Consider the following 68,690-nt stretch of genomic DNA (forward strand, 5'->3'; position numbering starts at 1 on the left):
ATACGTGGTATGAAATATAGTGGTGTTATGAAATTATACAATTTAATATAATGCCTTTTATAATATTATCGTTTCATCTCGAAACAAACACAATACACATTTAATATATGTTTGTTTTACCTGGAAGGGGTCTGTTTATCATTCATATTTACGGTCGTGTTTATTTTGAATTTGTACAATATTATACTATGAAGAACATCATTATCCTAGCTTTATTTGACAAAAAGTGTGATATTATTAAATAAATACACTTAATTATTACCTTATACGATGAATAATAACTTAATTTAAGGAAATAAAATCAGTTAAGTATAACCATTCTCAAATAGCACACATACACTTGTAAAACATTACAATTTTTCACACACATTATAAACTTTCATAATAACCGACAGAAAATGTAACAATACAAGCGAAGTAAAACAAAAAGCACATGATGAATTAGGAATGTTACGTCAAAAACTACATTTTCTTTGTTAGAAAATAGCAGAAGCGATACATCTTAGCTTGAAGTAATGCTATGCTTCCTAGACATGCAATAAAGGTTAGTCTTAGCGCTTACAAGTTATGAGATGCTCAAACCGACCTCAAGAACACTTGTTTCGTTCACCGGTATTGATTTATAGTATTTCTGGATAAAATATTCCTTTAATATAGTGAGAACAGTCTGAATAAGCAGTTCTAAATTAGAGTTTCTTTAGTCCGATCTAACATAAAAAAGCAATAGAGTATAAAGCTTTTACGTTAATGCCTTTAAAAAATCTCAAAGGTTTATTGATTCAATTAGACATCTAGAAGAACTTTTGCATCGTCATAACATAATTTTTACCATTTATCTACCACCGATTCAAAGCAGTTTCTACAGAGTAGTGGCGGCAGAAAACTCTACCTATACAGATAATTATGATGCCAAACAACGAACATAAGTAGGTTATAGTATTTATTTTGTTAAGGTGATGAATTAATTTTTCTAACATTTACGGCCCTTTTCAAACCTTCGTAATTTTTATATTATTAAAGTTGTCGTGATGAAAATTCTTGACAAGAAAGTTCAATAGTAACACAATACGTCTACCGTTTTAGAAACATGATTCCATGATATTTTCTCGATAGAAAAAAAATACAAAGTTCTCATTGTTATTTTTTTATAATCTCTGGCATCTTCAAAATAACAAACGTAAAGTTACGACTTTTTGGATATTAACTATAAAATATACAACCTATACGTCTACCGATTTAGAATTTTGAAATATGCGATGGTTTTGAAATAAACAAGAAATACTTGAAATTAGCGCGCGACCAGCCAATATAGCGAGAGCCGCCCTGTACCTTCCTACCCCGATCGCTGCACGAGTCATTCCCGCTACGGCCGTCACACGGGGAACTTGTGTCGCTCGCGCAATCGTAAAAAAGGGTGACAACACGATAAGACAAAATGAGACAAATGGGGACAATAAAGAAAATAAGAAGAAGAAACATAAAGGTTGGAGAAAAAAGAATGCTTACAATTGGAACAAATTAATGAAGAAGTTGGTTTTATTTTAAATTTGATGATAATTGTATTATAGACGATGTTTGATATGTACCCCTGTTTTAAGTACATAACGAATGTGTAAGATTTTTTTCATTTATAGCATAGATAATCTTTTCAGAAATCCGGAATCCAGAAGGAAAATAAACCCACTGATTGTTCACAATGTGAACCCACTCCTTCGTAAGTACCTTTATTCAGTCAAAAATGTATCTTATCAACGTTCTACTGGTTTTATCGCATGATTCCATTTTTAGCAAAAAGCAACAAAGTGCAAAGAAATAAAAAATCATGGTGAACTTAGTGGAAGTATGGCGGACGTGATATGGAACAGGAGCTCATTGGAGTAGTATTATATTTAAAAAAAATACGAAAAAATTTCAAGAATTACATTTCTTAGTAGGTGGTAGATAAGTATGTTGTATAAAGAATTTGATGTTGATATTTATTTCATTTATACTTACTACACCTGTGCGGGAAATTGCTTAGTACTAAAACAGGTTTATATTCATATTTACATAGTAATGTGAGTTTTAATTTCGAAAAATTTTGTGTAAGTATATTAAATTGAGTTCCTGGGTGATCTGGAAACACAATTGGGCCCGGAAGATGGCGCTGCAGTCACTCCTCCTAATCACATGAACCGATTTGGGTGAATATTTGTGTGCACATTTCATTGTTGTGGGATGATTGGTTGATTCGTTTTCACATTAGCTAATATTATGTATTTTTGTTGTAAACTTAATTTAATGTTTATAATACATTATTATTGGTATAAATAAGCCAGTGTTCGTCTCACATTGCTGTACCTGCCTACCTACCCTACCAGGGCCTAACTTTGTTCTGGCTATTTTATTTTGATTATTTGTAATGAATAATTACAATTATAATAGAGTGCAAAAAATAAATACATGCGTCAATATATTTTGTGTTTTTTTTTAAAACAATTTTTCTATTTAAAAAAATATCATTCCGACCGCGGCTTTGCCCGCTTGGAATTAGGTTATATCGTGAATCCTGTTTTATCCCACAGAAGTGTTCAGTTCGGATAAAAAGTATCCTATGTGTAAATCCAGGCAATTAGCTATATTTTATCAAAATTGGTAATGTAGTCTTGACGTGATTAAGTAACAACTAACAAAAAAATATACAAATTAACATCCAAAGTTTCGCATCAGTTTTACTGTATTAGTGATATCTTCCACTCTTGACTTTGACTGAGAAGAATTAGGGTTTATAACTTCTTTCAGAAATAGTACCTTTCATTTCTGGGCATGATGTAATATCTACGTCAGCATCAAATTCTATCTAAATCAATTCAGTAGTCCGCGTTATTGAGTACCATTTCATTTTTTCAGAGTAACAATATTTTTTGTTATTTTAAAGATTATTTATAACCTGTATTATTTTGTAATAAAGTAAACATTACGAAATGATAATAATTATTATTAATAATGTCTAAGTAGTTGTTAAAAAGAAGATTATTTGTTTATAAGCAAGAAAATAAAACCAATAAATCAACAATTAAATAAATGTATGACAATATTATAACTGTATGACGACTCCATACATGTTTGTCCCGAGTCGGCCAGCGGCAGCGCGGCGAGTTTGCAAGAATGACTTCGCGCACACCCGCGTTCGCGATAGTGAGCTATTAGACTCCGCCCGCCAAGCAGTGGATTTTTTTTTGTGTATCGTCTTAATGTAATCTTTGATAAAATCTTCAATATCTACGAAATTTAAATATTAATAGTATAATACAGGGTACGTTTACACGACCCGTCACATACCAAGCCACTTTTTATTCTCATTAGCGTTGAGCACAATAATTACTTCAACTTTGGCTCGCTTTGATATACCAACAGTATGAAAACTTTAAAGAGCAGCGTGTTTTTATGAGCGTCGTAGTACAGTCGCAAACGGGAACGCCGATAGCTGCAATGCGTATTACTCCATAGCTGAAATGACGAACTTAGTATTAATTTATTTATTTATTTATAGAACAGCTACAGAATATAATCCAAAACATTTACATCAACTTTTTTCAACTTAATATTAAAATTATATCCCAATTATAACTAAACACGAAATTTAAATTAATACAATAAAATAAAATGTGAATGCAATATTCAATCATTTATTAAGTCAGTTAAGTTACTTGAAATTTATTCGACACTAGTTGTGCTCCGCGGTGTCACCCGCATTGCTCCGCTCCTGTTGGTCTTAGCGTGATGATATATTATAGTCTATAGCCTTCCTCGATACATAGGTTATCTAACACCGAAAGAATTTTCAAATCGGACCAGTAGTTCCTGAGATTAGTACGTTCAAACAAACAAACAAACTCTTCAGTTTTATAATATTAGCTGGATAAATCAAAGTTTTGCTACAAATTATGTGACGCCTGGACAAGGGTTGACCTTTTGTCTCAGATAAGCGTTAGTGGTTACATATATAGTGTGATAATTGTTATTATGCCTGTGACTAAGAAATGAGGATGTCTTAGAACCATTTTCCCTCATTAGGATCATTAGGAAAATGTGTACCTACATCAAGGGTTTAAGGTACTGAATATCTTGCTATAATATCGGTGTTAATAATAAATACAATTTCATCATTTTATTTAGAAAATTTAATACAATATGTTTCTTTAAATATGTATTTTGTATAGGAATAGTAATATATTGTATGCGGATTGTTTGTGGACAGTGGACTGCAGGTTTGCGCTGTGAATACTACCTACTAAGTACCTATTTTAAGACTTCAACGTTTATGTTTTCGGAAATGTCAAATTTCACGAGCAACAAAAGATTGCTATGTAAAAATAAATAAACAACAGGAACAGAAGAAAAACAAAAAACATTGTAAAGTTTTAAACGCCGCTCTATATTATAACAATTACGAAAGCATCTCATATTCTGATACATACAACAATTAATGTTTTTTTTGTGAAATCTGGTTTATAACGTCACGTGTTAGCCGAGTTCAACTTCCAAAGCATTAGAGTTTTATTATAAGTTTGACCAAAGCCTCGATTCAAGGCAATAAATCTTCTTAAATTTACACCTTTTCAACGAGTAACAATTTCCTTCAGACCGTGCAAGGACCGTGCTAATTACACTCACATACCTACATAACACTAAATTTTCTTCCGTCTAAATTTTTCTTAAGTACATTATTTATCTGAAAAGAAAACTACCATTTTACATTAATTTTAATTACAATCATCTACAACTAAATATGGGAATCAATTAATATAACTCTTCAAGGCAAAATGTTTTAAAAAAGACATTTGTCACGCATTCCGCTTGTTAACCAATTAACCATGTTCACCATAAACCCCTAACAATAATAATTAGTGGCGCGAACAACCTGAATAGAATAATCTGGAAACAACCCATCTCGAAAGCAAATTACAAGTGAAAGAAACTAGCGGGCTGGGCGCTTGAACTATAAAATATTTGCATCCAAACGAGGGAGGGGCAACAATAAGATGGAAATGCAAAATCTCGCTCCCAGTAATGCATACTGTCGGCCCCCGCTAATAGCTAACGAACAACTCGTATATTTTAAAATGAAAATCGGAATTAGCTTTCACGAGGATTTTGGCGAAGTAATTTATTATTCTTCTGGAACATGTGGTTAGTCCGGATTTTTATAAAATTTTAGTTTTCTGTGTTAGTTAATTTTAATATGCTAGTTATGTTCCGGAATAAGAAATATTATTTATTTTTATGGTATTATATAGATGGTATTTTTCTAGTCTACATATTATTTTTAATATAACATAAAGATGTGATAAAGATACATGTGATTTAAAAAAAATAATCAGTCAAATCAGTCTATAAACTTATACGAAATAAGAATGTTTAACCATATTTTGTAGGACGAATACAATATAGAATAGATGCAATCACGTCACAATTGTGCAAAAACATCGTTCCCAAATATGAAATCTCAATAGTATTTGTTGCAGGGTCCTCAAATGTCAACGGCTGATATTTTGAAACTTTTCTTCCACGCAATCTACATAAAAAATGAGCTAAGGGTTCGTGGTGACCCGCTGGTAAATGAGAGCCTTTTGAGCTGTTAATATTATTTGCATATAAAATGAAATCAGACAAAAAGTTATATTTACCGCGATCTTGAAATCAGTTATTTTTTGTTCACGATTTTGTAGGTTCATTTAAAACAACTTCATTTTGAATGTTAATCCTTAGGGAGGAATCTTTTTTTATACATATCCAAGGCTAAATATACCATATTTTATTTTGTCCAAAGATAAGTAAATACTTGTGTCTGGTATATTATTTGGTTTTTGTATCAATTTCAAAAAAAAAAAAACAACATTCGTCCATTGATATTAAAACTGCTGAATAAAATTCACGCACAAGCACTTTTCATTTCCACACTCAATTATAAAGGCAAACATTTTGTTGAATGACATTTTTAATCCAAAACGATTCTCTGGGCACTGTTTGTTTATTATGCTCGTAATGAAATGCGAAAATTGAATTATGTTCCATGATTTTTTAATAATGGCCTCATTTAGTATTTAATTTCTTAATCAATTCTTCATTGGCTGTTATTTGCTTGACATTTATAACTGTGCATTTATGTTTATTTGATACTAGCTTTCCGCCCGCGGCTTCGCCCGCTTTGTTTAAAACCTAGTAAATTATATACTAAAACCTTCCTCTTGAATCACTCTATCTATTAAAGAAAACCGCATCATAATCCTTTGCGTAGTTTTAAAGATTTAAGCATACAAAGGGACATGGGGACAGAGAGAGCGACTTTGTTTTATACTATGTAATGATAGGAGAGATTACGTAATTTTGAGACAGGAAGTTAGTTAGCGGCTAATTATGTTACACTGATGTATACTTTCTAATTAGAAATATCCATTTACGTCAGAGTATTCGACCGTCGTACATAATTAACACGTTCGCTGCGGCACAGATATATCTGTTCTTTCCATTACTGCGTTACGGGTCGTTTTAAACCTTGTCCTATACCAGAGATTGTGGCGGCACGAGGCATATTAAACCCCACCGCCCGTAGGAGACCAAAATCCTTTTTTTGGCGCCAAATAAGACAAAGTGTGCGGCTTTTGTCGTGATTATTATTAACAATGAGTTCATTAACCTAAATCTACCGCCGCCCGTGGTTAGATTAGTTAGTTTAGATTCTATGGGTAAAATAAAATGTGGGGTCTGATGTACCCCATACCGCACTGAACAATAGCAGTTTTTCATATAATTTAGTGATGGGAAAAGAAATATCGATTTTATATAGTTGTATTTATTTATCAAACTTATGGATGTTTTTCTCTTAAAACAGGCCAAACCAGAATATTGTTTGCAACCAGTGCATTCTGTGAGAATTTCCTTTACTTTTTTGTCGGCCTCACGACTAGTTAAGAAGGTGCGGAGTTTTTCGTAACATCCTACACATCTCCTCTTCTTTGATCCCTTTAAGAGATGATGTGCCTTGTTTGTTGGCTTGTCGACTTAGGCAAGAGTTAAATTTTGATGAGCCATACACCGATTGCCGGGTGTTTTGGATTTGCCGCTAGTTGATTCAATGAACAAACACACTAATAGTAATCATGATTATCAACCTATTTGAAGAAAGTTACTCAACATGTCACATTCAGGTTTCTATTAACGATATTTATTATATTATATAACGAGTAGTTAGGATGTTTGAAAATTACCTGTACCCACATTCAAGTCCTTCTTTGTAAAAGCTTCAATAAGTTGTTCCACAAATAGTCTCGAATGCGTTGCACAACACTAACCGCGTGAAGCTAGCTTAAGGTGCGGTACGAGGTGCGCGGTGGCACGAGGTGTTCGCAACCTCGTTCCGCACTGTGTTAGAATTTTTATTTGTTCAGTGCGGCACGAGGTCTAAGAAACCCGGTATTAAGGTCGGTATACCATTGAACTAGGAATCAATAGCACATCTCAGATATATAGATATCACTTTCCTACACTGAACCAGATGGAAGTTATGCCTCCCGCACGACAGAGAAGTTTAAGTTTTTTCCTACCGCTATAACGACGAGACACGGACAGGGTGTTTCAAGCCCTGTTTCGCAGCGAACGTGTTAATGTTCCTGTACGATTCCTAACAACTATGTGTGGATGTATCCTGTAAGCCAAAGGACAGTTTTTACGAAGATGTTTAAAAAAGACATGATTTGTGCATGTAAAATGTTGTTAAAGGTACTATGAAACTTTAACATCGAAATATTATTTTACATCGATATAAAACCATATAGTATATTGTGTCGATTTTTAAATTTCTCATTAATAGACCATAGTATTATTTGTATACGTATACAAATAATGTAATAGGTAAGTATAAAGTTTATCAATAAATTGCTAGGTACAAGAAGTTTTAAGTTCGTGGAAAAGTTTTTTTTAGCAAGACAACCCCAATTAATAGCTTTTATAGAAGTTTCTTTATTATTTTTCTATTTGCGTGTTATATTATGTAAACCTATCTAATTGTTAAGAAATTCACAATAATAAATATGGTTAAATAAAGGGAAAAACTTGGTTTAATTAGATTAAATTGTTTTGTCACCGATCTGTTTAATGTACAAGGTAAACAACAAGCACCTTAAAAACAATCACTTCAATTTGACGAACTGCTGCAGCCAGAGAATTTTTTTTTCGTAACCCTTAAGTTTTCTTTGTTTCAGCTTTTTTAGGACTTCCACGGAACATACGTAATGGCGTAGTAAGTATTTATGTATTTGGCGGGCTCATCATAAGGCGGATTTACACACACATAGAGCCTCGCGAATGTATTGATGCACGAAGCAGCTCAGTCAGTGTTGACGTGGCCTAGTGGAGGCACATCAATACCGAGCCAGCTCACATGCTGTATCATTCACATTACACATTACATCGATAGAAATAAAAAAAAAACACTGTTATTTTGATAAACAATTTTAATCATCATCCTTCAACTTTTAAGACTCATTTGAAAAAAGCGATTTCTGATAACAAAACTCCAAAAAAGGTTGGGTGATTTCTTGAAAGATATTATCCACCTACAAGAAATATAGAGAAAATAGTGATGTACAAATAATATTTGTTCCTTCGGTATACGAGACAAAACGTAATATTATAAGTTATTTGCTGTAATTTATTTTATTAAAGGTATAATATCATTTTTCTCAAATATTGTTAAGGATAAACTCATAACATAATATACTTTTTTACCTATCTATGATGGATAATTACGATGAAAATTAGTACAGCAACTTGAGGTGGTTTCACTAATAAGTAGCTGATTTTATGTGAAATAAAATAGGCTTCTTTTGGATCAGAGTTTGCTAAACAATAATTATTATTATCGCGTACAAATAGTGGGCTCATTGGAAAGCGAGTAAGACAAAAATGTATTTACCTACTTTGTAAACAAATGTTATTCTGAATTTTATGATTTATATAGCTAAATGTAAAATTACCATTCCTAACACAATAATGAATAATTTCGTGAATCATACTTATTACTAAAACAAATGCAGTAACTACGCGAAAACAAGAACGGTACGTGTGCAAACAACAATGATATTAATTTTTGCATTCTAAATGCATATTCTCCGGTTGAAGTAGTTTTTGTAAGTAATTACTTTGCTTTCAGCTATAATATATGGAACACAGAATTTCTTGAATGAATAAAAATATTCGTTTAATATTCGCGAATAAAATACGTGAATACGACGCACTGTTACGGTGAAATGAACAAGTCAGAAGGCAATTAAAAATATATCGAATGGGCAGCGTTCCTCATTGTATCGCTAAACAATATTAATTAATTCCAGGAACTGATATCGCAGTTAATAAGACCTTTTGCAACTAATTAGGGGTCGTCAAATTACATACACGTATTTATAATAATTTTTTTACTTGTGTTTACGAGTATAATAAATGAAGAAAACTTGAACATGCTTACAATAGATGATAATAACTCATCAATTTGCCTTTTAGAAATGGTTTGAATAAGAAAGTTAATTTAGCCCTATATAATATTTACCTTAATACCTAAGGTGACAGCCTCTAAACATAGCATTATGGTACATCAATAGACATATCGATTAAACTAAGTACCGTTAAAAATCTTAAACCGAACCTACATTAGCCTAGATTGAGTTGGCTGTTAGATTCTAGATAGATCGGTTTTCAAGTCACAATAAATAGACGTTGAATAACGTATGAGGCATTCCCTTGTTCGAGACATTTCCAATTCCCCGGTTAGGGATGTCAAATCAAACGACCTTGTGTGAATTTAGGCGAACTTTTCCCGTCATTATTTGGTAAGCGGTTCATCCAGGTTATGTAAACACGCCTTCATTTCGGGATAAACCGAAGAAATATACGAGCCGTATGAAAGAATAATGGGATAAAAAAGCTTTAATGTGTGTTACGGAATACAGAGTTTTGACGGGAAGTTGCGTAAGTGGTATTATATCTTGTCAGAGTAGAAACTGGAATATTCGTTTATTAATATTTCATACTGAATTATTTCATACACTCGCTGTTGAATATTTGGGTAACCGAAGTCTGATTAAACTGAAAATACTGTTTGATATTTTGAATAGCATTATATTTACTTTTATTAATAATGTCAAGGTTAATTGTCTGACATACCGTACAATATTTATAACACAATTATACGTATAAGAATACATTTATGTATATTACTTTCATTTTACAGTTGTGATCAGAACATCACAATCTATATCAACCTAAAATACGAAATTGTCACGACAAATTAATAAAAAACACTCCAAATAGTTATTAAAATTTAAATCCGCATAGAATTCGCGAAGAAAAACTCGTCAGAGCTGAAATAACAGAAAAAGAACGTTAAATAACACAATTAATTACTCGCGGTAGCTGCAAGTTTAAAATCAGTTACGATTCACAGCCACCGCTATGAAAACTTTCTGAAGTCAATCTGCATAAAAAATGAGGTGACAACCTCCAAGTCTCCGTCCGTTTTGAGTGGTTAATCCGCTTTACATGATAAAATATGCTAGAAATAGCTGTTAGCATTGTAAAGCTAACCAGCACGAGCAACGTTTCATTTGCTTCCATTACGTGGAATAATATTTTCTTATGTTCCATGAAATTATTAGCCTTTAATTAACTTGGAGCGTATACATGCAAAACTAAAAAAGAAGACCAGCAGAATGCAAGTCAAAACATACGACATATTATAACATATTGAAGGAATATGAATAAATAGACAATAACATGCCATGGTGTTTATACAGAGTATTATTGTACTCATCAAAAATATTTAGAAAAAGCATAGTTTATTGCTCTGATAATAAATTTTTATCGAGCACGTGTATACCTAATAAAACGTAACGAAGAAGAAAAACACCATCATAAAGGAACGAAATAAGCAGTAGCAAGATAGTAAGCTTTTTGCGTAGCAATTGCGTAGTAGTTTCGTAGCATAATAATAAAAAAAGCCACTTCATTGAATATTATTTATCTAACTAAGTATATTAAATTATATTGATTTCATATTTTAATTTACAAAAATACCAATGAGACAATACAATTCTAGCAAGATTTGTCACAGCAAACTAAACATGTAAAAATGTATTCAATATTTTTACTTTATTCTACTATAGTTTACTTCAAGAATTTATAAATAGAGTTTGAGTTAAAATTATATATAATATGAATATTAATTTGAATGCTTTTAAAAACGATACCAAGAATAGCAGACCCTAAAAGAGGTCGCTTTAAATGATGTAAAATATCGGTCAAGTGAATGTGCGTTAAACCTGTGTTCGGAGAGCTTCTACAGGTAAGTGTATGACGATAATGAATATTTTGTTAGGAATTTCATACAGATAATGTAAGCGTTCAAGTTTATAAATATTCTAACGCTACGCAAATGTGAACTTTGAATCGTAGTGAGCCAGAGAAGGACATAAAATAAGGTAATAATACAAAAATTGAGGTGGAATTACAATGACGAAAAAAAACAGAAACAAATTGCATTAGTCAAAAATTTCAAATGTGATAATGTGAACACTTATATGTTATTGACATTAATTGTCTATGTTATTACGTCCAAATTGCGTATAGAGTTTAAAAGCATTTTGTACACAAATAAGCTATGAACTGCGTTATAAAAATGGATGATATTATTTTAATAATAGTGACGTCAGGGGTAACAGCAAGGTATATGATACGTAGAATAATTGTAAGATGATAGTTACAAGATACGTCAATTAATAAATGAGACCACGAACGAGATTAAATATCAGATTTTAATTAAATCTTGGCTCGACTATTCAGTGGTTTAACTTTCAATAAACTTTAATTGGACTATATTGCCTCGCCTTTCTAAACTGAATTCCTTCCGTTACGCTATTTAACTTCTCTTTGCATAATAATAATACGAAACTCGTGTTTTTCTTGATATTATATTTAGAACAAAATTAATTGTTTTGAATGTTTACGTTTAATCTGTTGTACCTTCGTCAAAATTGATTAGGGGTTTTGATAAATTTTATCTTATTTTCAAATTGTTTAAGCGGCCTAAATATTTTGTAAGCCTTTAGGCTAGTAGCCTGTTTAGTGAAGAAATACTTCTTCTGGGCTAGAACTTATGCAGTAGGTATCATATCGTCGTTATAATATTAACCAACCGATTTACTGATTACCAAAAATAATATCGGGAATGACTACTATGATTATTTTCTTTCGTTTCCTTTACACTCCACTCAACATTTTATTTCCTTTGCAACACTCAACATTTTATTTCCTTATAAATTAATATTTTAACTTTTTATATTTAGGTATTATTAGTTCTAAATTTTAAACCAGCCCTGAAGATATCAAGAGAATTGTATATACCTTAAGAAATAATACTTCAATCATAACTATGGTCTATGACTACAAGCTAAAACTTCGGCTAAAGCGTAGGAATTCAATGATACACATCTAAGCGTTCAATCCACCCTGGATCAAGCTCTATAGAATACATTTCTTCATTTATAAGAGGACGAGTTCGTTGGTTAACACTTAATAAAATTTTGGGTTTAGATCAAAAGGAGAATTTTAATGAATGCTATAAAGTTTTGTTAATTATCCCTGGTAATTTGAATACAATGCAAAATCCAAGATCCTTTGAGAAATATAAAATGAGATTCTTTTATCTTAGAATTTATTAAGCCATTGAAATAGTAGATACCTTTTTGTAATTTAATGTTGAAGCGCTAACTTTTTGTTTGTTTGATTGAAAAAGATAAGGTTTCATGAAATTCCTTTAGCGAAATGCGTAGATATTTGGCAAAATTCATTTAGGAACTGTGTACTTTAACAAAAACTATTATGGAATAAATTTGTTTGTCGCATTTTGCTCGTTCACGCGTTGAAAAGAAGTAATCTAATTCCCAGTCCTCATTTGTCGGGTTCAGAGTAGTTGATTCGCAGAGCGCTCAAAGTAAAAAAAAAATAAAAAGTCGTTGTAATAAATATTTCTGTATATCCGGATTTTAAATATTTATATTAATTTTTAATAATGTTTAATTTGAATTTGGTTTTAATGACGGCATAGCATAAAATTCGACTCGAATTATAGTCCTTTCCACCTAAGATGATTTCTGTGACACATCGATTTTTGACACGTGTAGAGATGTCGATTACTGAAATCGTATCAATTGTTTCCGATAATCGATAATATTTATATGGAAATGAAATCGATTTGAATAAAGTACCAAAATTAGTTCTTTCGGCATTTCGCCAACAATTAACTAAGGAAACTTAGCAAACAACAGCAACAAAAGGTCAACAATAACAATTAGTAACAATAACAGAATACCACGTAAAGTGTCAAATTATATTTATCGCGCCCGAGAGTCCCAAAAAAAACCAATTTTCAAAGATAACTTTATTAAAGAAATATTACAAATAAAAATTAAACATTAAAATTACTTTAAATACCAATGGACTTGCTCGAGGTTAGAGGCTAAGTAAGGTGGAATCCATATCGGCGATCCAATTTCGATGTCGATGCAAGTCAGCAAAATGTATCCATGAATGCTACCGATGAGTATGTATGTACGCAGAGGCGACTATTAAATATACCAAAGATTATGCAATGGTATAGAGGCGATATCAACTTGTAGATTTTACTATCGGATTTTACTATAGGCTTGGTAGTATATAACACCTCCCCCCTTAGTTCAAGGACTATTTTTGAACGACAGGAAAAAATGTCATTGGCAGCTTTCCACAGTCTTGGCTTGGTCCAGGTTCAGCATAAGTTTGTTCTTGGCGAGGCTTCTTGCTTGATTGGCTTCTTTCTTCATTCTTCTTTCTTCTGTTCAGGATTAATCTTCTGCCCAAAATTATGAGAGAAAGTGCAATAGCACTGAATAATATAGTATAGAAGGGAATAGTTGTGTTATAGAACATTGGAGTTTGTTCTAATTGAATAGGTTCTTGATGGTGAATCTTGTCTTGAATTTCATGAAGTTTCTTAAGGCTGATTGAATTACTTTTAATAGAGAAGGATAAGGTAGGCTCTTTTACATGAGCTGAAACTTTAGTAATTTTTATGGGCTGTCCTTTGATGTGATCGTTGGTGTTGACGATGGTGAAGTCTTCTGTGTGCAGCTTGCAGGTAGGTGGTATTGTAGCGAGGTAGCTTCCATTGAGATTAATGATTTCTTCTCTTTCGCAGGATAACCGGGCTTCAGTTGGAGACGGGAACACGACGACGTAGTGGCGGTCATCAAGTTTTTCCATTGCAGGTTTCATCAGGTTTACGGTAGTCATTTCGCAGGACCTGTCTTCATGGAGATTTCCTTCAACGATGTTGCTGATACAGTCCGGCTGGGGTTTCAGCATGTGGTGGAGCTCGTCTTCACATAAGTACCTCATGCCTGACTTCGGGCATTCTGCCTCTATGTACACGTGCATATTACCAGTGATTGCAAGGAAAGGAGAAGGAGGGATTATAGCTTGCCTATTTTTATTAGGAACAATAGCTAATTTATAAAAGTTATATTCGAGTGGTGAAACTATAGGAAATTTAAAAGCAAAAACTAACTGATCTCCATTAAAATAAGATGCTGGCTTAATTATATTGTAATAGTCTCTAATTTCTAAATCTAATATTTCTTCTTTATTATAAAATGTCTTAAGCTTACTTAACATATTTTTCATTACACCTATACCTATCATAGAATGATGAGTGCGCGAAGCACTGCAAAATGCTAGCGCATTCTCTAACCTAGTTATTTCGCTTACTAAACTGTCTACATTATTACTGCTTATTGCTAATGCTTGTGCGAATTTCGCAAATTTAACTATATCCGGTGAAGGAAATGAGTCAGGGTTTAATATCATAAATAATGTTGTATTAATTTTATTTTGACTTTCTATAATTTCAGCAATAATTTTATTTTGTTCATCCATCCAATCTTTGCTAAGACTGATGTGATGATTCTGTTCAATAACTATTTTATCTTGATTTTTCTTAAGTACTGAAAGAGCTTGATCATACTTTACTGCATCCGAATAATCTAAATTTCCAGTTATACTCTTAATTACTGACCCAAGACTATCTATTAAGCCTCTCTTAAACCTTAAGGGTTCTAGAGTTTTTAATTGTTGCAAAGCAAAATCAAGTTTATCACTTAAATAATCTATTTGCGATTCATAGACAGCATAAGTAAAGTTATCTAACTTACTTCTAATTTCACTTAGCTGAGACTGCACTAAACTAATGTTAGAATCTATTTCCCTTAATTCTATAAACTGTAAAAATGTATGATAATGATGGGTTAGTTGCATGGGACCTAACTTAAAGGGTAAAATTCCAGGGCTTTCTCCAAGATCTTCAAGTTTTATCTCGAGAGCTAGTGTTGATGTTAGAAGCATCATGATCAGCACCCTGCAACAATTTGGCGGTCTTAGGGATTCGTTTTAGCCTATTTTTAGCTATAGGAGCTTTCTTTTTGGATGTATAAATATGAATAGGTAAGTTTGCTAAAACAGTGTCCTGAGTATATCGAGGTGCGAGTTTAGATCTGGAAGCTGAGGGGTTACTGACAAAAATCTGCTGGTTAGGTTCATAATCTATTTTCTATTTTGAAGTCCTTTAAGAATATTATCCATAACTCTTTGGAACGTGGAGGGACTATTTTTTAAGCCCATTGGCATTCTGAGAAATTCATATTTGCCGTTTTCTACACTGAAAGCGGTTTTATGAATATCCTCCTCCGACATTTCCACCTGATAGAAACCTGATGCTAGATCTAAGGTTGTGAAATATTGACATTTCCCTAATTTGTCAAGAATATCATTGATGTTAGGTATGGGATATTTGTCATCGATTGTTTTTTCGTTAACCTTGCGAAAATCAATGACTAATCTCCATTTCTGCTTCCCCGAGGCGTCCATTTTTTTAGGGACAATCCAGATCGGAGAGCTCCAGGCAGATTCCGATGGTCTAATTATGCCCTGACTTAGCATTTTTGAAATTTGGTCTTTTACCTCATCACGCAAAATATATGGATAACGGTAACTTTTTGTATATACGGGGACCTCATCATATGTACGGATTTTATGTTTAATTTTGTTCGTAAAAGACAAAGATTCTCCTTCAATATAAAAAACGTCTGCATATTTACTACAAAGTGCTGTTAAATTGGCTTTTTCTTCCTCATTTAAATGGTCTATTCGCAAACGTGAAATAACGTCACTGGCACGGTTTGAAGATTCTTGTGAAAATTCGGAATTAAAAATAGTTGCTTCTGTCGGATGATCTAATGAAAAAATTATGTCATTTTTAGTATGATTGGTTACCTGAACTATGGCTCTATTATTTTTAACTGTAGTTAAACATTCACTTATAATGCAATTGCAAATTATTTGTTCTGGCACTAAAACTTCACCATCCGCGGCGTTTATTGGTAATCTAAGAAGTAAAGAGGTTTCACTTGGAATAATCTTTTCATACAAATTTAAATTTCGGGAATTATATAACTTAATTGGGTTTATGGCATTTTTAGTAATTAATGTTGAATTTTTAAGATCTAATTTAGCTTCAAATTTAGTTAACAAATCCATCCCTATCAGACCTTCAAAATAATTATGGAATTTATATACGTATAATTTAATATTACAGTTATCATTGAATTCCTCGAAACAAGGTAATGTAATTGAATAATTGTTTCTACTAGTTGCATGGACGTTAGTGACTTCAAACGGATCAAAATTTAGTGGTATGTCTGGAAAATATTGTTCTACCGCCTGTGGACTAATAAAGGATTGATTTGCTCCAGTATCTATCAAAAATTTTAAATAAAATCCATTTCCGAGGGAAATGCGAATAAATGGCAATTGGCGTTGAGTTTGGAGATTTAATTCTATTTTAACTTTTTTATACTCTGAACCTTCTGAAAATTTTCATTTGTTGATGGTTCTGGTTCTGACTGGGGTTGTTCTACTAACTCCTCGACTATAGGGCTTTCACCATATTCATATTGGTTCATTACGGGATAGTCATTATAATAACCTTCATAATTGTAATAATCATCATAGTAATTATAGTAATCATCATAATTATAATAATCAGGAGTATCGTATTCTAAGCTTGCACATTCATTCACATTAACATCTCGGGGTTTAAAATAATTAGAGGGTGGTGGATTGCCCTGCTTGGACCAATTCCATCCACTAGGACCTGGTTGCATCGGTCTTTCCCTAGTCACAAAATGAGAAACTCCACTCATAGGCTTAGGGCCTTGAGATGATGGTTGCGGTCTAGTTTGTACTTGAAAACCTTGATTATTATTTGGAAGTGGTGCACTGAAAATTTGTTGGGTGCGCGTGGGCATTCGAGGTTGATTAAAAGGCATTTTAAATTGATGTTGGGGTGAAAATGGTGGCTAGACGGACCTGGCATATTAAAATTATTAGGCCTGAAGGGCTGAAAACTATGAATAGGCATTTTAAAAGGCTGATTATTGTCACTAGGTTTTTTATCTGATACGTGTGAATTCCTATTCTGAATATACATGGTATTAATTTCTTCGTGTACTAACTCTAGAGCTTTTTCTATCGTTTCTGGACGCATACATCTAATACGAGAACCTAAAGGATCTTTTAATCCACGTAAAAATGCTTGAAGGGTTAATTTTTTATAAAGTTCTCGTTTAGCATCGATAGTGGAAACAAGAGATTCATGCAGTGAAACATACGTCATAACTGTACTGAATAAGTTCTGGCAACGTTCATAAAATTCTTGCGGCGTGTTAGACCCTTGTGTTAATAAAGCTAGATCATTGTATAGTGCAGTTTCGTCTCTTTGGTCTGCAAAATTATTTATTAAAGAATTACGAATGCTAGTCCAATCGTTGGGGATACCGTTGGCATTAATTTGTCGCGCGGCAGCACCAACTACTTTGTTCAAAATTCCATTTAAAAGACCCGAATTAATTAATTGATCACCGGCCTGACCATACTTTGCAACTAACTGATCACAAATATTAATAAATCTTACTAAAACATGAGAATTCCCATCAAATTCAGGAACTAAACGGAGGGCTTTACAGATATCATCTAGGGTAGCCATTTTAGATTCTTCAAATTGTCTTAAATTATCAACTAAAATATCCCTGTTAATTTCACTAATTTCTGAATCGTCAAGTTGTCTTAATCTGTCAATTAATTCTTCCCTACTACTCATTTAATTAAAATATTAACATAAATCTAAATTTTATAATTATTATAATGGAAAAATGATTTTAATTTCCTTCAATTAAATTTTTAAAATTTTACCTATTTCTAAAATCAAAAGAAAATTTTAATTCTTATTGATTTAAAGTTCTATACGCCTATAAACTATTAATTAAAATTTTCAGGATCGAAAATTTTATAATACGTGTTGAAAAAAAAAATCTAAAACTAACATAGGAAATAAAGGAGCAATCACTGAAATAAAGTGTACTCACATAAATCTCGGCATTTCTTTGGGAGGTATCGAGGTTTGGATGCTCGGCCACGTTGTTCTTCTAATTTCCGGTTCGGCTGGAAACGCCTATCTCCTCCAGAATTTTCCCTAATTTTATATCCTGGGGGACCCGGAAATCCTACCGACTGCGCCAATTATATTTATCGCGCCCGAGAGTCCCAAAAAAAACCAATTTTCAAAGATAACTTTATTAAAGAAATATTACAAATAAAAATTAAACATTAAAATTACTTTAAATACCAATGGACTTGCTCGAGGTTAGAGGCTAAGTAAGGTGGAATCCATATCGGCGATCCAATTTCGATGTCGATGCAAGTCAGCAAAATGTATCCATGAATGCTACCGATGAGTATGTATGTACGCAGAGGCGACTATTAAATATACCAAAGATTATGCAATGGTATAGAGGCGATATCAACTTGTAGATTTTACTATCGGATTTTACTATAGGCTTGGTAGTATATAACAGTCAATATAAAAATGCAACTTGTATACAAGGCTGACGCACTCGTACAGACGATTGACGCGATTGACAAACGATCACAAGATGGGCGCCGATTATATGATTTTCCTACACTATGATTTTTCAACGATCCATTTCATGTACACGAATTGCGTAGGTATTATATTTTTGTGTTATTTTATTTTATTTTTCATTATATTAAACTAAACAATACTGTTTTTGATTTATAAGCTTAAGATTTTTCATTTTTTTATTTTTGGTAATAATGCCGCCATAAAATAAAAATATTATGCACTAAAATTATTTTGGCTTTTTAAACATAAAATACGTAATTCGGAACACAATGAAGTGTCACAGGAATCATCATAGGTGAAAATTGCTCTGAGGGTGAAAAGGACTTATAGATTCAACTCCATAGTGATATGTCATAGCAAACTGAGATTTTTTGATTATTGAATATTTATCAGCTTTATTGATATAAATGAAATATTACGCTAAACTGTGTTGCAGTGATACAGCAATCAAAGAAATCGACAGCGATCAGCTCAAATGCTAAGTCTGATCCAAGATCCAAGTTCTTACGTTTGGTTAGCCGCATTACGTACCAAAGCGGATTTGCATTGGGAACAAACTATAAATACTTCGTTTGTCAAATTGAACATCGATTTCCGTTACAAACGTCCCGCCGATTAAACGGCGCGTCGAAGCAGAGCGCAATTTTAAATGCCTGCGGTCACCGCGCCGGCTCCTAGTATTACACTAGTGCGATTTCAACCCGAATTTCGCAAAGCGTTAGTGTCGACCGACGTTACCCATTCATTTGGCCTTTCCATTAAAAGGGTGCTTTTAACTACAGCTAATTTATGCAGCACACGGTTCTAGGGGACAGATTACAGAGTAGCGTGTCCGGTGTTCACGGTTCGGACACGAATCACGCCTATCGAATGCTACGTTGTGGGGAATTTCACTAACTCGCTTTGTCGCTCTTTAAATTAGGCTGCTTTATTATTCGAACGTAGGTACTAACTATTTTGAGCGGGACGTTCTGTTGTCTTTTGTGTATCGTGGAATGTGTCTATTGTTCTTTCGTTGTCGCGTGATTATGATATGTAGACGAAATAGGATTGTTTTAGATATCAAGTAAATGCTATTTATAGGTATTTTCTAAACAAATTTTGAAAGAAATTTAAAATAAACATTAGAACAAATATATTTAAATAGCTTATAGTACACCTTATAATACATAACATATCAAGTTTTTAGACAACAAAATCACACAAACAAATTAAAAAAATACTGCTACACACTACCATAGCACCTGTAGCATCTTTGTCCATCAAAATATAGAATATGAAAATTTAAACGTCGCGTCATAACAAATACGCAGTCTTGAGTCTACGGGATACGCCACTTTTTTATGCTATAAAGTTTGTACTAGACAACTTTCGAAAAGTTTACTTGCAATTTAGGATTGGTATTAAAGCTGGATATGAATAGAGCAATAGGGACAAAATATTAATTCGATTACATTCACATGAAAAAAAAATAAGTATTTATTTACTAATCGACATCTTGTCAAAGGCCAAGCAGATAAACAAAGCACAAAGCTCTCAATACCCATCATGATGCCTTGCAACCAGCCAGGCGGTATGTGCCAAGCTCTAGGCGCTTTACAAGCGGTCACAGTGCGGACACAGCCTTAGTAGTGTTATCCCCATGAGGAAATGATTATGGACGGAACTGAAACCTGAAAACAAGCTAAACGCCTTTTAAAAACTACTAATATTTAAGGTTTTTTAATAAAAATATTGCTTATTAGTACAAGAATATCTTCTTTAGGGAAATGAAGCATCAATTTATTTCTACCCTTAAAATTAATTAAAGAATACAATATAAAGCTAAGAGTAAAAATAAATACAAATTTCACTAAAATTTCGTCACTTACCTCTCAATATTGCTGTCACTTGTAATTTGTTCCGGAGACGACAGTATTCTAATAATATTTTGAAGATCTGAATATAATTATAACTTTCTCAATTTTACGTCACTAAGTAACGGTTTTGAAGGGCAATTAACAAGAAATTGGTCGAATTCGGAAAATGTTTCACTAAAGTAGCTGTAAACATAAATTGTATAATAAGTATCTCGTCAACACAAAAAATCACGATGTCTGAATATATAATTTAATTAATATAATCTTCTTGTGTATGAACACTGCGTGCGTTTCAAAATTCACCCAGGGAGTTACCACAATTTCTACGAGCAGTATTATTTCCAGTGTGAGAAAACGACAGAGCTAGTATAGTATAGATCGTCTAGCACCATCACATTCCCATACTGGAAATAATACTGCTTTAAACCATCACCCTGAGGTCTCAGACAGATAACCTAATTATAAGGCAATAAGCTAATAACAACATTTATTCTTTAGCTCCAGCCGTCAATACCAGCCAGTATTTTGATTAAATATAAAATTAAACAGATATAAGGAAACGGTGGAATTGAAATCGGGTTCGCAGCCGTCAAAAGCGATCCAGTTCTCTTATATTGGAACAGCTCTCCCGCGACTGCTGGAGAATTCCCTGGATTCAATCTATGTAAAGTATTTACGAATGACGGGAATTTATTTGACGTGCCAATTTAAAGTTTTATCTACGTCCCGCCTCTATTGTATTAATGCTAAGCAAGTTATCGTTCCTCGGAAATAATATAACTTCGAAACTTTGTTTTTGTTGAAGAAGCCAATATTTATTAACTTAACTGGGAGCAATAAATACTTGTACTTATTATGTCTATACTGCTGTAAACGTAAATAAAATTATGTATTTATCTGAACAGATATTTCTCAGATAGAGAGATTTCACAGTTCATAGAATAGATTTATCTGTTCTGTGAAGAACTAAGTTTCAGTTACAGTACAGTAAACATACGATACGCTATTAATAATAATAAAAAATATTATTTATGTTAAACTATGTATCCAATTCTAACTCTAACACTGCATAATAACATACATATTTATTATACACTTCATTCTTTGATAAAACATTTCTAACGTTTTGTTATAATTATTATTGAAGCAATGAAGCGTAAACGAAAGTGTTTACGTAGCAAGCTAAGAATAACTTTAAGCCGCATGAGAAAACAAATAATTTGGAAAATCCAAAAGTGCACGCCTCATAATTTTTTTTTAATAAATATTTAATAATTATTATTTTTGTTTATTTAATAACAATTAAACCACATCGAATCAGACCCTGAAAAATGAAAGGGTTCTATTCCTGAGCATACTCAAGCGTAAGAGAAAAAAAAAGACTCGATTAGTAAAGTATTTCGGTCGCTATCGTGTTAACAAGAAAAAGGATCCGCACATACAGACACACGGACGTCCAAGACAGAACTTTTTTAAACTGTTTTTTAACTAGTTTAAATAACAAAAATGACATCAAAAATATCTTGAACGTTAAAAATAGTGTTTTTTCTTAATATGTGTGTGTATGTATTATCTTACAAGTGCAATGTATGATACATAAAGACATTTTAAGTTTGAAAAATCAGATGTTTTGCGCGAAGTGACAGTAGTACCCACCTCAACGCTTCGCTTATGAGGCGTGCAAAAATTATAATATTTTCATAATATTTGCAACTAATAACTCAATAGAGACATTGACTCCCAAAATTTCCTTTCAAAGAACCTTTCAAACACGTAAATCATTCGTGCTTGAAGTAATATTTAGGGATAATATCCTAATTAGTGAAATAAATGGAATCGTACCTTTTACAATCAAAACATGTTATGATATAATTCATATAGCAAAACAAATCCACGTTTCATACTCAGAAGTTGGAACATAATTGCGTTAATGTCAACAGATAATAATATTAATAATCATTAGGGACACGTACGTGCACAATTATATTAGATAAAAATTATGACTTTATTAATAAGATAAACAATTGTGACGGAGGAACAAATAAGATTGAACTAATTACCTTTACAAAAGTTTGTAAGTTTACAAAGCAAATATTCATTGTTAGATAAATTTTTGGGAAACAAACAAATTTTCATCCGCTTTTCCAATAACCATTAAACATCAAGGTATGTGAATATTTACAATCCAATAAAAAAGTAATAAAACATTGACAGCATCGCCTATAATATATTCATCTCAATTTCCTCAAACGTTAAGTATCTTTCATATTTTGTAGGCAAATGAAATAACGCGAACGCGCGCGTAATTGTGCGTACATTATCCGCGCTTCGATCTGACATTTCGCGAATAATTACACGTCGCTTCCTCTCACTCGCACAATAGGTGGTCTCCGTCTTCCTGATTGATGGCACCGGAGATTGCATGTCAGGATTACATCTGCGAAGGATGTACGGATTATATAGTTTCTGCCAGAGGGTAATATTCTTGAAAAAACTTATAGCCACCCGTCGCCGTGCGCCGGGACAAGTAATCTGGTTTGTATATTAAATGGTGATTTCCTTCCTTTGGAGGGAAAGCGAGACCGGTGGATTTTTCTGGATTGGCGAATTGTGGTGCTTAAAATAAACTTATTTGAATTTTTAAAATTTTTATTATAGCCCAAAGCTGACAACAATATGCTCTGTGTCTTTACGACTGCAACAATAATCTACTATGATTTATCCGCTTTTTTATGTGGGAAAAATTATAATTTATGCACATTAGGTTCTACTGTATCTTATTATAGTTGATTAATAACAAAATACATACAAAATACAATTAGGTACTCGATATTAAATATGAATAATTGAAATTAATGATCTTACACTGTGTATCCAAAAGAAAAGTCTGATTAATTGATTACATCTTAATAATAAGAGCAGATAATATTTGGTAATAGCATAAAAATAGCTCATCATTTTGCAAAGAAAACCACTTAAAAGGAAATAGCAAAAGGAGCGCAGTTGTGCCACAATTAAATTACTTCACAGCTTACTTTCACGTCACAGAAGATAAATAAAACTTCGCTTTCCTACGAAGGCTCTCACACCAAAGAAAATGATAACTGAAAAATATGGCAGCCTTTATAAAAATGAATTTTATAAAGCAGGATTTGCATTTACCCTGTTGCATTCGTGTAATAAAAAGGAGCACAGAAAAACGCAAGAGCAATTATTTTTCTAGTGCAGAAGGATCACGAATCACCTTGCTACACAATTTATGGCGGTCACGCGATCTTAGCTTTTTGTTTCTTTATAAAGAAAATTAAAACAATTCTTCAGAATAAATACACTGTTTCAAAATCATTAGTTATCAGAAAAAAACATTACACATTTTTTTAACCGATCTGATTGATTTATTGTTAGTATTAGTTATCAAATTTTCGTGGCAGAGCATAGTAAAGTACGTGACTGGTTTACATCATTTTTTCCCGAACAGGGGTGGATGAAGGCCACCAATATTTTTACCTTCATCTTTGTTTAACAAGGAAACGTTACGCGCTCGCTGTTTCATAAATGCACGCTCCAAAAACTGTGGGACGGACGTGTCTCTACGCTTACACTTACGTCATAGTGAATTCTTTTAAGTTTCAACTGCAAGTATCTCGACTGCAGTAACGTGATGTTGGAACCAAACGGTGTATGTGACGAGAATCTGCAATGTATTAGTGTCAGTCGTAGTCAAAAGACGCTTTTAAATTGGAACCAATCTTATTTCCTTGCATCTTTATTAAACTTTATTTAACGCAGGCTACGAAGAGAAAGGCTTATAACTGATAGACAGAGGTATAGTTATTGCACAATAATGGGAATAATATTTAAAAAAATAAATAAGTGTACAATTGAAAATAAACATACTTTTTTTTTCCAGATGTCCCAATAACATTTAATTTGGTATCTGGAAAATACCTTTGTATCTTTACAATAACACAAGAACATTAAGTTTGTTAGGCCTGTCTAATTCTATCTATAAATTTATCCCAAAACTATAGTTGTTTGAAAGTGTAATAGTCCCAAACGTCCGGCCATGTAGCCATTTTCACAAATATCCTAATTTGTTTCAAAAAGAACTTAGAAATTCACTCAATGATTTTGTTGACTTGACAATGACTTGTACATACAAATCGCATTCAATCGGAATTGACGTGCAAAGGACATCGGCCACTGCCCATACATACCAAGACCTGACTATGAAATGTCGCGACCATGATTAATATAGGGCTTAAATGGTTCGCCTAACCACCCTTAGCAATCCCACATTGCAAATATATTATTTGAAAGTGGTGGAGCTTAGAATTTTTACATAATTTGCCATTTTTGAGGTTATGGCTACGTATATAATGAATATGGTTTAGAGTTATACCTACAGCCATAACTAAATTCTAAGGGTGGACGAAGTAGCCTATGTTATTTATTTGATTGATATATAAGCCAATACAACACAAATAATAAACAAAATCATGTTTTTCAGCTACGCGTCAGTCATGTCATGTGTCATCTAACCTTTGCGACTTGTGTCTATTATGCCGGTAAAAAATACGTTCCGTTTTACATATTTTAGGTATATTATTAAATGTATTTATGGCAAAAAATATTTTTTAAATCTATAAATTATATCTTTCTTACTGTTTTTGCTATTAAATATGATAGGTGAAATAAAACAAAGAAATATATATTATTATTCTAGTATTTTTTTAAACGTAATCGCTAATTAACTCCCGCTGCACTGTGAAAACGAAACGCATGACACAGGTAAAAATGAAAGACGTTTGGATGCGTTCAAACAATGTTATGAATTTGAGTTTATTTATTAATAATACATAACATTTTCCCGGCCCGAAAAAAATAAGTTAGACCCCGTTAGTAAAAGCACGCATAAATTACTATTTTTTGATACACCGATGATTAATGTTCGCATTCAGGTCATATGTGGCCATCCTCCTTTATATTAGTCGATTTATGTTCCGAATTTTCCAATTGCGCACTAAATTTGTCAAGAAATGATTACCAGTAATGGATCTGCCATCCTTTGTCTCATTTGTATGAGAATTTTATTCATACACCTAATATTGTTTCCGTCTGAATTGAAATATTTCCAATAACTCCAAGTCCATTTTTCGATTTCGTTTCGTGTCGTAGCGATATTCATTTGAATAACTCATGTGATTTTTCGTCCTACTAAATTTCCATCTACGAAACGGCTTCAGTGAAATTATCAACGAATTTGTCACCCGCGAAATAATAATGTAACGATGCTTTCTTTATTCAAATTGCTGAGATAGAAGTGCTAATTGTCCATTATAAATTAAAATTAATATTGAGGTTAATAATGAATTAATTAATTTTGCGTAGTATACATTTATTTACTTTTGGAAATAATTAATTTTATTACAATGTATTAATTAATCATAGGTAGAACATTAGCACCTAAATAAACAAAGAATAACACCGGTGATATTTGCCCAATCTATTGAAGTATTTTGGCAAAGCTCTTCCGCCTTATTCAAGAGCTTAAAGGACACTTAGTGGAATTACAAATTTAACACCACCGTGAAATGTTATCCTTAGAAGTTACAGTGTTGAACTTCTGCTTACGTCAGTTAAACCATGTTGTGAAAACCTGTCTTAAACGCTTTTGACGAAGGAAACTATAATGATTGAATACGCAGTCCAAATTAAGGTGAATGTGGTTTACTGCTAATGGAACTTGTAAAAACATATTATAAAAAACATCTTTATAAAAATACTCAAGGAGGGATGATAATCTGTGTAGCGTTAAGTTTACATTATGCATTATACTCGAGTGACTGCATATTAAATGTTCCCAGTGTTAATCCCATAGCGTTAATTGTTCTGCACTAACAACTTAGCTTAATAGTTTAATTATTAAAGACATATTATAATATGCAAGAAAACTTGAATAATAATTGAGAATTTTAACCATTTCAATAAAACAAGTGATTCCAATTTAGGAACTTTTTATTCTGTCACGATTCGAATAAACTGCGTATAAAAACGGATTGTGAACCTTTTCATCGACTCAAGTGGCACGTCTTGTTTTAAAATAAAACCATGTAATGCTCATTAACTTTTATACTAGAGCATAAAGTACCCTCGTATGGCAAATGGAGCATAATCATCCGTGCATTTGATCGTTTCTTCATATTATGAATGCTAGCAACTATGTTAAGAGGAAAGTTTTTATACCTACGCTATGTGTGGGAAAAAGGACTGTGCTAGAGTTAAGGGTCATTAGTTTTGAGCCTTTGCATTTGCGTAGGCTGTTGTTGTGAAAGATGAGTTGCAGCAAAATATGCAATGAATATAATAAAATACAAGCACCGAGATCCTATTTAATTTATCAATAGTCGCTCCTTTTCATGTATCAATTCATATAGAAATATCTTCGCTGTAATGAAAATCTATTTCGGGGCATTATAAGGTCGTCTGCGTTTATAAATGGTTTCATTACAATATTTCAGATATCTATATAAAAATAAAATTAACTTACTCTCTTATTACTCGGTACCTTTCGAGCCAGATTGTATTCAGAATAATCCAATCAGTGTTAAATAATCTTTATTATATTATCTAATCAAATACGAAGCAAATTAACGATAAAAGGTTAACAAAGGATCTGAGGTTCGAAGGCGCTTACTAAGGGCTCTTTTCCATTTAATAAATATACAGTTATCCGGGTTCGCCCTTGCTGAGTAAATAGAGAAATTGCCGATCATTCGCTGAGAGACGGACGCATCTGGCGTTTGCTGGATTATGTTGGTGAAATTCAATAATCTTTACAGTACCATCTGAGGAGATAGCTATACTTTTTTGATAGTAAAACTTGGAGTTCAGCAGTTACCGTATGATGACTATGTTATTGAGTTAACTTTCGCTATCGTGGTCCATATTTGTTTTGAAGTTAAGTATATATAATATATAGGAATACCTTATGAACGATTCGACCTCTATTTGATTGGTGAGTTAGGAGGTTGGGGCTTTTAACAGACATTAAACAATATAATAGACATTAAGAAATATGACAAAGACTTAAGTGGAGTTAATTTACATTTATTACCGTTACTCGGCTTGCTTTAAACACATAATATTTAAATCCTTTTAATTCAAATTATAAATACTTCCCGAAAAGTAACAAAGTTTCATATACCTAATTATTATTTTCACGAAAAAGACATTAAATTACTCGTCCATTTTTCATAATAAATCACCATCACGTTAATTGTAATTGTGTACAAGGTTCGTCCGTGTCAATTCTTTCCAGTGACTCGGCATATTCCTGCAATATGACGTACCTACAATGTTCCACAAAATCTCCTTTCATGTAGGCGAGGTGAACGTTTACATCGCAAATAGCAGTTTGATCGACACAAGAATTGAACCCGAGAACAGTATAGTAATTGTCAATCAAATATCAATCCCGTAAGGTTTGAAATCTACAACTCGGTTATGGGAAATCTGGAACCAATCGAATGAAACACTGTTCATTTGTAACGTGTGAAATTGGAAATAAATCGTGGTTAGTGAAGATGCATTTGAAATTTAATACACACGTATACGTAAAAGTGTTTTGTCTTATATAAGTAAACTTACTGTACTGGGTTGGCCCGGGATAAAAGCTATAAAATATGTACATGTACCTAACTAAGCTGTATCTTCAAAAACTGAGCAATTTTTAAGTTTAAATTAACGAAAGAAAATGTACTCGTAACCGCTTCTCTTTACTATATTTACGTCTATATGATGGATAATCTTGTTATAATCATAAAAAATACACCAAACTTTGCCTTCATTTAAATATATACCTATTAAATTAATATATACCTATTAAAAAAGTGTAAAAATAACTGAATTATGTTCTGCGAATAGATTGAATTCGGGAAAGTAAACTACAAGTTATAATATCTACACGAGTGGAAAACGTGTACAGCGGTAGATGTTATCTATGAATTTAGTCTGAGAAATTAAACAAAAACCTCATTTCACCGCTCCTACTCAGAACTAAACAGTAAATATAACTATCATTATAAATTATTTTGTTTTGACAAAAATAAATCTAAAGTAATAGTCTAAAATATATAGCTCTACATTATTCATAGAAAGATTGTTATAGGCATAAGGGTGCTTTTGCACCAATAATGTGTTAGGATGTGTAGTGAGAAATGTGTTTGTAGGAACTAATATTATCGTTTCATTTACTTTGAAGTTTGAGGCGTTTAGCTTTTGAAGTGATATTATTGGTTAATTACAAACACATTATTAGCGGATTATTATTAGCGGAAAAGCACTCTTATGATACAATAACGCATATTTTGTCTGATAACGTAAACTACAAACAAAAACCTAGCGTATTAAAATAATTATAATAATACAAAACTCAAAATACATAAATTGTGTTATTTTCTTTTAATAATAGTATTACGTTAAAACTACCAAAGAGCTTATTAATATTTTCGATAACAAAACTCTTACCATCAATGTACTTATAATGCTAAAGGAAAATTGTTTCATCTCGTAACAGATTATTGCAATTAATGTTATCCGGTAGTAAGTTTGTAAGCCGGGATTAGCTCCGCTATCCAGTTTAAAATATATTGCGACATGATAACAGGACCCATTCCGCTTTCATGTTAAAACATGGCTCTAAACTTCCAAAAACTGAAAGCCACTCTGTATCGGATATAATATGCATATTGCTTAAATTGAAAGGCATCGATGTTTAGTATAAGATATTGTTTCAACAATATATTAGTATGGAATGCAAATGGCTTATCTATAAGTTGTAATGAAATATATACTTGCTGATGTGTACATTTGGTAAACGTTTCGTAAGTATCGCAATAAGAAATACATTTTGCATTGCGAATCATAATTATAAATACGACCTAGACGACGAATACCTAGAGTACGAAATAACGTTTATCTGGTAATAAAATCAATACACTTAATACCTAGTAAAATCAAATACAGACCTTATTAGTTTTTACCGCAGCCGTCCGCGTCGGTTGGACGTCAAAACGTGGAAACGAACAGGCCGGCTCGAGATTGCTAAGTACCAATTTCCTCCAACCAAATTGGCAAATCGTAGAGTAGCATTTTCAATCCTCTGTTTCATCCGATTAGTGACTGTTCCGGTGACCCCATCAGCCTATCTTATAATCACATTTATACGAGAGTTCTCTAAAACAAGCCGCCCGACGGAATACGGCCCTCGTCTGGATTAAAGTCTTATTTACTGTACCTATCTTATTAATCTATTTGAACCAAATAATAAATATCACATTGCAAATTTTGTGTATAAGTAATAAGCAGAGTGAATAATTATGGATACTGTAAAGCATTAATGATATGACTGCTCCCAATATACGATGTCCTAGGACCGCGCTTAAAAATTATAATAGTCTTCTTTTAGTAAGTAGCTCAAGGCGTAATCTTTGTATAAAATTATGGAGAGCTATGAAAATCAATGTATTTCGAAGCTAAAATATTTTTGCGTCACCTTGCATTTGGATATCCAAACCTTTCGTAACCATTCTAAGAGGGAAATATTCCTATTCATTAAAAGTTTCTAGTGCCATCTACCTGTCCCCTAAAAAACAATACCCTTACCACGCCATTACAAAATCGATCTTATCTTATTGCACTTCGATCTAAACTACCTCAATAATATCTCGCAGACGATCTACATGCGGCCATTCCGTAAAATAACTAGTTCAGCAATTGACTAACAAAGTGTGGCGACTTCTAAAGTGCTATCGTTCGAGTGCCATTTCCCCCAACTGCTATTATAAACTACTTATCTATTGCATTTCCTATCTCGTTCGAATTGGAACCCTCGTGGAAAGTTCACGTGCGAATATTCGGAACTTTCTAGTTAAGATAGGAAAACATTGAACAAGTTATTTGAAATCTTATACAGAATAAGAATAAATCTTATTGCAACAAAAAGTTTCATGTTCCCGCAGGACCGGAATAACTTTGCGGTTCGTGGTGTCAGAAATATATTGGGTAATGATAGTTTATTTAATTTATCTCTATTATTGTACTGTTTATACTATTAGCTAATTATTATAATATAGGTAAAGGAATAAATACATGGGTTGATCCAAAAGTAATGATAATCAATATTAAACAAGGTCATTACAGTTAAAATTATTATTTATTCCTCTAGATAGTCTTCTAACTAGATAATATACTTCGATATTTTTTTCTTAAACTTAAAAAAAAAAACCTTTGACTTCATCCACAAAAACCCCTCTACTGCGGCCATCACTTTGCTGTCGTCTTAAAATTCTTGCCTCGAAGGTGTTTCTTGTGCCGAGGAGAGAGATAGAAATAACTAGGAGCTAGATCTAACAAACAGGGTGGGTGTTCAAGCATTTGGAATGCCGATTTTTGAATGGCAGCCATTGCAACTGACGCTTTGTGATCTGGTGCGGTGTCTGGGTGAAACAGCATTCAAGCCCGCATTTTGCCATGTCTCTTTTCCTCACTAACCTACCGCAATCTTTTAATTTGGTCTGTGTAGTAAGAGCCCATTATAGTGGCTACCTTCTTAAAATATCCCACCATAATTCGTCGTCACTTTGGAAGCTCGCATCCAGGCCATTGATTGTTTCTTGGTTTCAGCATAAACATGGTGAACCCGGGTAACGTCCATGATCACAAATCGTGACAAAAAATTATCCTGGTCTCATAAAAAATTTGGAAATTCACCCTCTAAATGTCGAATCGTTGTTTCTTCTTTTCGTCGGGAAACATTCTGGCACCCACGGTTCACAGTTAAATTAATGTAAATACTTGGAAACGTGGCCTGTTGATATGATTTTTTTGTGATAACTTAGTGAGTACATGAGCAAACAAAAAACATTTATTTTTTATTTTTATGTGCACAGGAAATACCCAATTATCATTACTTTTGGTGATCCAAACCAAGTATGTTTAGCTTTAAACTTGCGTACCTATTTCAATATATATTTTTTATAAAAACTTTGTATACCGCTAAGAGCTAACAACGGTAAAGTGTTGAAATCCTGCGATATATAGTCACTATCTACACTTTATATAGTGATGTGGTCAGCTTTCCACACTTTGTGCAAAGACTTCTGAAATGAATTCTGACCTCGTGCAACGAAAAATGTAAGGCTGTGATCACATTAGGCGATATATTTTAGGAATGTACTACTATCAGCATTTTTTAATATTTTTTATTGTATTATTGTATGTTGTATTTTTTATTGTATATTTTATTGTAATAGTTTTTGCTATACAGGGAAAAGGGGAAAAGAATCTTTGTTCCGGTCGTTTGCATCCAATGATATTGAGTGCAATAAATATTATATTATGAATGGATTCTGTAATACAAGCAGGGCGAACAAAACGAACTATCGTTTCATTCTTCCTCTATGTAATATAACTTGGTCTAATTAATTCCGTATTTAATATACATAGTACCTATACATATATGCGTTGAGAAATGCAATTTATCAACGTTAAAAAATAACTTTAAATCGAAAAATATCAACTGAAATAAAATGAAATTCATTCTAAAGTATCAATGAAACCTCACCCGAACACTAATGTTTGCTTTCAAGGCACGTTTTATTTTATACCCGTATATCACCTTCGTAAAATTCGACAAGTTAAGCACATCACTGTGAAATCATCTGCTACTTTTCTTAATTTCCATTTAATTTACTTTGAGAAGTTTCTAACAAAGAACTCTGAGTACTTATGTTATATATAAAAATTTGCATGATTTCAGTTTTTGCTGTATTACCCGTTTATAATTTAAAAGTTGATATAAGGTTATCACGTTTTCGTAAACTTATTATTTTAAACTATTATATTCAACTATAGGTAAACACAGAAGTTAGTGTGAGAGGTAAATTAAATAAGAGGGAAGTTTGTTGTTCTCTACCTCTAAAAACGGATGATCGCCCCTGGATTAAATTTGACAGATTATACAGACAGGCACGATGAATAGTTTTTCCAGATTTCTTGGAATATTGTTAATAACATGTTAATTTTATTTTTAATTCTATATTTCCATGTAAGGCATTTACACCACATTGAAATAGAATCCTTTAAATTTAGCTTTAGTTAAAAAAAAACCTAATTACAATTTAGCATCTAATTAAATAGGTATCTAGGTACAAAGTAAAAGTTCAATTAACGCCGTCAACATTGTTAAATAGCTTCACTAACATGTTTCTCAAACTATGCACTATTCGATTACAACTTGTCTAAACTAGAAAATTTAGTGGTATGTATACTTAAAGAAAACAATTATCAAACTATACTAAGGCGCGGGTCAAACACAAGCGGCGCGGGCGCGGGCGTGCCATAAGCGCACCTCTTGAATCTGTTTTGCACCACGTCCTTCTTATACATTTTGTATGAAAGAATTTTGGAAAGGCGACGAGGCGGCACGCCACGGTTGCGCCGCGGGCGTACCGCAGGCGCGCTTCCCCCATCGCATCCAAATAGAGGTCAATTCACGGTCATACACAATCAAAAACAAATCGGGTGGTAGGAGACGGTAGCCTGTCAGTCAAAAATGTGTTCTCTCTGTGTGGAATTATATAGAGCTGCTATTACATACCCTTCTTCGTTTTGTTTTTAAAGGTGAATTGAATTAATCGATGAAATGATTTACACAGGTGATGGCAGTAGGGAAAGTGAAAATGAAGAAGAGCATAATGAAAGTTCCCATGTATTTACAATGTCCGAAATAAAGATAATCCTGATTTAAATTGTGTTTTTTATTTATTTGTAATTGTAATAATATTGTGGAATGATCAGTACTGTAAATACTTTTGAACTGAGATTTTAATGATAAGATTTATATGGTTTAAATGTAAACCTGTGTTTGAAAACCATATTTTATCTATAAGTACTAATATTATAAAGAGGAAAGGTTTGTATGTATGTATGTATGTATGTATGTATGTATGTATGGTTTTCACGCATAAACTAGGTACTGGACCGATTTTGATGAAATTTGGCACAGATAATCTTTAGACCCTGAGAAAGAACATAGGCTACCTTTTATTGCGAAATATGTACCACGGGCGAAGCCGGGGCGGACCGCTAGTAAAATATAAATTTTGTGTTATTTTAACCTTCTTTTCTTCCATCATTACACCAGTACTACTTTAAAAGTACTATAAAATTTTCCAAGTAAATTCCAACATTTCCAACAAAGATATATTTGCAATCGTGGGGTTATCCTCGCTATTTACTTACAAGGAATTATCAAAACAAAATCGTTACTTTCAAATTAATGTCAATCTCTTTTAGCACAAAAAACATAATTTTACTAAATTATGCATGAAGAAAATGCATTTAACCACTCTATATAAATATCATTTTCGGACGCCAACAGCGCGCCCGCGGCGCGCCGGCAGTGCGCCCGCGGTGCGCCCGATGCGCGCCTCGCCGCTTGTATATGTCCCGCGCCTAACGCTTTTATAATGTGCGAGTAGAGCACGCTCCAGCACGAATTGGGCCATCGCGCACCGGGGAAGTTACCACACTTCAGAGATCACGGTGAAAATATAGTTATAATATGTGAACTTATATGTTTCACCGATGAGTTGGAGGCATAATATACTCTTTTCCGCATCCTTCCAAGTACTCATATACAAAAAAAAGTGAAAATAACGAAAGTCTATTTAGTAATCTGTACATTGTATAATGTTATTCCTAGAATTAAAATTGTTTTGTGTAAATCCCAAGAAGCAAGCTAAAGAAATTGGAGTTTACATATTCCAAAAGCAAACTGGAACCAGGAAGTGGAAAGTCAAATGCCCTTACCTTGAGAGCACGTTAAGGACTGTCGGTCCACCTGATCTCTTACTAGTCGTCATATAATATGTGTGTCCCGTTAGCAAATGCGAGTCGTGAAAACTACCAAACCTACATGTATATATTATGCATACGTATAATAATAATAGGAGAAGTTACTTATTTAATAAGTTCAATTTTTCATTAATGGGATAAGACAATATGATTATTTAATATTTGAAGTTTACCTATGTTTTATTTGAACCTCAACAGTAAATTAATGTTTTTACATAATGACTATTCCGAATTGACTTATATTATATCTCATCAAATAAAACACACACAATGTATAGGTAATTGAACAAACAAGAAGTACAGTGTTATATCGTAACTCAGTTTCAATATATCATCGATTTTCTTTGTTGCATTCTGTATAAAGTTGCAAAACTCGCGAGTTGAATATTTAAGACTTGGGAAACTTATGCTACGAATACGTCTAGTTTTCATTCAGCAGTAATGCTTTGGCGCAAATGTTATGAGTATGAAATTAATTATTCTAATAGTTACATAGAGTGTATGTGTAATAACTATAAGTACCTATAGTACAGATTGAATTGAACTATTCGTAAGTCGAGAATATTATTTTGTTTTGTACAATATACAAAATGTTAAATATCGAATTTAGAAAAACCTTAAATACCACAATAGTATAATATGGTAGAGTTCATACAACTATTTCATTTAACCGCAATGTAAAATTGAAAAATAATATAATAAAGTTAAAAGTTATATTTGTTTGTTTGTTAAACGTGCTTACCATGACCAATAGGGGCGGTAAAATATTCCCTTTTTCGGCTTGTTTCCTTGAGCTTTCCTTGCGTGTTAAAACACATATAAACTCTTGATTTTTTTCCTCAAATTAATATGAGACAGGTTGCCAGTTAAGCGTTGTTAAATAATTTATTAATTTATGTGATCAGATCGTAATTATAAGTAATTATACAAGTATGGTATATATAAATATACCTTCAACATTAATGGATCATCAATTATCATCCCATCATAATCCAAAACAAACGTTACTAAAACGAAACCTACTTTACTTACCTTTTACATTCAAGTTACGTCTTAAAACCAACAAAACCTATTAGCCTTCATGGGTAAAAAAATCTTGGTATAAACGGAAAATCTTCCCATCCTAATCCTAAACGTTACTAAACCATTCATACATTACCCACCATTTACATTCGGGCTCCATCTTATAACCAACAGAGCCTCATTAGAACACGTGCACAATTAATGGCAAGCCATCTATTATGTAACTAAAATCAGTTACTCTATGCACATATGCTCATCCACTATCAGGCTCAGGAATACCGACGAAAATCGATGTTTCAAAGCGGCCATTGCAGAGTTTGGGCTTGATTGACATTTTAATTAATGTTCTGTTAGGTACACCTTTCGTATCGTAATAGTTTCTGTTTGCTCCCGATGGCTCCTGCCCACATTCCAATCACATGATTGGCTTTTGTAGTGGGCTGAGTGGAAAAGTAACTGTTACAGAATTCATTATTTAAGGCTTCAGTGAAATTCAATTTCGTCTAACCTAATAGAGATACATGATAAAATAGGCGACTTCTTTGACAAAGTAACTATTTATTTAATTAACTCTCGCTAACGCAAAATGAGTGAAGGTACTTATTTGGCTAGTCTGTGTAAATATTTATTTGGCACCATGAGCTCTCAAATTAATTTAGTTGTAGTTTTATAGCTAATATCTCGTATAAATCGAGTTTAGTTATATGCATTATAGTAGAAAAAGTCGTCGTCGTTGCCGCAGCTGTTGTATGACATAGCTGGGACATGGGTAGACTTTTAGATCCTGCGAACCCGCATGCAGCGGCTCCCTGCAACAAACAGAAATGACCTTAAATAATTTGCTAAATATTCAGCTTTTTGCCAATTTTTTATGCCGACATTGGTAATGTAGTAGGTCTTGATGTGGATAGGTTTATTACTAGTTTAAGTCAAGAATATAATATTAATAAGAAATTAATAAAAAATAAATTAATAAAGTATAATTAATATGTGTTCATAATAATAATTTGTAATAACATTATATATCAATGGTTGATATCTGCTATGATTAATAATAACATGCCAAATTCCCTTCGTATTAGACACGATAATTGATTAGCCATCATCAGCTATTATAATATAACTGTTGTGCATCGGACTATCCAGGCTTTGTAATTACTGAAATACGTTAACATTAGTACAAATAAATATCTGGAGCGTTTCTGTCCCAAAGACCACTAATTAGTTTATGTTCTAGAAAGAAATCTAAATAAGTTTTTAAATTGATCTTCCTAAGCTAGAAAATAAAAAATATTTTTAGCAGAATTTGTTCTTCGTTTGTTTGATAAAACGAATATTTTTAGGTGTAAAGTTTGTCACATCTTTATCGCTACCGCATATCTAATAAATTTAGAGATCTATCAAAATTTATGAGTTTTCCAACGACCACCTCTGCAATAGTAGGATAGACCCGCATAATTACGAAATATTATTATCGTTTCCCTTTTCACTATTGAATACAAGAATTTTTATATTTATTTCTATTGAAACAATCATTGTCAGAGCGTTAACTAACTCTTGCCCGCGGCTTCGCCTGCATATAAATTTTCCCACAAGCGAGTAGCCAATATCACTTTCTACCCCTAAAATAATCTCTGCCTTTTCATCTCTAAACAAAAAATAAAACTATCAAATCCATCCGTTGCTATATTTCCTTGATACTGACATATCATACAATGTTTCATTTTATTAGACAAAGAAGCAAAGACCTGTACTATGTACATTTTACCCAAAAATATCTATATCGGTTGATAAAAAAATGAATAATAAAACCTCACATATTAATGTACAAAAATAAAAGACAAGCGTAAACCAAATCTACAAAAGAAACAAAAGCATTTAGAATTCCCTTACAAGTAACATTGTCATGTCAACCAAATATTTCATATTTCTTACAACAAAAAACGTTATATTTCGCGACATTAAAATGACGTGAGATCAAGTAGTAAGAAAATGTAAAGGTGGGATGCAAATAACCTCTGGCGCTGGAAACGTGATGCGGGAAGTTTGTAAGCATGATGTGAATACCTAAGTTGTGGCACCCCTGCAACCGGATAACTGCGAGTGACTACAATATACTGAAGTCACTGTAAGCCAGGCAGAGGCGGTGGCCCTTATCGCAAACGTGATTTGAATACCGCGTAGACTTTTATTCGACCAATATGACAAAAATGTTTGCGACAACTGCGCTTTGAATACACAAATTCTGGAAATTATAAACTCCGAGTTATTGTTGCTGTAAACTTGACAAAGTATTGGACCTTGTTAGCGCGTTCTGTTGCAAGGAAATCGTTGTTCTGTTTCAAATGAAACTGTAATGCAATTTTATTGGCGAGCGGGAGTTTCCTTTACATTTTGTGACAAATAGTTTGCGAATGGGGAAATGGGTTATTGATTACAAAGTTTTGCGTTTAAAATATTAGTTTTGTAAAACTTTATCAAATTTCAAACGGAATCGCATATGAATTTTGATTCATCATGAATAAAATCCAATAGCCACACTGCGCGAAATGCCAGCGCTTTTCTCGATGCCGCCGCATGCGGATTACAAAGATACGTGGTTTATTTATGAATGTTTGCGCAGAACTCTTCTAATACAAACCATGAAAAATTTCATTTATTTAAAAACATTACAAAGACTTATTCCAATATCATGCGTCATACCTACATATTATTATCTATTTATTTTCTTACAAATTCTATTTCTCTTTAAACAAAAAAGGATTTGTTAAAATTACGAACAGATTATAAAACCAAATAAAATTTACAAAACAAAAGTAACAGACACTGTATAGATATAGGCCACATAATACGAATGGAATAATTTCCTTACATACAATCATTCATAGTCTACGTAGTATCGATTTTCATTAGACCGCTGCATCGAAAGCTACTCTTTGAGTATTACAAGAAACAAAAACGGTTTGAAAATGTAAAACTAGGCCGATATCCAGTGACGTTTTACTATAAAAAGACTTTTTAAAATTCACACACTACATATTCCTATTTCAAAAGGCAATAACAGGAGTCCGTCATTCGTTTTGAATATCCTATCCAGAAATATGCAGCCATGAAGCGGAATATGGAATGAACGATTTCTAAAACTATGCCGCGTCTCCCAAAAGTATCGATAGCGTCAATTCTAAAGAATAGTTCGCTATTTTGAAAAGTGGAGAAACCGTGATAGAATATTCAGTGCGTTGAGTAAGAAGTTGTGTGCGTTCATTATACTTTCAGTATCAAATAAGTATCTGCAATACCGCTTTTTAGAATCTGTTTTTTTTTTTGTGTCTTTCTCTTTTCATACATTATACAAAAAATATACTTGTTGTTTATAAATAACTTACAACTGATAACAATATTAAGTTCCCAAACTTAATAACTTATAACAGTACTAAAAGATTATTACATTAAGATACAAACAAATCAAAACAAAAGGAGTTTGTTAAGACATAAATAGGAATATGGCAAAACATCGTATAAGTTGTCCCAACTTTCGATCCTACAGAGACTAATGAAATATTTACTGCATATTTTGAATTTTTTACGCTCGTTTGCTCTCGTGTTCCCTTGGCAAAAATATCAGTCGCGGGGCACACGTAAAGTTGCGAACTTTTATAAGATTTTCATATAAATATAGAATATATGTTTACCCTTAGGAGACTTAGACGAGCGTAAAACCATTCCATTGTCCGACCCTTTTTAAGGGCGCGTGAATTCTCCGAGGAGTGTGTGAAGTCGACTTCACTCCAGGCTTTAAGCGACGTATGCTTTTCATTATAAAATTCACTTACACACTACAATTTTAAGTCGAAAGTTAAAGAAATACTTTAACTTTCGACTTAAAATTGTAAAATGTAATACGCAGATTTACTCGACGTCTTAATTTTTAGACATTTAATACAAGACAACTCTCAAAGATTTCATTACATTATTGTCTAGGCAGTTTTTAACATATAAACGTGCTTTGGTTTCAACAATGTTATTGATTGTGTGGTTACTTTAAATCGCTTCTATTCGAAAATTCTATGACGCAATAGTTAACAAATTCATTCCAAATAAGTTTTACATGATTGTGCCAATTCATACCACTCAAGTTCAATGAATATTGATTTCGAGAACGTGGATAGAATTTATGAACACAAAAAGATGTCCCTTACTAAAAAATATCGTGACATATCACAGCTATTTCTCTAAGCACCGAGTGTATCCGTCACGCGGAGAGTAAAAGATAAAGCTCCTTCAGGAAATGGCCTATTCACCGCCCTTTTTAGAGCTATTGGGTATTAGCAATTTGCTTTGTGTGACTCCTTCACAAAAGTAGGATTGCATTGTGGAAGATAAGGAAAAAGGCGCAGATAATTAACTTTCGAGTGGAAGTTAAAGGGAATGGAACCGTTTTAGACTTTAAAATGTCTCGTGTTTTTACGAGTGTCAATAAGCGCAATTGGTACTTATTTAGTGTGATTTCAGGGAGTTCTGATATAAGAATAAAACATTCGAAGTATATTATGGTTCAAATCAACCAACATTTTTCAACAAATTTTTTAAATAGATACGTTTTAAGTATTAAGTTTAATCAATTCGATACACGTTTAAAAGCTAAAAAATATGATATGTATATGAATAATAAGCATACACAAATAATAAACAAGCTAGAACTCTATAGAGTATAAGTATACTTAACATTTTCATTCCACTTTACCTACAAAATAATACATTTGAAATTACACACAAGAATAAACATAACTCCACACATTGTATGTAAATGTAGTCACATTGATGGATGGAAACACTTACATTTAGCTCTTTTTGATTGCTATCCTTTCCACAGAACTACAACGATACAATCTCAAAGAACTTTTCTTCCTGGCCAAACTTCCTGCGCTGTCAGACCCGTATCAAATAATAGAGGATTCTCCTCTGACCTCATCTTATCTTGTCGAATTTACACTGAATTAAATATCTGAGTGATTTGTTCAGACAAATTGAGCGTCCATTTCCAATACGCTTCGAAATTATTAAACTTCCCACCAATTAGTGACCACGCTGTTAGCAAAATTGGGACTGAACTTTTATGAATTTTATGGATAGTAATTTATGTGATGAATATATGTATATTAATTTAAAATGATTAATGTGCTTTCATGCATTTATATTGTACTGTATTATATTTTGTGCATTTAACCAAATTCAATCAGTTTATGGGGTTATAATATTTTTAGGAAAATAATTTTATGCATACGATATGATTTTTAATAATATTAATTAATAATGCATTATATGAAATATTAGTTATTTAAAACAAATGTAAATAAATATATAGTAAAAACAAAAACGGGAAAACTTGTAACCCTAGTCTACGACAGCACTCGGCGGAAACTGCTAATTAACCGCATGCATAATCTGTATTAATTAAAAAAGCGCGAACTCCATCAATATCCTTTCCCAGAGATAATAAAGATGTTCCTGCAACTGACGCTTTGATTTATTTGAGGGCATGTTATCTGTCAGGGCGCTTCTACAGCCTACACAATCAATCTACCGCGGACTGTTGGCTTGTCCTAGTTTATACGCTCATTTCAATTGTCCCGATGTTCATAAATTCTATTTTTCCGTTATTCATTTCATATAGCTTCGAATAAGCCGTAATCCTTTGTCATATCCGATAGGTCGAGCGATCGGTTAAGTGAGTAATCAGTGAAGAATGGAGCTTTATCTATCTATATTTTGTATTATCTGTATTAGTGTCACCTGAATTAGTCCGTAATTGAAGCTAACTGTAACTGTAGCTGAAGTTACCTACTATTGATATGATATGCATATTGATCACTGTTTTGAATTTAATTGGATTGGCAACAATTTATTATATCGGTTTAATAGTGCGTTTGCCACTAAGGAAAATTAAAAAAACAACATCAAGGGACAGGTACAGAAAATATTGCTAATCATATTAGCATTTTAATTGACATTTCTGCATGAAATTAAATATAGAAGCTGAAGGTCTGTGGATCATTTTTACACGAACATCAAAACATCTCGAGAGATATTATATAATATATTGAATATATTATATAAAGTATATCTCTCTTAATAAGTAGACTAAAATTATTTTATTATACTTTCGTTCAATTTCCAAAAGTACACGTAAAAATGCACGGCAAATAAACTGTTATCACTTCTAATTTCACTATCATTTTCTGTACAAAACATATTATTTGTGACAAAACGTACAAATACAGCATAAATTATTTGAATTTAAACGGCCCAGTAGAGATAATTATTACGAAATAGTAATAGGATTTGTTTCTAAATTTAAGCTATGAATAGCTCATGCATTTGTATGAATATTATTAATTTATTTGTTTGTTTGGTCGTCATATATGTGTTATATCTGTGCCCATTTAAACTACAATTATAATACAAACTTATATTAATTTTTATTTTATTATGCACTATAAAATAAAAAAAAGTCTAACATTCATTTGATTGGATGATACAGTATTATCTTTACTAATACAAACATTGATATATACATATTGTATACAATTAAATAATTTAGTTCTTGATTGACTGTGTGAATATCGAGATGGGATAAATCAAGTCTGTCTATCTCAACAAGCTCACTGCGAAGGATTAATATATTGTCTTTGTTAAATTTACGATCATGCGAATTAGGCTTTAAAGTTGCTAGTTCTCACTTGTCATCAACGTTTGTAACACCAGTTAGCAGTTAAAACCACGAGTTTGCAACTGTATTAGTACACTCGTGTAGCTTTTTAATGTCCAAATTGTATCTATTAGATTTTGTAATACAATTATAAACTATTTTTATAGGGAAAGAATTAATAGAGTTCAGATGTTTATTTTACAAAAATAATAATTCGACATCTATCGGTTGCTAATCTATACATATAATAAATCTGTAGAAGGGTCAATTCTGTACATTGAAAATATTGAAAAAATAAATAGCAGGGGGTGTTACTGGATCGATACCAAACCCAAATATGTGATTAAAAAAATTTTTGTCTGTCTGTCTGTCTGTCTGTCTGTATGTGAAGACATCACGTGAAAACTAACAGTTCGAATTCGATGAAAATTGGTATAATTATACTTTATTATCCTGGGCGTAAAATAGGATACTCCTTATCCTGGAAAAATACGTAGAAAAAAAATTAATCTTAATTTTTCAGTTTTATCCATAGACGTTGTTCTGTAGAACCGCGAACACACGTTGCGTATTATTATAGGCCTAGCCGTATTTGGGTCCAATAGATATTTATAAGATGTCATTGTCAGAGTTACTCAAAATGGAGAAATAAACCATCTACGCGGAGACCGACATCCGCGCGGACGGAGTCGCGGGCGGAAGCTAGTTGATAATACTTAGGTAGGTAATAGTATTCTTTAGAGATGTTATTAATATTTGGATAGATAGGTAACATAGATAGAGATATATTTATATAAATAATAAAGAAACACGGGAAAATTTGTACACCTGAAATATGTTTGACATTTTTAACCTAATCCCTCCATCTACCATTTTCATACCTTAATTCACTTACGTTCAAACTGACAACTGACAATCTTTGTGCTCGGAAAGGAAACGCAAAATATTAAAAAGAATTTATTAATCGTACAAAATATTTTCAGCACTAATAAGCGTCTCGAAAAAATATGAGAAACACGACTCTGACACAATACTGGAACATCAGTCAAGTCACAAACAAGATTACAATGTAATCAATCAGAAGGGGGCGAAACGTCGACGGCAATTAATCAAGTAATGTCGTAGCAAACACTGACAGAGCATTCTGTGAGCTCGAGGAGATGCTAAAATGTTGAGCCTTCAAGATGCAGCGTTCAGCGTTCAGCTGCATAAACATTTTATCGTAATCAGTTCATTACTGGATCGACTTTCATTCGAAGATGTTAGCGGAGTTAGTTACTTTTACGCAACTAGCATGCTCTTAGCCACCGTATCATGAATTTAACGCTTTAATGCCTACTCGAAGATTATAATATTGTGGAGTGTGAATCTTAGACGTAGGGTTAATCTGTATGATATTTTAGTTATTGTATCATGAAGCAGTTGAATATGTTCTTCTTCATCATTTTCATCCGTATAATTTTTTATACGGATGAAAATGTTGTACTTGTACTTGTTAAATGTTTTTAATTTAAACGTTTAACGTTTAACATTCAAAGCTCGGTCCACATCCTACTTATATTATAAACTAGCTTCCGCCCGCGACTCCGTCCGCGCGGAAAAATCAAGAAAAATTAAGATTTATTTTTTTCTACGTATTTTTCCGGGATAAAAAGTATCCTATTTTATGCCCAGGATAATAAGGTATAATTATACCAAGTTTCATCGAAATCGAACCGTTAGTTTTTACGTGATGCCTTCACATACAGACAGACAGACAGACAGACAAACACACAAAAAATTTTTTAATCACATATTTGGGTTTGGTATCGATCCAGTAACACCCCCTGCTATTTATTTTTTCAATATTTTCAATGTACAGAATTGACCCTTCTACAGATTTATTATAATATGTATAGAATAGATACGAACGTTTAAAAGGATGGGTGTTTGTTAATCTTTCACGGGAAACCACAGCACAAATTTTGATGATATAAAACTTGGCAGTGATGTAATTTAAGTCTTAATAAGGGTGCTTTTGCTTAAATGAAGTGATATGATTATTTCTTTAAAAATACATTTCTCGCTACACAGCCTGGCAAACATTATTGGTGGAAACCCATTACACATTTTCACAGCACTGCTAGGCATCCTCGCACGACACCTCCCCTCGCACAGTGGATAAGCACCCTAACACATTAGCTATGAAAATATTCAATTTTTCCCGCGGCTTCGTCCGCGGCTAAAACCGCGCGACACAGCTAGTTTATATAAAAATTTGAAAGGTGGGAAAAGAAAATTCGAACATTTCTGTGGTAGTGAATACTGGGAACGTATTTCTGTAGCTGTTTCACTGATCAATTTTCGTAACGTGCAAATATTAAGCTTCCTACCTTTGTACACTGAATTTTTTTAGTTTCCATCGACGTCGGATGAAAGTGTTCTTGTTTTAGCAATAACGATAACAGCAAAAAAAGGATTTTCATAAAACAATCTATGAAGTTTTTTAATATATTAAAACTATAATCTTGTAAAATGGTGGATGATCTGGAGGATAAACACGAAACATTCATTAGTGATATTAATTAAAATAGCAGCATTTTAACAAAATAAATTGTATAATTCTTACATTTTTCATTAATAAATAACATAATTGGACAATAGACATGCCAAGCTATCCATTTACAACGAATACGTAGAAGTATCAAATGCGTACTAATTACAAAAAGTTGACAATCATTTCCAAGATAATAACATTAATAATCGTATTAATCATTTGCCGGGCGAATTCACTCCGCATTAATGGTGCGACGTAATTCACAAAGAGCTTTCACGTGTATCGTACTCTATCCCGTATCTTTTTCAAGTCATGGATATGGTGATAAATGAGATCGACGTTGAAAAAACCGCCACCACCCGTGAAGGACAAAGCGAATTTGTTGAACTCAACAAATGAAACGAAACTACGTAATTGGCTTTGTTTCCGTCAAATGACTCGTTCCAGACTGGCGTCCTTACTCCATCGTCCGTGAATGACCGGTGGTAATTAGCGATAGTCCTTATGATTATGTTATATGCTACGATAACTTGCTTAATTAATTTGTTGTTCAACCTTTTCCAAATTATTCGCGATGTGATGATTAATTTTATTTAGATTATTGAAATTCTGAAACTAAATGTTAAATGTTAAAATGAAATTTAATGTTAAATATCAAATCAGTGTATTGAATACACGTGGCGTAATGATCAACCTGAATAAGCAAGTTTAACAAAAACCCTAAAATAGAGGGTAAAGAACTCGGTTATCATAATTATAGCTATCTAATATCTCTTTTATCTTCAAACCTTCCCGTGCCTCATAAAGCTTTTATCAAAGATTTCTGAAAAGTCCTAGATATACAAACCTCTGCCAACTTTAAGTTTATTGATTCATCTGATATATACATATACATTTCGTTTCAAAGAATTGACCGTACTTAAATAAACACTCGGCTTAATTCTTTGACCCAAAGCAGGATTACCTGAGGGCCAAGAGAATAGCAGAAAGAGCTCTAAGATTTCAACCCCGAATAAACATGTTTATCTCGAACAAAATTGCTTTCTTCCCGAAATTTAAAAGAACTAAACTTACTTCAATCTACTTTTGAATGGTTTGGACGAAAACTATGAGAGATAAGGTAAAATTGACTGTTCATTTTAGAGAGTGTATTTTCGGTCCAAATCAAACTAATTCGAACATTGTAAACCACTGGGTTGTTTGGTTCACTTTACTATTCGCGCTGAGTTCATAAACAATTATACGAGTATTACTATTGACGACAAATTAACAAGGTTCGTTTGACATAACATTGTTATACGTAAATAAATTCACATTATACTTATTTATTTCTCTTCTCTTGAAATGTCTTACCAAATGTATTAAGAGACATTAATTGTGAAACAAATAAAACGAAGAATATTTTACAGACTATATTGCTTATAGTACCGTGAATCTAATAAGTTTAATACCATTAAGGGCTCCCCAAGAATTAACATTGCGCTGTTTATCCGTGACGTTTTATGAATATTATTTGTATTGTATCCGTTGCCAAGGCAATTCTATCTTACGCATTTGAATGTGAAACAAAATTTCATCCTGTTTATTGCGTCTACGAGATTTTCAACTTTTCTTAATTAAATCAAGGCTTGTAAACCCTAATATGTATTGTCTTTCGTTTTCCTTTTAACATAATGTCTAAAATCGTAATAGTTTTCTCTGTATCTTTAATATAATATTATTTTAACAGCATATTTCGATAAAGCATCACAGATCATCAACCTACTGAATATCATAAATTAGAAACGTGTTCACACCTTTCATTTATACAAGTACGTCTGGGAACAAGATACCTAGCAACGCTTTCTCCAATGAATTTGACGAAACAACACCTTTAAACTTTACATTACCACCCACAGTGCTCATTCTCTACGAGTCTACATTTTCTGTACTCGGGTATCAAGTAAAGTAACGGACTTAAGAGAAGTTAATGACTCAGAAGTTTCCAAACTTCGCACTCCAGATAGAAGCACGATACGAAATTGGCTTGTAAGTTAAATCTTTCGCAATCAAAATGTAGATATGTACCGCTAGCGTCAAGGTGCACAATAGAAATGGATAAATCGATTTTCTTTTGTATTGCATATTTTTGTTACTAACATAATATCTGAGCTTTACTTGTTTTACAAAATACCACCTATTTCTCTAAGCCTTTTTAAGAATTTTTCCATTTCTTCTAAAACATCATTCTAACGCAAGGTTTTCATGGATAGCAAAGTTTTGGCATACCACAAGTTGCTTTTATAGACTACAAGCCCGCATAGGACAAATATATGGGTCAAATGAACCACCAGGGGACTTATCTAGAACGATAGCAGAGCAAAAAATAATAAGATTCATCACTATGCCGTCACTTGTAAGCTGTCCAACTGAGTGCAGATGAGAATTGAAAAGTACAGGTAGACTCGGTAAATTTTGGTCATATATTTTTGTACGGCATTCTTAACCATCGATAGATCCATTAAAAATAATAAGAAACCGCTCAGTGCCGTACAAAAATGTGGGTCCACCAAGTCGGAATTTTTATTTAATTTCCGAGAGTTACCGGGGGTAAATTTGGTCATTTGACCATGTACGGCATCTGTGTCATACTATTGCTATACTGCTTTTAATCCATTATTCCGCAACGCCGTACAAAAATCATGGGGACAAGGGGAAAAAATCGAGAGATGCAATCCCCTCTCTTTCCCCACTCCAGGGGGTCATTTGACTAAGTACGGCTTCGGTTCCAAAACATTATCTAGCACTCAAAAGTACTATTAAAAGCAATGCCGTCAAAAAATAATTGTTCTTTTAAATGTATACCAATAATCATCTTAATTTCATCGAATTCTTGATATAAAGAGCTGTAAGGTCATTTGACCCTGTACGGGAACTTCTTTTTTAACATAATATTGTAAAATTCAATTGTTGTATAGTATTGCCGTTCAAAAGAAACCGTTCTAAAAAAAGTTATAGAGAAATGCAAAACCAGAAATTTTGTTAAAGTTTAAACATCGTAGATTAATGAAATATAATAGTTTTCTACACTTTATCCGTTGTTTTAAATAGTATTAACATAGATAAATTAGGAAAAAACGATGCCGTACATTTTTGTGCAGACCACATCTTTTAGGCTGATGAAAGCGACGAAAGCTACAATTTTAAGAGTGCTTTATGGCCATTTGATACAGTACGGCATTAACATATTTTTACCCAACTACGGCAAAGCAAAAGGAGGGTTATGGTTGTTTACAGGTCATGTATGTATGTTCATCTATTCCCTCGTAACTTCTAAATTACTTATCAGAATTCGACAAATGACATATCATTAGAGGCGTCTGAATTGTTCACTGGATAACCAACGACCAGCTAGCTAAAGGCTATATGGGGTTTCACAAAATCTAATGTGGCGCCCTCTAGCGGACAAAACATACAGAGTAAAAAAATAAAGTTAAGATAAATATGCAGTGTTTGGTATCATTTGAAAGCGCTTTACTTGTACTTTTTGAATATGTATATATTACTAGCATTTGCTTGTGACTTTACCTGTATTCATGGACTGATTGCATATAATTCACATCTTTTCGTTCATAGCTTTTTTATTAGTTCATCAATTTAACGGAGTCCATTCCACCTGACTCCGACTTTCCAAGGTGATAATTAACCACCTCGAGCTTCTTAATATTAATGTATATTTATATTTTATTATAAAAATATAAAGCAAATATTTCGTTATATGGATTTTTTTCTTTTTCAGATTTTTCCCCTTTGAACCAACGAAAATGTACGGCACATGAAAAAATATTATCTATGCATAAAATACTTTAAAAATAAATTTATTTCGTGTTGTGTCAAATGACCCCCTGGAGTGGGGAAAGAGAGGGGATTACAACTCCCGATTTTTTCCCCTTGTCCCCATGATTTTTGTACGGCGTTGCGGAATAATGGATTAAAAGCAGTATAGCAATAGTATGACACAGATGCCGTACATGGTCAAATGACCAAATTTACCCCCGGTAACTCTCGGAAATTAAATAAAAATTCCGACTTGGTGGACCCACATTTTTGTACGGCACTGAGTGGTTTCTTATTATTTTTAATGGATCTATCGATGGTTAAGAATGCCGTACAAAAATATATGACCAAAATTTACCGAGTCTACCTGTACTTTTCAATTCTCATCTGCACTCAGTTGGACAGCTTACAAGTGACGGCATAGTGATGAATCTTATTATTTTTTGCTCTGCTATCGTTCTAGATATGTCCCATGGTGGTTCATTTGACCCATATTTTTGTCCTATGCGGGCTTGTAGTCTATTATTATTTGTCTTTATTACTAGAATAGGAATCTACACACTACCTTTCCATGTGTGCATTTTGAAAACCGTAATTTTGTTATAACTCAAATACTAAACAGTTCACACAAAGAAGCAACATAACAATATTAAGTCGACGTTCATATCCATATGAAGTGAACAAAATGAGGTTACAATAAGAAGTAACAACGAAAGATCTACATCGGCTTCCCCGTCAATAGACACTGGAGTCCTTAGTTAATTCACAAACCGGGCTACAATGCAGTCTTGTAGTGGATGCTGCTCGTTAATTAGCACGGAAATAGCGCTTCGGAGCTAACTCGAGCTTCAAAGTTGAAACTTTACTCCTAAGTACTTTCGCGAGAAGAGAAATGCCAAAGAGATATCGTGTGTTAGTGATACGCTTGCCTTTGTTTTGATGTACACGACGCGTAATTAATGATTTGTGTTTATAGAATCACGATACGTTAAGATGTGACACAGTAAGGAATATTTCATAGGATGTTTAGTTTTGAATCAATATATATACGATCACAATAAACTACCACTTTTAATATATTATCATTTATCACATAACCTTTTTGATAGATACATATTAATAAAAACGACTCGTATTCTTTTGTATGAAACGACGAGTATCAAAAGTATATCTAAATCTTTTATAAGCCCGTGCTCAAATTATCTGTACTTAAAATTCATCAGTAAAATTTTAGAACATAAAATCCCATCGCTAAGAAACAGACAAACATTATTTATAACCCCACACTTTTTTCCTCTTACAGTGATTAGAACATCACAATATACTCAATTATAGAGCGAACTGGAACAAAACAATAAAATAAGTTTATGTAGCTAAAGGGCATAAAGTTCTGGCATGTGAAATAAGAAAATAAGAAATTCAAATTGTGAATGCAATAACCATAAAACAGCACTTTCACTACAAGACACGCTATAACACGTGGTGTACACTTCTCACGGAAAATAAATTTCCCCCGAATGTCAAGACGGAACCCAAATGTATTCACGAATGTCGTTTTATCGGCAAATATATCATTTTTTCGACATTAAGGTTGATTTATGTGTACTTCGAAATAACAATTCAATTCAACACAAGTCGCTCTTGAATTATTGGATTGGTTCCGGAAGAGTATATGAAGCTTTCTAGTTGAAATTACTTGGATATGAATACTAAAGATGGCTAAGATTTACAGTGTTTCTGTCGTGGCCATATCGTAGATTTGCTCATTTCATGATATGATCGATCATTTCACGAAATGGTCGCATTTCATGAAATGGCCAACATAGTTTGATCAGATCGTTAAATCGTCAACGTTTCACGATTTGGCCATCCACATTTGGCCAGATCGTATAAAATATAAAGAGTTCATAAAATATTAAAATTCAGCATATTCTTAAAACTTGTTTAATGTCATTTAAGTTAGTGCCGCGGCAGCGGCCGGCGAATGCTAGAAGCGAATCGTTTTTGTAATAAAAAACAGTTAGGTTAGGTTAGGTTAGACTTTGATAAACAACGCACGAGCCGAGCGAGCAAAGCGAGCGTGCCGCGCCAGTGCACTGTGCACTGAGTGCCAGAAGCGGATAGCTTTTTAAAAAACAAACAATTTAAAAAAAAAAATATATATCCTAAAAGAAAAATGCGTCTTAAATTATTTTATTTAAGACGCATTTTTTCTTCAATACATATAAGATATCCACATTTTCCATAGTAGGTACTCGAACCGTCGTAAATTCTTTGCTATGACTTTCTTCATATTGTTATTAAACGAATTATGAAGTTTTTAACTGCGAACAATTAAATTTTCGCCAGCGGCCGCCATCTTATCACATAAACACAGAGCTTGCAGCGCCTCTACCAATGATTAATGTAACTATTTTACGATATGATCAAATAATTTTGATAATTTCATGAAAAAACCGCGCGTTTAGTTGGCCATATCGTGAAACGATTTCTTATCATTGATCTGCTCAAGCCACATCATGATGTGGCCAAACTAAATTGGCCATTTCACGAAATGCGACCATTTCGTGAAATGGCCAGTCATATCATGAAATGAGCAAATTTACGATATGGCCACGACATTTCCAAGTTTTGTCACTTATATAAACTTATTAAAAATAATTCAAGAAATGTTATTAAATACTTAATCAATAAAAAAGGCTTTTTATTTTTAATCCATAATCCTTATTTTACATTGTTTATACATTTTTAATTATTTATACTACCTTAAAAGTTGAAATTATTAAATTATAAAATAAATATGATATACCTAAATTGATCAAATTAATTATATAATTTCCATACAACTAATTTATCCTCCTGGAGCCTGCGGTCATATATATATTACATAAACAATAAAAAAATATTTCAACGCCATCTTTTGCGTATATGCGGGAATAATACCTCAAATCGATGTAGTGGTATGTCATCCACTATACTAAACGGTTTCTGGTTTTATAAGTGACAGTGATTTGAAGTATTCTCATTTCGAAGTTGACGGTGGCTGTGCGACGACAAACACGTGGTCAGTAATCTTACATTTCTAGTGGAACCATTCGTATATTGCAGTATATCTTTGTATATCTAATGATAATAGATATTATTTCTGCAACCGCAATAGTTATTTTGTAAGATAAATCTAAAACTTGTGAAAAATATGAATGTTTTCTTCTATGTCATACTGGTAAGACATTTGGTCTCAATTCTTGCCAAATTGGTATTGGTTACTAGGGCCCCATGTATTACCTATATGACATTCTTTAGTTTATGTTACAGATTTTATTATAATTTTCAAGGATTATAAGATACTGAGATCTACCAACACCTGGATGAGTCAAATATTGACCTATATTATGGACCTATGGAGTTTCTTGCCGGTTCTTTTCCATAGATACTGCTTTCTGAATCGGTGGTAAATGTTAATACTGTTGTGACGATTCCAAATTGATTTTAGAAGAAGTCTAATTGAATAAATAAATGTTTGAGATGAAGATAATCCCCCAAATGATACAGATGAAGCCGCCCAAATACCAGAAAATGATTCTTCTTCCATTCGTCCAATGAGTATGAGTCATTTCAGAACAGAATCGTCACTATGTATGCCATCTTCAGTTGTTGGCAGACCATCTCGGGGACGCACATGACGTGGACCAAGCATAAGAGGAGGCTGACCGAGAGGATGGATAAGAAATAAGACCTAGGGGTGGACGTGACAATATAAATACACCGCCGCGCCGGTGCAAAATACTTGAACTGGTCATTTCTCACCCTTATAAATACCTATCTTTGAACCAATGTACAAAAAATAGACACAGAACAATGGATAGAATAATAAATATTTAGATTCAAGTTTAAAAATATATAATAACTAAAAAAACATGTAGTTTTTCTTCATTTTCATGAACTTATTACACATGGAACTGGGACCCCTTGTAATATATACATGACATAAAGAAAATCCAAGTTTTCCACGAAAGATTTTTTTTACCATTTTTTTGAATATCTATAATTGCATTAGAACAGATACAGCTAATTTTTGTTAAAAAATAAAGAGAAAAAAATCCTGGGTCTCAGGAGGTTATAGATGACATCAATATTGGCACGTGAGCTCCTATAATATTTAATGAGAAAAAGTTAATTACGCAAAAGGCTATTTAATTTCCTTAAAATCCTGTGGGTACGCTTGCTACATCCATAAAAGTAAATTATATTCTTCTTTGTTCCTATTGTGAATAATAAATTGACTTGTTTTGATGGATCATAAACAATATGAACATCTTTTATCCCAAGGTGCTTATAAAATACACTGGGTTTAAAATATAACAGTATCTACCTTTTCTTTTTATTAAAAGTTTCTAATGAGGCAAGGAGCCGATACATTTTTTATACAAAAATAATGACCGACATTTATTCAGATACCTATTTATTAAAATCCGTTTATTTTCTAGTTATTTTAGTAATGAAAAATAACTTAATATATGTTCTAATATTTAATGTTTCTTAAATATGAGAATACTATGATATACGAAGGTTTATTGACAATATTTATTTATGCTCACTACTTCGTTTATTATAGAGATGTTCAAAGCTTCATACTTGTAGTTTATTTATTTATATATAGGATAAGTGTGTCCACTGTCCACTGAAGCGATTACCAGTATGAAATCCATTTTCACATTTTCAATCCATTTGTACTCTATATTTATTTTTGATAAACATTTGTGCAAAACTTGTTGAAAATCTATGTTAAATGGAGCATCAATTCACCTATATGCCAGAATCTCAGTCTCTTGCGCTCGGTACGTTTATATCTAATCGGTGTGAAATATTCCAAGATATTAAACAACGTGTAGCAATACACAATACTAGATATTTATTTCAATATGCAGTCATAAAAAGCAACAAAACGTATGTGGAGAATTCCGCTTACAAATTCTGAATAGTTCACAATTAGAATAACAGGGTAAAATCAACACAATCACAATCGAATTGCTGGTCGTAAATAATTGATTTTCAATTGCTTTAGTTATTTCTGGCTAGATCTAATCGTTGGATGAGTGTATAGCGTTATTATCTAACAAATGTGCTAATGGCAATAGTTCTGTATACATTATTGCGGCACTCGAGCTTTGAATAATACACCGATATTAGGAATAGGACTGCTACGAGCCAATTATCATTTATTAATATGTATTTAGGCGTGCGATTTGCTCTATTATCTACGACGTCTTGGCTTGCTTGGTTACATAAATATGTCGTTATAATGTTCAATGTTCATATTATACGTCTATTAATTACTATTTTGTTTTCGTTTCAGTTACATTTGCTAACAGCTATTTTAGCTGGATAGTTGTCCTTGAAGTACGAGATTGATAGTATATATTATAACCTATATTAGTATTATATTTAATTAAATATATCTAATGAATACCAATACCGTAGTAAAATAAGCTTAACGTATTAACAAGGCTTTCTTTAGAAAAATGTATAGTAAAATAATTTAATAAAGCAAGCAGGTTTCAGGAAAAATCGTAGCATATTACCATATTCATACAATTCAACAAGTCTTGGAAAAATTTATGAAACATCAGAACGGTATCTATGTATTGTCTTTATTGATTATTATTCAAAGACGCTCGACAGCAACATAAATATATCTGGTTGAGTTTAAAACAGCAAAGAAAGGAAAATACAATTGATAAAATCCATCCATGTTAGAAACAGGAGCAGTATAAAATTGGAATAGAAAGATGACCCTTTTCCTATAAGCAAAAGCGACAGACAAGGAAATCCATTATCTCTCGAACTGCTCAATACTTTATTAGAATCTGTCTTTAGAAAATAGGAGGACCATGGTTTTACGGAAAAATAAAGTTCTTGAAAAACACAAAAAACGTCCCTGTAAAAATCCGACATAATGTCTACAAACAAAGTATCACCACTAGTCACTACTCAGAATATTTAATCTCCAAGGAAGTAAGAAAGAAAAATAATAATATAACAACACTACCACGAAATTCGACAAAGCCTAAATTCATTGCCAGTATTAGTTCAAATAATTCACCCAAATCTCCATCATTATAACGTTAAATATCAACAGTGAAAGGAAATGTTTAGTACCCACACTAGGATCGCAACGGTACAAACGCATTTATGTTTATTCCTTATCATTTTCTGTATTCATTCGTCGCACAAACCTCAAGTCTGTCAAGCACAAGTTAGTCCACAAAGCACATGTTCCATGCTTTCACTCTTTGTACGAGTTTATTTCTACTCAACCATAATATTCGTAGCTTTGAATTTCGCAACTCGTCAACGAATGCAGTGCAAGTTTAAATAAACAGGTAATAAGCATTTAACCAAAATACTTTTGCAATTTCACTGTGAATATTTTGAAGATAATGTTAGAGCGTATAATTCTGGGTTTCGTTTGTAGTAAGAGGATTTTATAAAGTAGCCACTGAACTGTATGGATAATTTGGTTTTCAAATAATTAAAAAAAATACAAGCTTTTATGGCCATAGTATTAATAACGTTCCCAGTGCTGGAACACGGGCCTTAATAATAATTTATCAATTAATTTGAAATTTAATAAGAAATTGTTTACCTTTTTTCCAAAGAATGTTACATTTTACGATGTTGTCAGTAATATTGACCTTTCAATAAATAAAGTGATAGGTTCCACCGAAACGTTATTATTAAATTGTTCAGCGGTCGCCGAATCGACGGCTGCTTGCATCAACGATGCTTTTTAGTAATGAATCCATTTAAATTATTATTATAAATCATCGACGCTGTTATAATACGATTGCATTTAAATTCGTTCCGTTTAATTTATTAAAATCGAAACACGAACTTTCCGTTAAAAACGCGTGATGCCATATTCCCAAATTGAAATCCCAAAGTCAATTGTGGACGTTGTTTATCTTTACGCGTTTCATAATATGACGTTTATGGCTTTATATAAGAATTTATTTCTTGAAAATAAATACAAGGTGGAAAGTGCTCACTTTGTATAAATTGCAGAGCAGAACTCGCGGAGATCTCGCTTTCGAGTGATAAAGGACTTCGCTAGCGTTCTTCAGTATTCTACTTGAACGGTTCAAAATGCATCCCGAGACAATTGTGCAATTCATTACCAAAACAAGTTTGCTGGAAAAGAATACGGTTTAATGTCAGAAACGTGGGAAGATAAAGCGATTCATTGCGCGAAATATTATGTAACTCTTTAAGTTGAACATCTAGGTATTAGCGTTGTTGAATGACGATATTTGTTGAAGGGTTCATGCATCAATACGTAACAAATAACGATATTTGTTACGTATTGATGCATGAACCCTTCAAGTAATTGTTAAGGATATTCTACTGTTCAGTATTGTTTTGAGAACGTATCTTCAGTGGCTGAGACAACATTATGTTTTCAACGCACTCGATACAAATACGTCATCATCGTTGTTTCATCATATTAACGTTTTTGTTCAATTAATAACATTCCATCAGTTTGGATATGAAACAGATAATAATCTGCATTAAATCATAATAAAGGTTACAAATTACAATCTATTATGATATGATATATGATCTGTGCACGACATTAAAGCCGAAAACTAAAGCTAACTATATCTCATACATTTCCTCTTATTTTCCTAAACCACCTGCAATTACCTTCATAAAATTATCTGTTTATGATTTGGATGCTTCGTTGTTGCCCTGTTTCGGGCATGAGATAAAATACTGATAGTATTACGTAGGCATGAACTCAAATGTGTATTTTAAAATAATATTGCATCTTTTCTCATTTCCTGGAGGATTTGAAATGTAATCGATAATTTCTCAGGAGCGGGCAATGTTTGAACTCAAAGGTATACATAAATCAATATCATACGTAGCAGAATTTCAAATGGAAACTTTTGGCGAGCTAGATACAACATGGACGCATCGGGAATCTAAATGAAAAGGGAGGATATTAGAAGTTTCTCTTGAATACGTTTTCGTTGGGTGAAATACCGTTTCCCTTTTTGATTTAGGTCGAATCTGTGAGACAAAGGTCTTGAACTGAAATGGAACAGGCACTAATTAGGTGAACAGATGTACCTAGTTCTTTAGTACATTTGAGCTCTATATTTAGAACACAGTAGGTATGTGTATGTAAACAAACATTTAATTATAGTATTTAAATCGATTAAAATAATGTGTTTTTAACCTCATGTTGGCGTTCATTTGTTAAAAAGTGTCCTCATCTTTGTTTTTCTTTTCTCTCTTATATTCCGTTATGATATTTTAGCATTAGATAACTGCATGAAGTTTATCATTATTTAATTTTATTTAAATTAATAAGTTTATTTCAAGTGTAAACTTTATCTTGCTTAATGCAAAGGTGATAAAACACTCTTATAAAAGTCTTTTTTTAAATAATGCATTTTAAAGGCTTAAATGAAACTTCAGTAAAAACTTTCCTGTTCGCTAAATAATATTCTCTAGTAAAGTAAAACGTAACCTTTATAACAGATAATAGATACAGGGTTGTTTGTTGCTCGTCCACAAAATTTACTGTGCCAATATATATTTTATAGCCCGGAAAACTTCATAGGGTACTTTGTTGTGGAAAAAATGGGGTGATGTACAGAGGGACGAAAGGAAGACTAATTTTAGTTCTACCCTACCAAATAATATCAACGAGCGTAAATAATTAATGTTTATGTCGCTTATGTTAATCTTGTATAGTTTTAAATTATATTTTTGAGAATGCAACTCTATTATAGCTTAACGAAATGATGATTTACTTGTTACCAAGTTTAAACGAATAATTTTTCTATGTATTCTTTTAAACTTTTGAGTTAATGCTGAACGTAAACGAAACATTTACCTTTTCACGGCAAAGCACAAAAGCGTCACCAATTACTTGCTCTCTTTCAAACAACAAAAGCAGGATGGTGCAAAGATAAACTTAAATAAAATTGTTCACAATCTGTGCATCCAAACGCCAGTTTCTTTTAAGATTTCATTAATCTCCGGTCTTCTGCCTAACGAGCTATAAAACAGGTCATTGGGGACCTTATAACCTAGAAATTCAGCGTTTCTTGAATGGGTGTCTTAAGTGCTATCGACTATGAATTGATGGGGTCATGAAACAGATTTCCGCTTACATCGGGTGAATTATAATTGTTTGTTTCATAACTAAGTATTAATCATGAATTTAAATATGTGATCATTTCAAGGAATCTGTTCGTTTTCAATTATATTTAACCGACTTTGGCGAAAACGATCTTAACATAATATAGCGTTGTCGTAATTCTGTGCCTCCAGTGAATAAGGGAGTAAGACGAGTTATTCCCTTTGGTTTTTATTGCACCATTGGATTCAGCTCGTCAAAATACACAACATATCAAAAGGTCATATCTCTAGCTGCGTCCTAACCCATTTTTTCGAATGACCCAAACGGTATAAGTAGGTGTGATTAACGGTATAAGTTACCTTATCCATCATTTTAGGCAATCGTAAAGGAACTATTCGTCTCGAGTCAAAATTACCCACGAACACAAAGACGTATGTGTAGTTATACTTTTTGAATAAAGACTTAATTCATTTTATTCCATCAGTCCTAACACTATTTTAGTATAAACGCATTTGTGTCATTTTTCTAACATGAGCATAAAGGAACAACTCTTTTAGTGTCATTGGTTCAAGTGACGACATGAGACAGTTGGGCATTAATGCCGTGTTGCTATTGGTCTATTTGAATACTGCACGGAAACAACACACACTATTCCTTATTAATTATTATTTTTAAATCGTTTTTTCAATAAATCTGCAACAACAAATCTTTATATTTTTTAAAAAAGGTATTTATCAGTTAACTTGGGATACTAATATATTTCTATGGAAATTAACTATTTTTGCAATAGATATTAAAAATACAGTTAACACATTAAGTGCATTTAATAAATACAGAACGATAATTGAATCATCTAAAAAAAGCCAACAAAATATGTTAAACTTATATTTTTTTCTTATAATTGGGTAGTTTTTAAAAGTAACTCGTTTTTAATTAAAAAAAAAAATATCTTACTAAGTATCAAGACAATAATACTATAGTCTATAATAGTCGCATAAAAAAAGTATTTATAACCAGTCTTGACACTTATGAATATTGTTTTCTCCGCATATACGTTTTAGCCACTGTGCTTTGGTAATTTGCCTTTTTTATAGGAAAAAAATCCGCAATATCGATACTTCTTTGGTCCTTTTTTTTTTTTATAGTGGGGAAATCTTCCAAAGATAATACTTCTTTGGTCCTGCATTTTCGTAAACATTTTATGGATACTCTGGTACCACATATTTTGAAAAAATTGGGCTATTGTCACGTAGAGTCTCTTCAAAGTGCGTGCCACAAATCGTTTGTGCATCCAAGGCACCTTCTAATCTGTGCTTAATTTTTTCCTAAAATCTTTGCGGCTCATTGTTTTTTCTTTATTTATCTACATTATTTTGATATGTGAAATTGTTAAAATTCTATATCATGCCGTAAAATATCGCCACTGACCACCTATAACTTTTCCTGTATTAACTGAACATACAGGAATATGGTTTTCGGGCTTCTCTTATCTCTTTATGGTGCTTGTATCCTCAATGTATACCACCATGACATTGTGGCGTTGCCACTTTTATTATCTGTGGCGTTCCGAGACGGAACGCACTTGATCGAATTTTAAATTAATTCGACGATTAATTAATTTTCACTAGGACAATAGTTAATAAGCAAAACGCAATACGCAGTTGATACGTATTTAATACCAATACTGAATGATTGTCTCCTGCTAACCTGTAAAGACTAGACTCATTGTGGTGACTGGTGAAACATTGTTTAGCATTAAAACAACATAGTACTGTACTATTGAAAGATCGATTAAAGATTTATTTTACAATCTACGACTTTCATTATACATGGGTAACAAAACCCCATAACATATTCGGTTTTACTCCAGACAACATCTTCAGCCACCCAATCCCCTTGCTAGAAGTCCAAATCCAGCGGAGGACAATAATCGTCATTTACTGAAATTGAAGGTTCTTCGTCCTAGTATAAAAGTTGTCTGGATCCCATTTTATACTCAATCTATAGATATCATGTGAAACGTGACTTGGAAAAAAATTATTCAAATAAATCACAAAATAAAAATTTGAAACAATCTTAAAAGTTACGAAAAGCCCAATTATACGTCAAAATGACGCACAACATTCTCTTTACAACCAAATGGCGGAATTTACCAGGAAGAGCCAACTATTTACTGCTAGGTCTCGACGGCTAATAAGTTGGTTCTGGATTTTGCAGCGATTCGATGGTAAATATAGAAGACTTCATACGTCAAATTTTCGTAGATTGGACTTCTAGGGTTAAATGCATAAATACCTAAATGTTGTTTTGTTTTTATTATCTAATAACGATAAAAAAACCCGTTGATTTCATTCGTTTTTCAAGCTACGTGCATAGTTTTTCCACTAAAATGCCTCAATTGAGTCATAAAGTACACAAATTTCAAGCATAATAAGTCACATCATTTCTATAAAACCAAAACTGGCAATAATATAAGTCGTGTTGTGCGATTATGAACATAGTGCATAAGGGCATAAGTCGTTATATTGCAAAGAGTAAAAAAAAAATTATGTGAATACATTGAGTTATTCCATGAAGTACTCGTTCATAAGGCCACAACTTCAAAAAAACACGAAAAAAGTATATTTATGGGGTTGTTACAATATGTGTTCATATGTAAAAATATAGTCTAACATCATATCTTACACATACAAGCTTAAAATTTTGAATTAATAAAGATTTAGTATTGATATATAGTTTTTTGTCTCTCCTGAAAAGTGCTGTTTTTGAGTTATTCCCTTATTCACTGGAGGCACAGAATTATTCATAAACAAAAAAAAACTGACATAATAAATAATATTATCTCTTCATAAGCAAGATTGAAAATAGAACATTCATTTTTTAGGGTGATTGTTTAAATGATATATATGAAATCATTATTCACTAGGAATACGTGCGTTTTTTCATACTTACTATTTTTATATAGAGAAAGAAATAATCTTATAGCAATAATTCAAAAACAAAACGCGATAAAAAAATTATATTAATATCATTCCATTTGGAAAGGTGCTCATAGAAGCTCTATAAAGGCAATAATCCTAGCATTGAGCACTGGCCAACCGAATGGCAGTAATCGCTTGGAGAAGAAAATTCACATTTCTGAACCGCTTTTACATCCCGCCGATAGCCAAAAGAAAATATAAAATTTCGTAGTTTTCGTACTTTTGAACACATAAATTCCGATCTGACGTTGTTATATATTATAGCGTTCACTAGCAATGTGTTATGCAGATTGTTTTGAAATATTTATACGAAACGAAAATTACACTTTGTTTTGCAATAAGAACGGCAAGTCTCTTATCTTTTTTCATACGTTAAGAAGACAGCTTAGTAAGCTTATTTTTATTAATTAAATACATAATAAGTTGTAAATGTTTACTTAGGTGATTAATATGTAAAATGTGCTTAGGTAATTATTAGCCATTGTTAACCAACTCTTAAATAGTATTGAATCAATAACATTTTTCTCCATTTTAAAATCTTAAAACGAGAATTGACTTTTGTTAAAAATGAAAAGCTAAGACGACTTCAAGAAGCTTTCAGGAAGGGCAAAGATCCTTTGAATATGAAAATATTGGCCAGTGCTTCGCAACAAGTGAAAGGAAAACACGCTATGAAAAGGACTTGGCCGGTAAGGTTTAAGCTTTAGTAAAGCAAAAAGGTCTTTTTTTCTAGAACGAAGTCAAATATATTTCACGAAAAAAAACATGAAATTTGTGACTTTACATGTAAACTTATTATTAAATATGATTTAATGTTGTAGCAGTCGTAAATGAAATAGTCGTTTTTAGTGTCATAGTACCCATTAACAAAAGAATGCTATCTAGTTGTCCTACAGGTATTACTTACTCTCACTTACTCCTGTGGCGCTGAAACCCCGAAGTGGGTCTTGGCCTCCGAGACGAGAACTCTCCACCTTCCCCGGTCCTGAGCGGTCTCTTGCCAATTGTCACTGGCTTGAAGCGCACTCAGGTCCCTCTCCACTTGATCGCGCCAGCGATACTTGGGTCGACCCACCGGCCGACGGCCCGGGGGACGGCCCAAGTATGCTCTCTTCAGACCTCGCTCCTCACCCATTCGCTCTACATGACCAAGCCAACGCAGGCGATGCGCTTTTATTTCCCCAAGTATATTTGGCTCGGCCATGAGTTTTTCTAATTCGGCATTCTTCCGGATTCTCCAACTTCCATCCTCTTGTCTGATAGGACCAAAGATCTTCCTAAGAAGCTTTCGTTCTGTGACTAAAAGGTTACGCTCTTCGTTCTGGGTTAGGGTCCAGGCTTCACAACCATAAGTAAGTATTGGTCTTATAACCGTTTTGTATATCCGCAGTTTGGTTTTTTTACTTAGAAGCCTAGACACGAGGACTTTATGCAAGGCTGCACCACACTTGAGGGTATTTTGTATGCGGATTTTAATTTCTTCCTCTCTAGTGTGTGCATCCGTTATCGTGCAACCCAGATATCTGAAGCTAGCTACTCCCGTGTACGTCGTATCTCCAACCTGTAGGTTTTGGCGTTGAGTTCGTGTGTTCCTATAGCGCTTCATGTGGAGATACTCCGTTTTCTTTTCGTTTATTTTTAGTCCGACCTTTTCAGCTTCTTGTTTTAAGGTCTCAACGGCTTTACCCACTTCGTCACGGTTTTCACCAAGCAATGCGAGGTCGTCGGCATATCCAATCACCAAATGCTTTCCATTTAGTAACACTCCGCAGTCCAATGCAAGCATTTTCCGCAGGATATATTCCAGTACCAAATTGAATAGCACAGGCGACAGAGAATCGCCTTGTTTTAATCCGGTGAGCACCGCAAACTCTTCTGATAGTTCTTTGCCCACCCTCACTCGCATGTTACTGTCTCCAATAGCTGTTTTTATTAAGTCCACCAGTTTGGCTGGAATACCAAGCTCCTTTAAAATTGTAAACAGGGCGCCCCTATCAATACTGTCATAAGCCTTCTCGAAATCTACAAATAGCGCGTGCATGCTCAGAGCGTATTCCCACCTCTTTTCCATGATCTGTTTGAGGAGGAAAATCTGGTCGATCGTACTTCGGTTTCGACGGAACCCACACTGATAATCACTGAGGATTTTTTCCGCGTAGGGTTCCAGTCTATCCAGCAATATGTACGACAGGATTTTATATGCTGTTGGCAGCAGAGCAATTCCGCGGTAGTTGCCACATTTCCTCTTGCTACCTTTTTTGTGAACTGGGCAGATGATCCCTGTATTCCAATCCTTTGGTTGTATATGTTCCTCCCATATCCTTCTAAGGATTTCGTACAACTTGGATTGAGTCACCGCCCCACCTTGCTTCCATATTTCAGAAGGCACGCCGTCAATACCTGGTGCTTTGTTATTTTTGAGCCGCATGATTGCTTTGTGCACTTCTTCAAATGTGGGAGTGGGTACGTCTTCCTTGTTGTCCTCGGTCTCCCTGGTGATTTCAACTTGAGGGGGTGGGCAATTAAGTAGGTTCTGGAAATACTATCGCCAAGCTATCTTGATGTCGTCTTTATCAGTGATGAGGTCACCATTTTCGTCCTCCAGCACTTGGGTTGTGGGTTGGTATCCTTTTTTTTGTGGTTTTAACTTCGTTGTAGAATTTCCTCGATTCACCGGCACCAGGCATGGCATAAAGGATTTACGAATAGCTTCATGGAATGTCCGCTCCTTATTTCGCCCCGGGGCCATTTACCAAGTAAATAGTGAGCTGCGTAGATACAATGCAAAAGTAGCCGCACTCCAAGAAGTAAGATGGCCGGGCAAAGGGGAGTGTAATATTGACGATAAAGCGATTTTGTTTTATAGCGGTAATGACACGGGACACCACACACACGGTACTGGATTCATAGTCGCCAAAGATTTCGTCCACAATGTCCTTCGCTACGACGCCGTATCTGACAGAATATCAGTACTTCGTATTAGAGGTCAATTTGCCAACATCTCCTTAGTAAATGTATACGCTCCTACAGAATTAGCGGAAGACGAAACTAAGGATCAGTTCTACGAACAGCTCGAACTGATATATGACCAATTACCGGGCTACGACATTAAAATAGTACTGGGGGATTTTAACGCCAAAATTGGAAGGGAGGATATATATGTCCCAACAATCGGAACACATAGTAAACATACACACTCTAACGACAACGGGCTAAGACTAATAAGTTTTGCCTCAGCCAAAGCCATGGTAGTCAAAAGTACTATGTTTCCGCACAAGGATATTTATAAGGGAACTTGGCGATCCCCGGATGGATACACCATCAATCAGATTGATCACGTAGCGATCGACGAGCGTCACAAAAGAACTATTGAGGATGTAAGAACTTTCCGCGGGGCAGACTGTGACAGTGATCACTACTTGCTGGGAATAAAACTCAAATTTAGAATCAAATCAGTAACAAAACATCCACAAACTGCAGAGGACAGAATTGATATAGATAATCTAAAATCACAACATATGAAAGAAACATTTCAATTAGAACTGAGCAATAGATTCAAAGATTTAGATATTAATGACCCGATTGACACAGTATGGGAAAATATAAAGAGCACGGTAAAAGAAATTGGTTTGAAAGTATTAGGGAAGGTCAAAAAGAGAAAGCGGAGGAAGTGGTGGAACCAAGAGTGTGAAGATAAAATGCAAGAAAAACGTCACTATAAGGTCCTGGCGGAACAAGATAGGCAATGGATTGGAAAATACTCAGAATGCGGGTTACAGCTAAAGAAAGCTATCAGAAGAGCCAAAAGACAGCACTTTGATGACCTTATACAAAACATGGAGTCTTTCATACGAGCCTACAGGTATTCCTTCAATCAAATTAGAATCTGGTACATGTGAACCTAAAGGATAAAAGGAGACTGTCCAATTCCATTTTGATCTAGGAATTGGTGAGATGCATCACAGTCAAGATAATAGAGCACAAAGTCAACAGCACACATCCCAAACGCCTTTAGGAGAAGATTCCTGAGGTTAGCTATTAAAATAGTGATAAAAGGATTACTATTTTGTTTTGTAAAGATTAATAAAATCCTTGGAATTTACCTGTAACTAGGGGTACGTACAACCTAGAACTATCAATGTAATTCATAATAATGCAAATCACATTATATTATGTAGAAAGTAGAAATTAGAAAATATATTTAAATGTAATTGATGATCACAAAGCATAATTTTTAAAACCATTTTATTTTTGTAACTAGAAAAATATAAACAGATTGGGAACAGAACAAACGCTATGATTAAAATGATACAGAAGGTAAATTTAATATGAATGCGAACTGATATCACGTTGAGATGTCACTGTTCAATAATTGGACGGCCACCATTAGAATGAAGCCATTTAGATGACTTTGGTATTACAGTGTCTGCTTTCACCGATTTGATGCACAAAGAGAGATACTGCTGCAATTTTGGTCCTTTGAAACCCATAGTGATAATATGATTGAGAAGAAAATTTTGTAAGTTGGATGACGAACATTCTGTGGAAGGGATTGTAGGGGTTAAGAAGAGGAAGATTTTTATAAAAAAAAGGTTTGTCTTTATGAAGGATAATATAGCGTAGATGTGAGCTAGTGTGTCATGAATAATTTACATATTGCAAAAGATTGACAAAGTTTAATTCTACTGGAATTATAGACATCTACTTATAATCAAAGCCTGAGTGTGAAACGCTGTACTGATAAGCTGCACGATTGTGTGGTAACATTAAAAATGTGGGCTACATTCTATTCTAGATAAAAAAAAAACGTTTATATCTACACACCCAGAAATGTCCAAAATACGAATAAAATACAACAAAAATCAAAAGACTAATTATACTGGATCTGATACAATAACCTTACAATATTCTACTTCAAAACTTACAATATCAGGGGAGTTAATATTGAGATATTACCCACATCGATCTTACATCTTAAACAAAACTTAAGAAAAGTTTAGAATAGGGTTAAGGAAAAGGGAGTGATACAAGCCGCCCATAAACATTTACATTGAAGGTGCCAACCTCAAATAGAATTGCAAATTTGAGTGTCATTACATATTTATAGAAGGGATACGGAAATAGAGCCAATGACACCCAAAACGGTGTTAATGCGTTTAACATTGACACTGCCAAGAAATAGTTTAAACGAATAACTAACTTTATTCATTCCGTCCAGTCTGAGCAAAATATATCAAAGAAAATGCTTTGAAAAATATAAAAGAAATCATTATTTCAAGCACACTTCACAAATTACGTAAAGGATATGAAATTATAAGTCTATTGTTATTGTTTACAATATCAGAACATCGGTAAAGAGACTAACGGCTGCTTTGAAATAAATTTTCTTCTCACAATATATTTATTCCGATTTAAAAGCAACAATAAAATCGTAAAGTACCGATAACAAACCAATTGTTTCTCCGAATCGTAAAATTTATGTCTTTATCCCGCCTATTTATCGTAAGAAAGGAAGACAAAAGAGAAGTTTATGTAAATAATACTTGTAAAAAGCCAAATATTATGTTGATTTTTGTTTACTGACATGTTAATGTTGTAGCAAAGTTTTAGACAGTCCTAAGTTATTCAACGAAGGAAAATATATAAATTTTATTCAATTATTATAATACTAGCTTTCCGCCTGCGGCTTCGCCCGCGTTTTCAAAAAAAAACCCGCATAGTTCCCGTTCCCGTGGGATTTCCGGGATAAAACCTAGCCTATGTCACTCAGAAATGATGTAGCTTTCCAACAGTGAAAGAATTTTTCAAATCTGCCAAGTAGTTTCGGAGCCTATTCAATTCATACAAACAAACAAACAAACAAAAAATCAAACCTTTCCTCTTTATAATATTTGTATAGATTTTAGTGAACGGATTCATGCCTTAATTTTACCTGTATCCTGATTTGCGCAGTCAACCAATAACATTTCGTCCATTTTGGCAGGAACTCAAAGTAGGAAAATTGAGCAATTTGTGCCAATTTTTGCAAACTTTCATGGCTGAAAATGTTTCGAATTCTATTACTATTTAAAACTGTAAGCGTAAAATTTCAACAAATATTAACTTTAACATATAAAATTGAGATTTATAAGTAATAGTTTATAATACTATATTTTCTATTGAAAAACCGATTGTAAAAATAACTTTCCATTCCCAGCAAATAAATCTTACAGTTTTACTTTGCTGGTGTTTTTAAAGCAGGTGTCACCACTGAAAGCGTAACTACATCGAACAATACACGGTAGTTGTTAAAGTTTAAAGTTGAGGCACAGATGCGAGTGGTTTTTGAACTGATTATTTATGCTCTCTGAACAGAATAGAATACCTAAAGCTGCCAAAGTTATGGTTCATAAACAATACACGATTTGCATGATAGAGTCATTAGTATGCGAATGGCAAAAAATAATACGTCTATTGGGATCATGACTAAACTTTGCCAAGGGTCTGTTGTTAAAATATTTATTTATATTCCTATCTAAAGGCTGAAATGAGATAATTTTCTCTTCTCTTTATTGCTCATAAATTTAACCGCATTTTTGTTTAAAGTTGCGTGCTTATAAAGTAATTATTTTAATAAATCTGAAAATAGTGACGTCGTTTAAATGCTTTCATATTTTACAGCAGTTCTCAAGATCCTAAATTCGTTATAAAAATCGGATAAACAAATAATACACAAGATGCAAAGCAACATAACCGTAGTATAACCGACGTACATTATTAGATTGCTCAAAGCCGAAAAGCCTTTCAATCGCTCACTTCATCACATTGATTGTATCCAGCAGTCAGACAATGCCTACTGTCTGATCCCGCACTTGACGTATTATCAGAAATGTTAATCACACTGATGTCCGATAGCGGCTGAATGGTTAAACTTGATAAATTGCGTATTAAGTCCCCATCCGGTCTATTCATATTTGCCGATGAAATATGGATATGTGTACGTGCGGCAGACGTATGTATAGTAACTACGTTTTTGTTATTTGTACGACATTAAGATAATTTGTCACACTATTTGAAGTAGGTAAAGACGCATTTTGTATTGATTAGCTTTAATAAAAATTTTGGTGAACAGTTGAAAGAGTATTTTTGTTTCTGTATGTTGGAATATTTTGTAAAAATTAACGAATAATATTTTAAAATGTTCAAGCTGTTGAAAATTAGGAATATTTTTTATGATCCAAAATTATTATAACTTTTCATATACCAAGAAATAACAGCTAAATAATTGCTTTTCTTAGAAATGTTTCTTTGGAGAAGCATAATAATTAATGAGCTATCTTTAGGTCTAACCCTTATCGAAGAAATGTGTAAATTATTCAAAAGTTTATATCGTACTTCAAACATAGCTTTGTATATAGAAAATATATTCTTGGAAGCGTAAATAAAATACTAATTAGTCATTACATGCAAATAAAATGAATGAAAATTTACATAAGTTTTACATATTATGTACTTAATTAACCGCACTAAAAATATCTAAAACATTGATAAAGGCAAAAACAGATTAGACAGAATTCAGTTTTACATATTAATGTTTTATTTTAACGCGCA

General features: G+C 33.0%; 2 protein-coding genes and 1 long non-coding RNA gene across 3 annotated transcripts; 2 read left to right on the forward strand and 1 right to left on the reverse strand.

Moving 5' to 3' along the window:
* Positions 1-973: 973 nt before the first annotated feature.
* LOC149906586 (uncharacterized) lies at positions 974-3,213 on the forward strand. The gene is made up of 3 exons (XR_016456995.1): positions 974-1,529; positions 1,653-1,714; positions 1,789-3,213. It is a non-coding gene; the product is annotated as an uncharacterized LOC149906586 (long non-coding RNA).
* A 10,320-nt stretch (positions 3,214-13,533) lies between these two features.
* On the reverse strand, positions 13,534-18,662 carry LOC149906587 (uncharacterized). Its single transcript, XM_090104470.1, has 2 exons — positions 18,546-18,662; positions 13,534-15,481 (listed from the first exon to the last, which is right to left on the reverse strand). Exons 1-2 carry the CDS (start codon positions 18,557-18,559, stop codon positions 13,774-13,776), a joined length of 1,722 nt encoding a protein of 573 aa, XP_089960596.1. The 5' UTR covers positions 18,560-18,662; the 3' UTR covers positions 13,534-13,773.
* Positions 18,663-63,661: 44,999 nt separating this feature from the next.
* LOC149906588 (protein CFDP2-like) lies at positions 63,662-64,999 on the forward strand. The gene has a single exon (XM_090104444.1). The coding sequence runs from the start codon at positions 63,662-63,664 to the stop codon at positions 64,997-64,999; it is 1,338 nt and encodes a 445-aa protein (XP_089960570.1).
* Positions 65,000-68,690: the final 3,691 nt, after the last annotated feature.

The sequence above is a fragment of the Colias eurytheme genome, chromosome 8 (genome assembly GCF_061535395.1).
Source record: "Colias eurytheme isolate Ceu_HAF_F1 chromosome 8, ilColEury1 Martin Lab GWU primary, whole genome shotgun sequence".
Lineage (NCBI taxonomy): Eukaryota > Metazoa > Arthropoda > Insecta > Lepidoptera > Pieridae > Colias > Colias eurytheme.

Coding starts and splice junctions, on each gene's coding strand:
- LOC149906588 (XM_090104444.1), top strand. CDS start 63,662: ATGTCGTCTTTATCAGTGATGAGGTCACCATTTTCGTCCTCCAGCACT.